The 72,089-nt window shown below is 41.4% G+C and overlaps 3 long non-coding RNA genes across 4 annotated transcripts; all 3 read right to left on the bottom strand.

The window, feature by feature from the left end:
• Nucleotides 1-40,823: 40,823 nt before the first annotated feature.
• On the bottom strand, nucleotides 40,824-41,807 carry LOC148297702 (uncharacterized). The gene is made up of 2 exons (XR_015833017.1): nucleotides 41,375-41,807; nucleotides 40,824-41,014 (listed from the first exon to the last, which is right to left on the bottom strand). It is a non-coding gene; the product is annotated as an uncharacterized LOC148297702 (long non-coding RNA).
• Nucleotides 41,808-56,436: 14,629 nt separating this feature from the next.
• LOC148297701 (uncharacterized) lies at nucleotides 56,437-58,702 on the bottom strand. Of its 2 annotated transcripts, none has more exons than XR_015836260.1 (4): nucleotides 58,611-58,702; nucleotides 58,342-58,444; nucleotides 58,206-58,249; nucleotides 56,437-56,708 (listed from the first exon to the last, which is right to left on the bottom strand). It is a non-coding gene; the product is annotated as an uncharacterized LOC148297701 (long non-coding RNA). The 2 variants fall into 2 exon arrangements; XR_015836261.1 differs by having other exon boundaries at nucleotides 58,561-58,674.
• A 7,318-nt stretch (nucleotides 58,703-66,020) lies between these two features.
• On the bottom strand, nucleotides 66,021-67,091 carry LOC148297700 (uncharacterized). Its single transcript, XR_015833167.1, has 2 exons — nucleotides 67,057-67,091; nucleotides 66,021-66,212 (listed from the first exon to the last, which is right to left on the bottom strand). It is a non-coding gene; the product is annotated as an uncharacterized LOC148297700 (long non-coding RNA).
• Between the last annotated feature and the right edge of the window lie 4,998 nt (nucleotides 67,092-72,089).

The following is a 72,089-nucleotide window of genomic DNA, read 5'->3' as shown; positions in this document are numbered from 1 at the left end:
TCATAATATGGTGGGAGGAGTCATTTGTTGAGTTTTGAGTGAAATCAAATCGCTAGAAGTACGGAATACACCGACCACTCCAATTAGGAAGGAGCTGCCGTTGAACTTGAATTGTCCAATTTCTCACACCTATTGATTTCGAATCGTGCCCAAAACTTGGGCGACATCATAATATGGTGGGAGGAGTCATTTGGTGAGTTTTGAGTGAAATCCAATCGCTAGACGTATGGAATACACCAACCACTCCAATTAGGAACGAACTGCCGTTGAACTTGAATTGTCCAATTTGGAACACCTGTTGATTTCGAATCGAGCCCAAAACTCGGGCAACATCATAATATGGTGGGAGGAGTCATTTGGTTAGTTTTGAGTGAAATCCAATCGCTAGAAGTATGGAACACACCAACCACTCCAATTAGGAACGAACTGCCGTTGAACTTGAATTGTCCAATTTCGAACACGTATTGAATTCGGATCGAGCCCAAAACTTGGGTAACATCATAATATGGTGGGAGAAGTCATTTGGTGAGTTTTGAGTGAAATCCAATCGCTAGAAGTATGGAATACACCAACCACCCCAGTTAGGAACGAACTGCCGTTGAACTTGAATTGTCCAATTTGGAACACCTATTGATTTCGGATCGAGCCCAAAACTTGGGCAACATCATAATTTGGTGGGAGGAGTCATTTGGTGAGTTTTGAGTGAAATCCAATCGCTAGAAGTATGGAATACACCAACCACTCCAATTAGGAACGAACTGCCGTTGAACTTGAATTGTCCAATTTGGAACACGTATTGAATTCGGATCGAGCCCAAAACTTGGGAAACAAAATAATATGGTGGGAGGAGTCATTTGGTGTGGTTTAAGTGAAATCCAATCGCTAGAAGTATGGAATACACCAAGCACTCCAGTTAGGAACGAACTGCCGTTGAACTTGAATTGTCGAATTTGGATCACCTATTGATTTCGGATCGAGCCCAAAACTTGGGCAACATCATAATATGGTGGGAGGAGTCATTTGTTGAGTTTTGAGTGAAATCAAATCTCTAGAAGTACGGAATACACCGACCACTCCAATTAGGAAGGAACTGCCGTTGAACTTGAATTGTCCAATTTCTCACACCTATTGATTTCGAATCGAGCCCAAAACTTGGGCGACATCATAATATGATGGGAGGTGTCATTTGGTGAGTTTTGAGTGAAATCCAATCGCTAGACGTATGGAATACACCAACCACTCCAATTAGGAACGAACTGCAGTTGAACTTGAATTGTCCAATTTGGAACACCTATTGATTTCGGATCGAGCCCAAAACTTTGGTAACATCATAATATGGTGGGAGGAGTCATTTGGTGAGTTTTGAGTGAAATAAAATCGCTGGAAGTATGGAATACACCAACCACTCCAGTTAGGAACGAACTGCCGTTGAACTTGAATAGTCCAATTTCTCACACCTATTGATTTCGGATCGAGCCGAAAACATGGGCAACATCATAATATAGTGGGAGAAGTCATTTGGTGAGTTTTGAGTGAAATCCAATCGCTAGAAGTATGAAGTATGGAATACACCAACCACTCCAATTAGGAACGAACTGCCGTGTTACTTGAATTGTCCAATTTGGAACACCTATTGATTTCGGATATAGCCCAAAACTTGGGCAACATCATAATATGGTGGAAGGAGTCATTTGTTGAGTTTTGAGTGAAATCAAATCGCTAGAAGTATGGAATACACCAACCACTCCAATTAGGAACGAACTGCCGTTGAACTTGAATTGTCCAATTTCTCACACCTATTGATTTCGGATCGATCCCAAAACTTGGGCAATATCATAATATGGTGGGAGAAGTCATTTGGTGACTTTTGAGTGAAATCCAATCGCTACACGTATGGAATACACCAACCACTCCAATTAGGAACGAACCGTCGTTGAAATTGAATTTACCAATTTCTCACACCTATTGATTTCGGATCGAGCCCAAAACTTGGGCAACATCATAATATGGTGGGAGGAGTCATTTGGTGACTTTTGAGTGAAATCCAATCGCTAGAAGTATGGAATACACCAACCACTCCAATTAGGAACGAACTGCCGTTGAACTTGAATTGTCCAATTTCTCACACCTATTGATTTCGGATCGAGCCCAAAACATGGGCAACATCATAATATGGTGGGAGGAGTCATTTGGTGAGTTTTGAGTGAAATCCAATCGCTAGAAGCATGGAATACACCAACCACCCCAGTTAGGAACGAACTGCCATCGAACTTGAATTGTCCAATTTGGAACACCTATTGATTTCGGATCGAGCCCAAAACTTGGGCAACATCATAATTTGGTGGGAGGAGTCATTTGGTGAGTTTTGAGTGAAATCCAATCGCTAGAAGTATGGAATACACCAACCACTCCAATTAGGAACGAACTGCCGTTGAACTTGAATTGTCCAATTTGGAACACCTATTGGTGTCGGACCGAGCCCAAAACTTGGGCAACATCATAATATGGTGGGAGGAGTCATTTGGTTTGTTTTGAGTGAAATCCAATCGCTAGAAGTATGGAATACACCAACCACTCCAATTAGGAACGATCTGCCGTTGAACTTGAATTGTCCAATTTGGAACACCTATTGGTGTCGGACCGAGCCCAAAACTTGGGCAACATCATAATATGGTGGGAGGAGTCATTTGGTTTGTTTTGAGTGAAATCAAATCGCTAGAAGTATGGAATACACCAACCACTCCAATTAGGAACGAACTGCCGTTGAACATGAATTGTCCAATTTCTCACACCTATTGATTTCGGATCGAGCCCAGACTTGGGCAACATCATAATATGGTGGGACGAGTCATTTAGTGGGTTTTGAGTGAAATCCAATCGCTAGAAGTATGGAATACACCAACCACTCCAATTAGGAACGAACTGCCGTTGAAATTGAATTGTCCAATTTCTCACACGTATTGATTTTTGATCGAGCCCAAAACTTGGCCAACATCATAATATGGTGGGAGGAGTCATTTGGTGAGTTTTGAGTGAAATCCAATCGCTAGACGTACGGAATACACCAACCACTCCAATTAGGAACGAACTGTCGTTGAAATTGAATTGACCAATTGCTCACACCTATTGATTTCGGATCGAGCCCAAAACTTGGGCAACATCATAATATGGTGGGAGGAGTCATTTGTTGAGTTTTGTGTGAAATCCAATCGCTAGAAGTATGGAATACACCAACCACTCCAGTTAGGAACGAACTGCCGTTATACTTGAATTTTCCAATTTGGAACACCTATTGATTTCGGATCGAGCCCAAAACTTGGGCAACATCATAATATGGTGGGAGAAGTCATTTGGTGAGTTTTGAGTGAAATCCAATCGCTAGAAGTATGGAATACACCAACCACTCCAATTAGGAACGAACTGCCGTTGAAATTGAATTGTCCAATTTCTCACACGTATTGATTTTTGATCGAGCCCAAAACTTGGGCAACATCATAATATGGTGGGAGGAGTCATTTGGTGAGTTTTGAGTGAAATCCAATCGCTAGACGTATGGAATACACCAACCACTCCAATTAGGAACGAACTGTCGTTGAAATTGAATTGACCAATTGCTCACACCTATTGATTTCGGATTGAGCCCAAAACATGGGCAACATCATAATATGGTGGGAGGAGTCATTTGGTGAGTTTTGAGTGAAATCCAATCGCTAGAAGTATGGAATACACCAACCACTCCAATTAGGAACGAACTGCCGTTGAACTTGAATTGTCCAATTTGGAACACCTATTGATTTCAGATCGAGCCCAAAACTTGGGCAACATCATAATATGGTTGGAGGAGTCATTTGGTGAGTTTTGAGTGAAATCCAATCGCTAAAAGTATGGAATACACGAACCACTCCAATTAGGAACGAACTGCCGTTGAACTTGAATTGTCCAATTTGGAACACCTATTGATTTCGGATCGAGCCCAAAACTTGGGCAATATCATAATATGGTGTGGGGAGTCATTTGGTGAGTTTTGAGTAAAATCCAATCCCTAGAAGTATGGAATACACCAACCACTCCAGTTAGGAACGAACTGCCGTTATACTTGAATTTTCCAATTTGGAACACCTATTGATTTCGGATCGAGCCCAAAACTTGGGCAACATCATAATATGGTGGGAGTCATTTGGTGAGTTTTGAGTGAAATCCAATCGCTAGAAGTACGGAATACACCAACCACTCCAATTAGGAACGAACTGCCGTTGAACTTGAATTGTCCAATTTGGAACACCTATTGATTTCGGATCGAGCCCAAAACTTGGGCAACAACATAATATGGTGGGAGGAGTCATTTGGTGAGTTTTGAGTGAAATCCAATCGCTAGAAGTATGGAATACACCAACCACTCCAGTTAGGAACGAACTGCCGTTATACTTGAATTTTCCAATTTGGAACACCTATTGATTTCGGATCGAGCCCAAAACTTGGGCAACATCATAATATGGTGGGAGTCATTTGGTGAGTTTTGTGTGAAATCCAATCGCTTGACGTATGGAATACACCAACCACTCCAATTAGGAACGAATTGTCGTTGAAATTGAATTGACCAATTGCTCACACCTATTGATTTCGGATCGAGCCCAAAACTTGGGCAACATCATAATATGGTGTGGGGAGTCATTTGGTGAGTTTTAAGTAAAATCCAATCGCTAGAACTATGGAATACACCAACCACTCCAGTTAGGAACGAACTGCCGTTGAACTTGAATTGTCCAATTTGGAACACCTATTGATTTCGGATCGAGCCCAAAACTTGGGCAACATCATAATATGGTGGGAGGAGTCATTTGGTGAGTTTTGAGTGAAATCCAATCGCTAGAAGTATGGAATACACCAACCACTCCAATTAGGAACGAACTGCCGTTGAACTTGAATTGTCCAATTTGGAACACCTATTGATTTCGGATCGACCCCAAAACTTGGGCAACATCGTAATATGGTGGGAGGAGTCATTTTGTTAGTTTTGAGTGAAATCCAATCGCTAAAAGTATGGAATACACCAACCACTCCAATTAGGAACGAACTGCCGTTGAACTTGAATTGTCCAATTTGGAACACCTATTGATTTCGGATCGAGCCCAAAACTTGGGCAATATCATAATATGGTGTGGGGAGTCATTTGGTGAGTTTTGAGTAAAATCCAATCCCTAGAAGTATGGAATACACCAACCACTCCAGTTAGGAACGAACTGCCGTTATACTTGAATTTTCCAATTTGGAACACCTATTGATTTCGGATCGAGCCCAAAACTTGGGCAACATCATAATATGGTGGGAGGAGTCATTTGGTGAGTTTTGAGTGAAATCCAATCGCTAGAAGTATGGAATACACCAACCACTCCAATTAGGAACGAACTGCCGTTGAACTTGAATTGTCCAATTTGGAACACCTATTGATTTCGGATCGAGCCCAAAACTTGGGCAACATCATAATATGGTGTGGGGAGTCATTTGCTGAGTTTTAAGTAAAATCCAATCGCTAGAACTATGGAATACACCAACCACTCCAGTTAGGAACGAACTGCCGTTGAACTTGAATTGTCCAATTTGGAACAACCGTTGATTTCGGATTGAGCCCAAAACTTGGGCAACATCATAATATGGTGGGAGAAGTCATTTGGTGAGTTTTGAGTGAAATCTAATCGCTAGAAGTATGGAATACACCAACCACTCCAATTAGGAACGAACTTTCGTTGAAATTGAATTGAGCAATTTCTCACACCTATTGATTTCGGATCGAGCCCAAAACTTGGGCAACATCATAATATGGGGGGAGGAGTCATTTGGTGAGTTTTGAGTGAAATCCAATCACTCGAAGTATGGAGTACACCAACCACTCCAGTTAGGAACGAACTGCCGTTATACTTGAATTTTCCAATTTGGAACACCTATTGATTTCGGATTGAGCCCAAAACTTGGGCAACATCATAATATGGTGCGAGTCATTTGGTGGGTTTTGAGTGAAATCCAATCGCTAGAAGTACGGAATACACCAACCACTCCAATTAGGAACGTACTGCCGTTGAACATGAATTGTCCAATTTCTCACACCTATTGGTTTCGGATCGAGCCCAAAACTTGGGCAACATCATAATATGGTGGGAGGAGTCATTTGGTGAGTTTTGAGTGAAATCCAATCGCTAAAAGTATGGAATACACCAAACCACTCCAATTAGGAACGAACTGCCGTTGAACTTGAATTGTCCAATTTCTCACACCTATTGATTTCGGATCGAGCCCAAAACTTGGGCAACATCATAATATGGTGGGAGGAGTCATTTGGTGAGTTTTGAGTGAAATCCAATCGCTAAAAGTATGGAATACACCAACCACTCCAATTAGGAACGAACTGCCGTTGAACTTGAATTGTCCAATTTGGAACACCTATTGATTTCGGATCGAGCCAAAAACTTGGGCAACATCATAATATGGTGTGGGGAGTCATTTGGTGAGTTTTGAGTAAAATCCAATCCCTAGAAGTATGGAATACACCAACCACTCCAGTTAGGAACGAACTGCCGTTATACTTGAATTTTCCAATTTGGAACACCTATTGATTTCGGATCGAGCCCAAAACTTGGGCAACATCATAATATGGTGGGAGTCATTTGGTGAGATTTGAGTGAAATCCAATCGCTAGAAGTACGGAATACACCAACCACTCCAATTAGGAACGAACTGCCGTTGAACATGAATTGTCCAATTTCTCACACCTATTGATTTCGGATCGAGACCGAAACTTGGGTAACATCATAATATGGTGGGAGGAGTCACTTGGTGAGTTTTGAGTGAAATCCAATCGCTAGACGTATGGAATACACCAACCACTCCAATTAGGAACGAACTGTCGTTGAAATTGAATTGAACAATTGCTCACACCTATTGAATTCGGATCGAGCCCAAAACTTGGGCAACATCATAATATGGTGTGGGGAGTCATTTCGTGAGTTTTGAGTAAAATCCAATCGCTAGAACTATGGAATACACCAACCACTCCAGTTAGGAACGAACTGCCGTTGAACTTGAATTGTCCAATTTGGAACACCTATTGATTTCGGATCGAGCCCAAAACTTGGGCAACATCATAATATGGTGGGAGGAGTCATTTGGTGAGTTTTGAGTGAAATCCAATCGCTAGAAGTATGGAATACACCAACCACTCCAATTAGGAACGAACTGCCGTTGAACTTGAATTGTCCAATTTGGAACACCTATTGATTTCGGTTCGAGCCCAAAACTTGGGCAACATCATAATATGGTGGGAGGAGTCATTTGGTGAGTTTTTAGTGAAATCCAATCGCTAGAAGTGTGGAATACACCAACCACACCAATTAGGAACGAGCTGCCGTTGAAATTGAATTGTCCAATTTCTCACACCTATTGACTTCGGATCGAGCCCAAAACTTGGGCAACATCATAATATGGTGGGAGGAGTCATTTGGTGAGTTTTGAGTGAAATCCAATCGCTAGAAGTATGGAATACACCAACCACTCCAATTAGGAACGAACTGTCGTTGAAATTGAATTGACCAATTGCTCACACCTATTGATTTCGGATCGAGCCCAAAACTTGGGCAACGTCATAATATGGTGTGGGGAGTCATTTGGTGAGTTTTGAGTAAAATCCAATCGCTAGAACTATGGAATACACCAACCACTCCAGTTAGGAACGAACTGCCGTTGAACTTGAATTGTCCAATTTGGAACACCTATTGATTTCGAATCGAGCCCAAAACTTGTGCAACATCATAATATGGTGGGAGGATTCATTTGGTGAGTTTTGAGTGAAATCCAATCGCTAGAAGTATGGAATACACCAACCACTCCAATTAGGATCGAACTTTCGTTGAAATTGAATTGACCAATTTCTCCAAACTATTGATTTCGGATCGAGCCCAAAACTTGGGCAACATCATAATATGGTGGGAGGAGTCATTTGGTGAGTTTTGAGTGAAATCCAATCGCTAGACGTATGCAATACAGCAACCACTCCAATTAGGAACGAACTGTCGTTGAAATTGAATTGACCAATTGCTCACACCTATTGATTTCGAATCGAGCCCAAAACTTGGGCAACATCATAATATGGTGTGGGGAGTCATTTGGTGAGTTTTGAGTAAAATCCAATCGCTAGAACTATGGAATACACCAACCACTCCAGTTAGGAACGAACTGCCGTTGAACTTGAATTGTCCAATTTGGAACACCTATTGATTTCGAATCGAGCCCAAAACTTGTGCAACATCATAATATGGTGGGAGGAGTCGTTTGGTGAGTTTTGAGTGAAATCCAATCGCTAGAAGTATGGAATACACCAACCACTCCAATTAGGAACGAACTTTCGTTGAAATTGAATTGACCAATTTCTCCAACCTATTGATTTCGGATCGAGCCCAAAACTTAGGCAACATCATAATATGGTGGGAGGAGTCATTTGGTGAGTTTTGAGTGAAATCCAATCGCTAGACGTATGCAATACAGCAACCACTCCAATTAGGAACGAACTGTCGTTGAAATTGAATTGACCAATTGCTCACACCTATTGATTTCGGATCGAGCCCAAAACTTGGGCAACATCATAATATGGTGTGGGGAGTCATTTGGTGAGTTTTGAGTAAAATCAAATCGCTAGAACTATGGAATACACCAACCACTCCAGTTAGAAACGAACTGCCGTTGAACTTGAATTGTCCAATTTGGAACACCTATTGATTTCGGATCGAGCCCAAAACTTGGGCAACATCATAATATGGTGGGAGGAGTCATTTGATGAGTTTTGAGTGAAATCCAATCGCTAGAAGTATGGAATACACCAACCACTCCAGTTAGGAACGAACTGCCGTTATACTTGAATTTTCCAATTTGAAACACCTATTGATTTCGGATCGAGCCCAAAACTTGGGCAACATCATAATATGGTGGGAGTCATTTGGTGAGTTTTGAGTGAAATCCAATCGCTAGAAGCATGGAATACACAACCACTCCAATTAGGAACGAACTGCCGTTGAACTTGAATTGTCCAATTTGGAACACCTATTGATTTCGGATCGAGCCCAAAACTTGGGCAACATCATAATATGGTGGGAGGAGTCATTTGGTGAGTTTTGAGTGAAATCCAATCGCTAGAAGTATGGAATACACCAACCACTCCAGTTTGGAACGAACTGCCGTTATACTTGAATTTTCCAATTTGGAACACCTATTGATTTCGGATCGAGCCCAAAATTTGGGCAACATCATAATATGGTGGGAGTCATTTGGTGAGTTTTGAGTGAAATCCAATCGCTAGAAGTACGGAATACACCAACCACGCCAATTAGGAACGAACTGCCGTTGAACATGAACTGTCCAATTTCTCACACCTATTGATTTCGGATCGAGCCCAAAACTTGGGCAACATCATAATATGGTGGGAGGAGTCATTTGGTGAGTTTTGAGTGAAATCCAATCGCTAGAAGTACGGAATACACCAACCACTCCAATTACGAACGAACTGTCGTTGAAATTGAATTGACCAATTTATCACACCTATTGATTTCGGATCGAGCCCAAAACTTGGGCAACATCATAATATGGTGGGAGGAGTCATTTGGTGAGTTTTGAGTGAAATCCAATCGGTAGAAGTATGGAATACACCAACCCCTCCAATTAGGAACGAACTGCCGTTGAACTTGAATTGTCCAATTTGGAACACCTATTGATTTCGGATAGAGCCCAAAACTTGGGCAACATCATAATATGATGGGAGGAGTCATTTGGTGAGTTTTGAGTGAAATCCAATCGCTAGAAGTGTGGAATACACCAACCACTCCAATTAGGAACGAACTGCCGTTGAACTTGAATTGTCCAATTTCTCACACCAATTGATTTCGGATCGAGCCCAAAACTTGGGCATCATCATAATATAGTGGGAGGAGTCATTTGGTGAGTTTTGAGTGAAATCCAATCACTAGAAGTATGGAATACACCAACCCCTCCAATTAGGAACGAACTGCCATTGAACTTGAATTGTCCAATTTGGAACACCTATTGACTTCGGATCGAGCCCAAAACTTGGGCAAAATCATAATATGGTGGGAGGAGTCATTTGGTGGGTTTTGAGTGAAATCCAATCGCTAGAAGTATGGAATACACCAAACCCTCCAATTAGGAACAAACTGCCGTTGAACTTGAATTGTCCAATTTGGAACACCTATTGATTTCGGATCGAGCCCAAAACTTGGGCAACATCATAATATGATCGGAGTAGTCATTTAGTGGGTTTTGAGTGAAATCCAATCGCTAGAAGTACGGAATACACCAACCACTCCGATTAGGAACGAACTGTCGTTGAACTTGAATTGTCCAATTTGGAACACCTATTGATTTCGGATCGAGCCCAAAACTTGGGCAACATCATAATATGGTCGGAGGAGTCATTTAGTGAGTTTTGAGTGAAATCCAATCGCTAGAAGTACGGAATACACCAACCACTCCGATTAGGAACGAACTTCCGTTGAACTTGAATTGTCCAATTTTTCACACCTATTGATTTCGGATCGAGCCCAAAACATGGGCAACATCATAATATGGTGGGAGGAGTCATTTGGTGAGTTCTGAGTGAAATCCAATCGCTAGAAGTATGGAATAGCCCAACGACTCCCATTAGGAACGAACTGCCGTTGAACTTGAATTGTCCAATTTCTCACACCTATTGATTTCGGATCGAGCCCCAAACTTGGGCAACATCATAATATGGTGGGAGGAGTCATTTGGTGAGTTTTGAGTGAAATCCAATCGCTGGAAGTATGGAATACACCAACCACTCCAATTAGGAACGAACTGCCGTTGAACTTGAATTGTCCAATTTGGAACACCTATTGATTTCGGATCGAGCCCAAAACTTGGGCAACATCATAATACAGTGGGAGGGGTTATTTGGTGAGTTTTGAGTGAAATTCAATCCCCACCAACCACTCCAATTAGGAACGAACTGCCGTTGAACTTGAATTGTCCAATTTCTCACACCTATTGATTTCGGATCGAGCCCCAAACTTGGGCAACATCATAATATGGTGGGAGGAGACATTTGGTGAGTTTTGAGTGAAATCCAATCGCTAGAAGTATGGAATAGACCAACGACTCCCATTAGGAACGAACTGCCGTTGAACTGGAATTGTCCAATTTGGAACACCTATTGATTTCGGATCGAGCCCAAAACTTTGGCAAAATCATAATATGGTGGGAGGAGTCATTTGGTGAGTTTTGAGTGAAATCCAATCGCTAGAAGTATGGAATACACCAAACCCTCCAATTAGGAACGAACTGCCGTTGAACTTGAATTGTCCAATTTGGAACACCTATTGATTTCGGATCGAGCCCAAAACCTGGGCAACATCATAATATGGTGGGAGGAGTCATTTGGTGAGTTTTGAGTGAAATCCAATCGCTAGAAGTATGGAATACACCAACCCCTCCAATTAGGAACGAACTGCCATTGAACTTGAATTGTCCAATTTGGAACACCTATTGATTTCGAATCGAGCCCAAAACTTCGGCAACATCATAATATGGCGGGGGGAGTCATTTGGTGAGTTTTGAGTGAAATCCAATCGCTAGAAGTATGTAATACACCAACCACTCCAATTAGGAACGAACTGTCGTTGAACTTGAATTGTGCAATTTGGAACACCTATTGATTTCGGATCGAGCCCAAAACTTGGGCAACATCGTAATATGGTAGGAGGAGTCATTTGGTGAGTTTTGAGTGAAATGCAATCGCTAGAAGTACGGAATACACCAACCACTCCGATTAGGAACGAACTGCCGTTGAATTTGAAATGTCCAATTTCTCCCACGTATTGATTTTTGATCGAGCCCAAAACTTGGGCAACATCACACTATGGTGGGAGGAGTCATTTGGTGAGTTTTGAGTGAAATCCAATCGCTAGAAGTATGGAATACACCAACCACTCCAATTAGGAACGAACTGCCGTTGAACTTGAATTGTTCAATTTGGAACACCTATTGATTTTGGATCGAGCCCAAAACTTGGGCAACATCTTAATATGGTGGGAGGAGTCATTTGGTGAGTTCTGAGTGAAATCGAATCGGTAGAAGTATGGAATACACCAACCACTCCAATTAGGAACGAACTGCCGTTGAATTTGAAATGTCCAATTTCTCCCACGTATTGATTTTTTATCGAGCCCAAAACTTGGGCAACATCATAATATGGTGGGAGGAGTCATTTGGTGAGTTTTGAGTGAAATCCAATCGCTAGAAGTATGGAATACACCAACCACTCCAATTAGGAACGAACTGACGTTGAACTTGAATTGTCCAATTTGGAACGCCTATTGATTTCGGATCGAGCCCAAAACATGGGCGACATCAAAATATGGTGGGAGGAGTCATTTGGTGAGTTTTGAGTGAAATCCAATCGCTAGAAGTATGGAATACACCAACCCCTCCAATTAGGAACGAACTGCCGTTGAACTTGAATTGTCCAATTTGGAACACCTATTGATTTCGGATCGAGCCCAAAACTTGGGCAACATCATAATATGGTGGGAGGAGTCATTTGGTGAGTTTTGAGTGAAATCCAATCGCTAGAAGTATGGAATACACCAACCACTCCAATTAGGAACGAACTGACGTTGAACTTGAATTGTCCAATTTGGAACGCCTATTGATTTCGGATCGAGCCCAAAACATGGGCGACATCATAATATGGTGGGAGGAGTCATTTGGTGAGTTTTGAGTGAAATCCAATCGCTAGAAGTATGGAATACACCAACCCCTCCAATTAGGAACGAACTGCCGTTGAACTTGAATTGTCCAATTTGGAACACCTATTGATTTCGGATCGAGCCCAAAACTTGGGCAACATCATAATATGGTGGGAGGAGTCATTTGGTGAGTTTTGAGTGAAATCCAATCGCTAGAAGTATGGAATACACCAACCACTCCAATTAGGAACGAACTGACGTTGAACTTGAATTGTCCAATTTGGAACGCCTATTGATTTCGGATCGAGCCCAAAACATGGGCGACATCATAATATGGTGGGAGGAGTCATTTGGTGAGTTTTGAGTGAAATCCAATCGCCAGAAGTGTGGAATACACCACCCACTACAATTAGGAACGAACTGCCGTTGAACTTGAATTGTCCAATTTGGAACACCTATTGATTTCGGATTGAGCCCAAAACCTGGGCAACATCATAATATGGTGGGAGGAGTCATTTGGTGAGTTTTGAGTGAAATCGAATCGCTAGAAGTATGGAATACACCAACCCCTCCAATTAGGAACGAACTGCCGTTGAACTTGAATTGTCCAATTTGGAACACCTATTGATTTCGAATCGAGCCCAAAACTTCGGCAACATCATAATATGGCGGGGGGAGTCATTTGGTGAGTTTTGAGTGAAATCCAATCGCTAGAAGTATGGAATAGCCCAACGACTCCCATTAGGAACGAACTGCAGTTGAACTTGAATTGTGCAATTTGGAACACCTATTGATTTCTGATCGAGCCCAAAACTTGGGCAACATCGTAATATGGTGGGAGGAGTCATTTGGTGAGTTTTGAGTGAAATGCAATCGCTAGAAGTACGGAATACACCAACCACTCCGATTAGGAACGAACTGCCGTTGAACTTGAATTGTCCAAGTTCTCACACCTATTGATTTCGGATCGAGCCCAAAACTTGGGCAAAATCATAATATGGTGGGAGGAGTCATTTGGTGAGTTTTGAGTGAAATCCAATCGCTAGAAGTATGGAATACACCAAACCCTCCAATTAGGAACGAACTGCCGTTGAACTTGAATTGTCCAATTTGGAACACCTATTGATTTCGGATCGAGCCCAAAACTTGGGCAAAATCATAATATGGTAGGAGGAGTCATTTGGTGAGTTTTGAGTGAAATCCAATCGCTAGAAGTATGGAATACACCAAACCCTCCAATTAGGAACGAACTGCCGTTGAACTTGAATTGTCCAATTTGGAACACCTATTGATTTCGGATCGAGCCCAAAACTTGGGCAACATCATAATATGATCGGAGGAGTCATTTAGTGAGTTTTGAGTGAAATCCAATCGCTAGAAGTACGGAATACACCAACCACTCCGATTAGGAACGAACTGCCGTTGAACTTGAATTGTCCAATTTGGAACACCTATTGATTTCGGATCGAGCCCAAAACTTGGGCAACATCCTAATATGGTCGGAGGAGTCATTTAGTGAGTTTTGAGTGAAATCCAATCGCTAGAAGTACGGAATACACCAACCACTCCGATTAGGAACGAACTGCCATTGAACTTGAATTGTCCAATTTCTCACACCTATTGATTTCGGATCGAGCCCAAAACTTGGGCAACATCATAATATGGTGGGAGGAGTCATTTGGTGAGTTTTGAGTGAAATCCAATCGCTAGAAGTATGGAATAGCCCAACGACTCCCATTAGGAACGAACTGCCGTTGAACTTGAATTGTCCAATTTCTCACACCTATTGATTTCGGATCGAGCCCCAAACTTGGGCAACATCATAATATGGTGGGAGGAGTCATTTGGTGAGTTTTGAGAGAAATCCAATCGCTAGAAGTATGGAATACACCAACCACTCCAATTAGGAACGAACTGCCGTTGAACTTGAATTGTCCAATTTGGAACACCTATTGATTTCGGATCGAGCCCCAAACTTGGGCAACATCATAATATGGTGGGAGGAGTCATTTGGTGAGTTTTGAGTGAAATCCAATCGCTAGAAGTGTGGAATACACCAACCACTACAATTAGGAACGAACTGCCGTTGAACTTGAATTGTCCAGTTTCTCACACCTATTGATTTCGGATCGAGCCCCAAACTTGGGCAACATCATAATATCGTGGGAGGAGTCATTTGGTGAGTTTTGAGTGAAATCCAATCGCTAGAAGTATGGAATACACCAACCCCTCCAATTAGGAACGAACTGCCGTTGAACTTGAATTGTCCAATTTGGAACACCTATTGATTTCGGATCGAGCCCAAAACTTGGGCAACATCATAATGTGGTGGGAGGAGTCATTTGGTGAGTTTTGAGTGAAATCCAATCGCTAGAAGTATAGAATACACCAACCTCTACAATTAGGAACAAATTGCCGTTGAACTTGAATTGTCCAATTTCACACACCTATTGATTTCGGATCGAGCGCCAAACTTGGGCCACATCATAATATGGTGGGAGGAGTCATTTGGTGAGTTTTGAGTGAAATCCAATCGCTAGAAGTATGGAATACACCAACCACTCCAATTAGGAAAGAACTGCCGTTGCACTTGAATAGTCCAATTTCTCGCACCTATTGATTTCGGATCGAGCCCAAAACTTGGGCAACATCATAATATGGTGGGAGGAGTCGTTTGGTGGGTTTTGAGTGAAATCCAAGCGCTAGAAGTATGGAATACACCAACCACTCCAATTGGGAACGAACTGCCGTTGAACTTGAATTGTCCAATTTCTCACACCTATTGATTTCGGATCGAACCCCAAACTTGTGCAACATCGTAATATGGTGGGAGGAGTCATTTGGTGAGTTTTGACTGAAATCCAATCGCTAGAAGTATGGAATACACCAACTACTCCAATTAGGAACGAACTGCCGTTGAACTTGAATTGTCCAATTTGGGACACCTATTGATTTCGGATCGAGCCCAAAACTTGGGCAACATCATAATATGGTGGGAGGAGTCATTTGGTGAGTTTTGAGTGAAATCCAATCGCTAGAAGTATGGAATACACCAACCACTCCAATTAGGAAGGAACTGACGTTGAACTTGAATTGTCCAATTTGGAACGCCTATTGATTTCGGATCGAGCCCAAAACAAGGGCGACATCATAATATGGTGGGAGGAGTCATTTGGTGAGTTTTGAGTGAAATCCAATCGCTAGAAGTGTGGAATACACCAACCACTACAATTAGGAACGAACTGCCGTTGAACTTGAATTGTCCAATTTCTCACACCGATTGATTTCGGATTGAGCCCAAAACTTGGGGAACATCATAATATGGTGGGAGGAGTCATTTGGTGGGTTTTGTGTGAAATCCAATCGCTAGATGTATGGAATACACTAACCACTCCAAGTAGGAACGAACTGCCGTTGAACTTGAATTGTCCAATTTGGAACACCTATTGATTTCGGACCGAGCCCAAAACTTGGGCAACATCAAAATATGGTGGGAGGAGTCATTTGGGGAGGTTTGACTGAAATCCAATTGCTAGATGTATGGAATACACCAACCACTCCAATTAGGAGCGAACTGCCGTTGAACTTGAATTGTCCAATTTCTCACTCCTATTGATTTCGGACAGAGCCCAAAACTTGGGCAACATCATAATATGGTGGGAGGAGTCATGTGGTTAGTTTTGAGTGAAATCCAATCGCTAGAAGTATGGAATACACCAACCACTGCAATTAGGAATGAACTGACGTTGAACTTGAATTGTCCAATTTGGAACGCCTATTGATTTCGGATCGAGCCCAAAACTTGGGCGACATCATAATATGGTGGGAGGAGTCATTTGGTGAGTTTTGAGTGAAATCCAATCGCTAGAAGTGTGGAATACACCAACCACTACAATTAGGAACGAACTGTCGTTGAACTTGAATTGTCCAATTTGGAACGCCTATTGATTTCGGATCGTGCCCAAAACTTGGGCGACATCATAATATGGTGGGAGAGGTCATTTGGTGAGTTTTGAGTGAAATCCAATTGCTAGAAGTATGGAATACACCAACCACTCCAATTAGGAGCGAACTGCCGTTGAACTTGAATTGTCCAATTTCTCACACCTATTGATTTCGGATCGAGACCCAAACTTGGACAAACATCATAATATGGTGGGAGGGGTCATTTGGTGAGTTTTGGGAGAAATCCAATCGCTAGAAGTATGGAATACACCAACCACTCCAATTAGGAACGAACTGCCGTTGAACTTGAATTGTCCAATTTCTCACACCTATTGACTTCGGACAGAGCCCCAAACTTGGGCGACATCATAATATGGTGGGAGGAGTCATTTGGTGAGTTTTGAGTGAAATCCAATTGCTAGAAGTATGGAATACACCAACCACTCCAATTAGGAGCGAACTGCCGTTGAACTTGAATTGTCCAATTTCTCAAACCTATTGATTTCGGATAGAGCCCAAAACTTGGGCAACATCATAATATGGTGGGAGGAGTCATGTGGTTAGTTTTGAGTGAAATCCAATCGCTAGAAGTATGGAATACACCAACCACTCCAATTAGGAATGAACTGACGTTGAACTTGAATTGTCCAATTTGGAACGCCTATTGATTTCGGATCGAGCCCAAAACCTGGGCGACATCATAATATGGTGGGAGGAGTCATTTGGTGAGTTTTGAGTGAAATCCAACCGCTAGAAGTGTGGAATACACCAACCACTACAATTAGGAACGAACTGCCGTTGAACTTGAATTGTCCAATTTCTCACACCTATTGATTTCGGATCGAGCCCCAAACTTGGGCAACGTCATAATATGGTGGGAGAAGTCATTTGGTGAGTTTTGAGTGAAATCCAACAGCTTGAAGTATGGAATACACCAACCACTCCAATTAGGAGCGAACTGTCGTTGAACTTGAAATGTCCAATTTCTCACACCTATTGATTTCGGATGTAGCCCAAAACTTGGGCAACATCATAATATGGTGGGAGGAGTCATTTGGTTAGTTTTGAGTGAAATCCAATCGCTAGAAGTATGGAATACACCAACCCCTCCAATTAGGAACGAACTGCCGTTGAACTTGAATTGTCCAATTTCTCACACCTATTGATTTCGGATCGAGCCCGAAACTTGGGCAACATCATAATATGGTGGGAGGGGTCATTTGCTGAGTTTTGAGTGAAATGCAATCGCTAGAAGTATGGAATACACCAACCCCTCCAATTAGGAACGAACTGCCGTTGAACTTGAATTGTCCAATTTCTCACACCTATTGATTTCGGATCGAGCCCAAAACTTGGGCAACATCATAATATGGTGGGAGGAGTCATTTGGTTAGTTTTGAGTGAAATCCAATCGCTAGAAGTATGGAATACACCAACCCCTCCAATTAGGAACGAACTGCCGTTGAACTTGAATTGTCCAATTTCTCACACCTATTGATTTCGGATCGAGCCCCAAACTTGGGCAACATCATAATATGGTGGGAGGAGACTTTTGGTGAGTTTTAAGTGAAATCCAATCGCTAGAAGTATGGAATACACCAACCACTCCAATTAGGAATGAACTGCCGTTGAACTTGAATTGTCCAATTTCTCACACCTATTGATTTCGGATCGAGCCCAAAACTTGGGCAACATCATAATATGGTGGGAGGAGTCATTTGGTTAGTTTTGAGTGAAATCCAATTGCGAGAAGTATGGAATACACCAACCACTCCAATTAGGAGCGAACTGCCGTTGAACTTGAATTGTCCAATTTCTCACACCTATTCATTTCGGATCGAGCCCAAAACTTGGGCAACATCATAATATGGTGGGACGAGTCATTTGGTTAGTTTTGAGTGAAATCCAATCGCTAGAAGTATGGAATACACCAACCACTCCCATTAGGAACGAACTGCCGTTGAACTTGAATTGTCCAATTTCTCACACCTATTGATTTCGGATCGAGCCCCAAACTTGGGCTACATCATAATATGGTGGGAGGAGTCATTTGGTTAGTTTTGAGTGAAATCCAATCGCTAGAAGTATGGAATACACCAACCACTCCAATTAGGAACGAATTGCCGTTGGACTTGAATTGTCCAATTTCTCACACCTATTGATTTCGGACCGAGCCCCAAACTTGGGCAACTTCATAATATGGTGGGAGGAGTCATTTGGTGAGTTTTGAGTGAAATCCAATCGCTAGAAGTAGGGAATACACCAACCAATCCAATTAGGAACGAACTGCCGTTGAACTTGAATTGTCCAATTTGGAACACCTATTGATTTCGGATCGAGCCAAAAACTTGGGCAACATCATAATATGGTGGGAGGAGTCATTTGGTGAGTTTTGAGTGAAATCCAATCGCTAGAAGTATGGAATACACCAACCACTCCAATTAGGAACGAACTGCCGTTGAACTTGGATTGTCCAATTTCTCACACCTATTGATTTCGGATCGAGCCCAAAACTTGGGCAACATCATAATATGGTTTGAGGCGTCATTTGGTGAGTTTTGAGTGAAATCCAATCGCTAGAAGTATGGAATACACCAACCACTCCAATTAGGAATGAACTGCCGTTGAACTTGAATTGTCCAATTTGGAACACCTATTGATTTCGGATCGAGCCCAAAACCTGGGCAACATCATAATATGGTGGGAGGAGTCATTTGGTGAGTTTTGAGTGAAATCCAATCTCTAGAAATATGGAATACACCAACCACTCCAATTAGGAACGAACTGCCGTTGAACTTGAATTGTCCAATTTGGAACATCTATTGATTTCGAATCGAGCCCAAAACCTGGGCAACAACATAATATGGCGGGAGGAGTCATTTGGTGAGTTTTCAGTGAAATCCAATCGCTAGAAGTTTGGAATACACCAATCAATCCAATTGGGAACGAACTGCCGTTGAACTTGAATTGTCCAATTGGAACACCTATTGATTTCGGATCGAGCCCAAAACTTGGGAAACATCATGTTATGGTGGGAGGAGTCATTTGGTGAGTTTTGAGTGAAATCCAATCGCTAGAAGTATGGAATACACCAACCACTCCAATTTGGAACGAACTGTCGTTGAAATTGAATTGACCAATTTCTCACACCTATTGAATTTGGATCGAGCCCAAAACTTGGGCAAACTCATATTATGGTGGGAGGAGTCATTTGGTGAGTTTTGAGTGAAATCCAATCGCTAGAAGTATGGAATACACCAACCACTCCAATTAGGAACGAACTGCCGTTGAACTTGAATTGTCCAATTTGGAACACGTATTGATTTCGGATTGAGCCGAAAACTTGGGCAACATCATAATATGGTGGGAGGAGTCATTTGTTGAGTTTTGAGTGAAATCCAGTCGCTAGAAGTGTGGAATACACCAACCACTCCAATTAGGAAAGAACTGTAGTTGAAATTGAATTGACCAATTTCTCACACCTATTGAATTTGGATCGAGCCCAAAACTTGGGCAACATCATAATATGGTGGGAGGAGTCATTTGGTGGGTTTTGAGTGAAATCCAATGGCTAGAAGTATGGAATACACCAACCACTCCAATTAGGAACGAACTGCCGTTGAACTTGAATTGTCCAATTTGGAACACCTATTGATTTCGGATCGAGCCCAAAACTTGGGCAACATCATACTATGGTGGGAGGAGTCATTTGGTGAGTTTTGAGTGAAATCCAATCGCTAGAAGTATGGAATACACCAACCAATCCAATTAGGAACGAACTGCCGTTGAACTTGAATTGTCCAATCGGAACTCCTATTGATTTCGGATCGAGCCCAAAACTTGGGCAACATCATAATATGGTGGGAGGAGTCATTTGGTGAGTTTTGAGTGAAATCCAATCGCTAGAAATATGGAATACACCAACCACTCCAATTAGGAACGAATTGCCGTTGAACTTGAATTGTCCAATTTCTCACACCTATTGATTTCGGATCGAGCCCAAAACTTGGGCAACATCATAATATGGTTTGAGGCGTCATTTGGTGAGTTTTGAGTGAAATCCAATCGCTAGAAGTATGGAATACACCAACCACTCCAATTAGGAACGAACTGCCGTTGAACTTGAATTGTCCAATTTGGAACACCTATTGATTTCGGATCGAGCCCAAAACCTGGGCAACATCATAATATGGTGGGAGGAGTCATTTGGTGAGTTTTGAGTGAAATCGAATCGCTAGAAATATGGAATACACCAACCACTCCAATTAGTAACGAACTGCCGTTGAACCTGAATTGTCCAATTTCTCACACCTACTGATTTCGGATCGAGCCCCAAACTTGGGCAACATCATAATATGGTGGGAGGAGTCATTTGGTGAGTTTTGAGTGAAATCCAATCGCTAGAAGTATGGAATACACCAACCACTCCAATTAGGAATGAACTGCCGTTGAACTTGAATTGTCCAATTTCTCACACCTATTGATTTCGGTTCGAGCCCAAACTTGGGCAACATCATAATATGGTTTAAGGCGTCATTTGGTGAGTTTTGAGTGAAATCCAATCGCTAGAAGTATGGAATACACCAACCACTCCAATTAGGAACGAACTGCCGTTGAACTTGAATTGTCTAATTTGGAACACCTATTGATTTCGGATCGAGCCCAAAACCTGGGCAACATCATAATATGGTGGGAGGAGTCATTTGGTGAGTTTTGAGTGAAATCCAAACGCTAGAAGTATGGAATACACCAACCACTCCAATTAGGAACGAACTGTCGTTGAAATTGAATTGACCAATTTCGCACACCTATTGAATTTGGATCGAGCCCAAAACTTGGGCAACATCATAATATGGTGGGAGGAGTCATTTGGTGAGTTTTGAGTGAAATCCAATCGCTAGAAGTATGGAATACACCAACCACTCCAATTAGGAACGAACTGTCGTTGAAATTGAATTGACCAATTTCTCACACCTATTGAATTTTGATCGAGCCCAAAACTTGGACAACATCATATTATGGTGGGAGGAGTCATTTGGTGAGTTTTGAGTGAAATCCAATCGCTAGAAGTATGGAATACACCAACCACTCCAATTAGGAACGAACTGCCGTTGAACTTGAATTGTCCAATTTGGAACACCTATTGATTTCGGATTGAGCCCAAAACTTGGGCAACATCATAATATGGTGGGAGGAGTCATTTGGTTTGTTGTGAATTAGAATGACTAACTCACTGCCCTTAAAGATCTTGTTGTTGATGGACTTTAGACAAAGAACTCAATGATGGATGAGTCTTACACACACACACAGAAATTAACCAAGCACAAATGACACAAGTGTTTATAGAGGTTCAGCAAATTGCCTACATCCTCTTTGGTGATCACCTTGAGAAATTTCACTAATGAAGATAGGTTACAACTTTGGTTTACAAAGGAAACCCCCTTAGAACACTACCCTCACAATCTGTTTCTCTCACACCCTTGCTCAACACCTTGATACACTTAGAGAACTCTCTTGCTCTCACCTTGGTTTTTCTGAACAAAGCTCTCTACCAGAAAAAACTCTAACATGTTTCCAGCTTTTGCCACTACATTAGTTCAACATTCTTTCTCCCTTGTGTTATCTTACTTCATCCCATTACCTACACAAGCCAATGGACAAGAGATAGGATATCTGATTGTCCTCCACGTTCTTTCCTTTTAGTCACCACTTAGACTAAGGGTCAGATTAGTTAGGTAATACAATCCCACTCAGCCACCTCCATTAAACCAGAAAATGGAGAGGAGATTAATCAAAATAGGATAACCAATTAGCCATGAGTGCTCTCCCAACTATCCAGCAGGTAGTCAACCCTCTTTTACCTCAGAAGTGATCCATTAAGCACCTGCAAACTCGTGGAAAGCGATAGCCATTGAAAAGACAGTTGAAAATACGTAAGCAAAGCATCACAGCACGACTGGAGCAACCGGTCGTCAGGAATGGGCGACCGGTCGCCAGAAGTTTTCCCTCCAGACTTTGAATCTGCTTCTAAGCGACCGGTCGCAAATGTCCAGCGACCGGTCGCTCTTGTGCCTGCGACCGGTCGCAAAGAACTAGCGACCGGTCGCTCGTCGATTACTTACGAGACTTCGAATCTGCTTCAAAACGACCGGTCGCAAATGTCCAGCGACCGGTCGCTTTTAGGCAGATTCAAAATCATCCTTTGAGCGCCAAAAACTTTGTATCCTTTTAGGTGAGCCATTTTTTCCAACAATCTCCACCATGGCGAGCCTAATGCTCCTTGTGGACATCATTGCCTTCCAGGACATCTGTAATGTCTTGAGAATCGCCCTGATAACTCTCAAGAACTCCACCTCAATCTTTAGCATGTAACAAGATTGAGCAAGCTCAAGCAATGCTTGAACTTTGCTGTTGTGACTGGCTTTGTTAGGCAATCTGAAGCGTTCTCATTTGTATGAACCTTCATTATTGTGATGTCTCCATCATTCACCCAATCCCTTATCCGGTGGTATCTCACATCAATGTGTTTGGACCTCCCATGGAACACTTGATTCTTTACTAAGCAAATAGCACTTTGACTGTCACTTAGAATCACCACCAAGTCTTGAGCTATCCCGAATTCCTTTGCCAATCTCTTCAGCCATACCGCTTCTTTTGAAGCTTCCGTTAAAGCCATATACTCCGCTTCCGTAGTAGACAAGGCACTAACCGATTGTAACACTGCTCTCCAACTAATCGGTCCTCCACCACAAGTGAAGACATATCCTGTGGTGGATCTCCTCTTGTCTAAATCTCCTGCATAATCAGAATCTACATACCCCGACACACATGCATTTCCTTGTTGTCTTTCAAACAATATCCCAAGCCTTTTGGTGCCCTTCAAGTACCTGAGAATCCATTTTGCTGCTGTCCAATGTTGCCTTCCAGGATTCGCCATATACCTTGAGACCACACTAACGGCTTGGGCTAAGTCGGGGCGTGTGCACACCATTGCATACATGAGACACCCTACCAAGCTTGCATATGGAACTTTACTCATTTCTTCCTTCTCCACATTCGTAGAAGGACATTCTTTTGCACTTAACTTAAAATGCTCCGCCAAAGGAGTAGACACCGGTTTGCAATCCATCATATTAAACCTTTCAAGTACCTTGGAAATGTACTTGCATTGTGACAGCCACAACTTGCCTTCCTTTCTGTCTCTCCTTATCTCCATTCCTAGGATCTTTTGTGCAGCACCAAGATCCTTCATGTCAAACTCCTTTCCAAGCAATGTCTTCAAATTCTGGATTTTTGACATGTCCTTACATGCAATTAGCATGTCATCAACATAAAGAAGCAAAAGGATGAAGTTACCATCCTTGAATGCATGAGAGTAAACACAACAATCAGATTCACATCTTCTATACCCAATCTTCATCATGTAAGAATCAAAGCACTTGTTCCACTGCCTTGGAGATTGCTTCAGCCCATACAAAGACTTCTTCAACCTGCAAACCAGATTTTCCTTCCCTGCTTCAATGAACCCTTGAGGTTGGCTCATGTAGATGTCTTCCTCCAATTCACCATGAAGGAAAGCAGTCTTCACATCCATTTGCTCCACCTCCATGTCCTCTTGTGCTACTATGGAGAGTAGTAGTCGTATAGAAGTATGTTTCACCACCGGAGAGAAGATTTCATCATAATCAACTCCCTCCTTTTGTAAGAATCCTTTTGCCACCAACCGAGCTTTGAATAAGGTGGCACCCTTCTCATGCATTTCTTCTTTCTTCCTAAACACCCATTTGCAGCCAATAACCTTGCGACCTTTGGGTTTAGGAACTAACTCCCAAACTGAGTTTTGGTGTAGAGATTCCATCTCTTGCATCATAGCTTCCATCCAACTTTCCCGTTCCTTGTTCTCAACAGCTTCTTGGAACGTGGTTGGTTCTTCTTCACTAGCATTTAGGGCATAGTGAACTGCATCCGTCTCCCATCCAAACCTTTGAGGTGGTTTGATGGTTCTCTTGGGCCTGGACCGAGCTATAGATGATGGCTCCACCTGTTCTTGAGCCTCTTCTTCTTCTTGAGTGTGTTGTTGAAGCTGCCCAGCTTCTTCCTCTTCAATGTCAGACTCCACCTCCTCCTGAACGTCTTCAGTTGGCTGTTTCCGTGAAGTCTTTCTTGACACCTTCTTGAGTGGAACTTCAATGATTGTTTCTTTCTCAACAACATCCTCCTTTGCCTCTGAATTCTTGACTTTGTTCATAGGTATGGTCTTCTCATCAAACACAACATTTCTGCTGAGTATCTTCTTGTGGTTCACTGGATCCCACAGCTTGTAGCCCTTCACACCACTCTCAAATCCAATGAAAATACATTCAAGAGACTTTGGCTTCAACTTGGATCTTTCATCAATAGGAATAAGTGCATATGCACTGCACCCAAACACCTTAAGATTCGAATAATCGATTGACCTTTTAGACCATACCTCCTCTGCACACTTGAACTCAAGATTTCTTGAAGGCGATCGGTTAACCAAATAGGCAGCGTGGTTAACCGTTTCTGCCCAAAAAGATTCGGGCAACCCTGCATGAATTCTCATGCATCTCTCACGCTCCATGAGAGTTCGGTTCATCCTCTCCGCAGCTCCATTTTGTTGGGGTGTCTTCTTCACGGTAAAGTGCCTCTTAATGCCTTCACTTTTGCAAAACTCAAGGAACTTGCTGTCCTTATATTCACCACCATTGTCACTCTTTAGGATCTTGATCTTTCTTCCGGTTAGGTTCTCTACTTCCGCCTTCCACTCTTTGAATTTGGTGAAGACCTCAGATTTCTCCTTCATGAAGTAGACCCAAACCTTCCTGGAAAAATCATCCAAGAAAGTCACAAAATAGCGAGCTCCACCCTTCGATTTAACCGGTGATGGCCCCCATACATCCGTGTGAATATAATCTAGCACACCCGTGCTTTCTTCCTCTTTGTTTCGCTGCTTGAAAGCTATTTTTGATTGCTTTCCCATGGTACAAAATCTGCAGAACTCAAGCTTGCAACTTTGAACACCTTTCAACAATTTTCTGTTGTGTAGTTCCTGCATGCCCCTCTCACTCATGTGCCCTAGCCTCAAATGCCAAAGCTGAGTTTCATCTTCCGAGTCCTTACTTGTAGATACAGCTGCTCCACCTATGATTGTTGTACCACACAACCTATATAGACAATTAGGTTGAATCTCTCCCTTCATAATCACAAGTGAACCTTTTAAGACTATGAGTTTCCCTCCATTTGCTTTGAATGAATAACCATTCTTATCAAGAGTTCCAAGGGAAATGAGATTCTTACGCAACTTTGGAATATGCCTTACCATTCCAAGCGTCCTAACAGCCCCATCATGCATCTTCACCTTGATTGTACCGGTTCCTTTGACTCTACACATTGAGCCATCCCCCATCATCACTTCACTGCTATCTTCTTTCTCATACGTGTCAAACCACTCCTTGTTTGAGCACATATGATATGAGCATCCGGAATCCAAAATCCAATCGGAAGAGGAACACCTTGAAGAATTAGCCAATGCATTTGTTTTAACATTGCTATTAACACACAAAAGCTCACCATCACTTTCCGTGACATCCTCCGCTGTGTTTGCTGCATTCTTCCCTTTGTTCTTCTTCTCCTTCCATATGGGGCAATTCTTTTTCCAATGCTCTTTTGACCCACACTCGAAACAACCATCTTTCGCCTTGGATTTGGACCTTCCTCTATTGCCTTTCTTGCCTTCACGCCTCTTTGAACGACCTCTCTCTCCGGTCTTTGCAACTAGACCTTCACCTTGAGAGTTTTCTCCCGAACGTTGAGTCATCCTATGGTGTGTCATGATGTCTTGCACCACAGGCTCAAAATCAAGAGTAACCTTTCCGAACATAAGAGTGGTTCGAAAGTGTTTATAGGACGAAGGTAAGGATGTCAACAACATGAGAGCCTTATCCTCCGGACTATAATTCACATCCATTCTCTGCAAGTCAGCAACACATCTATTGAAACTACTTAGATGTTCCATTAGATTTCCTCCCTCCTCCATCCGAAGATTTAGGAGTTCTTCCTTGAGGAAGAGTTTGTTGGACAACGATTTCCCTGCAAACATCTCTTCGAGCTTCTCCCATGTTTGCTTCGCTGTATCCTTTATCACGTTGATGAGCACCTCATCGGAGAGATAGTTTTCGATAGCTCCTCTGGCTAACTCGTCAAGAACTCCCCACTCATCATCCGTCATGCTTGCTGGCTTCTTCTCCTTGCCAACCAACACAACATGGAGCTGTTGTTGTGTAAGAGCTGACCTCATCCTTCGTTGCCAAAGAGTGAAGTTCTCCTTCCCTGTGAAAGGTTTTAACTCCACCTTCATGCTTGCTGCTTGTGGTTGCTTCATATGCTGTGAAATGCTACCACTCTCAGCTTCCATGTCACTTGCCATCTTCAACACACTAGCACTCCAAGAGAAGAACTAGCACCAGCTGCCAAACACAGCTCTGATACCACTTGTTGTGAATTAGAATGACTAACTCACTGCCCTTAAAGATCTTGTTGTTGATGGACTTTAGACAAAGAACTCAATGATGGATGAGTCTTACACACACACACAGAAATTAACCAAGCACAAATGACACAAGTGTTTATAGAGGTTCAGCAAATTGCCTACATCCTCTTTGGTGATCACCTTGAGAAATTTCACTAATGAAGATAGGTTACAACTTTGGTTTACAAAGGAAACCCCCTTAGAACACTACCCTCACAATCTGTTTCTCTCACACCCTTGCTCAACACCTTGATACACTTAGAGAACTCTCTTGCTCTCACCTTGGTTTTTCTGAACAAAGCTCTCTACCAGAAAAAACTCTAACATGTTTCCAGCTTTTGCCACTACATTAGTTCAACATTCTTTCTCCCTTGTGTTATCTTACTTCATCCCATTACCTACACAAGCCAATGGACAAGAGATAGGATATCTGATTGTCCTCCACGTTCTTTCCTTTTAGTCACCACTTAGACTAAGGGTCAGATTAGTTAGGTAATACAATCCCACTCAGCCACCTCCATTAAACCAGAAAATGGAGAGGAGATTAATCAAAATAGGATAACCAATTAGCCATGAGTGCTCTCCCAACTATCCAGCAGGTAGTCAACCCTCTTTTACCTCAGAAGTGATCCATTAAGCACCTGCAAACTCGTGGAAAGCGATAGCCATTGAAAAGATAGTTGAAAATACGTAAGCAAAGCATCACAGCACGACTGGAGCGACCGGTCGTCAGGAATGGGCGACCGGTCGCCAGAAGTTTTCCCTCCAGACTTTGAATCTGCTTCTAAGCGACCGGTCGCAAATGTCCAGCGACCGGTCGCAAATGTCCAGCGACCGGTCGCTCTTGTGCCTGCGACCGGTCGCAAAGAACTAGCGACCGGTCGCTCGTCGATTACTTACGAGACTTCGAATCTGCTTCAAAACGACCGGTCGCAAATGTCCAGCGACCGGTCGCTTTTAGGCAGATTCAAAATCATCCTTTGAGCGCCAAAAACTTTGTATCCTTTTAGGTGAGCCATTTTGAATTTGGATCGAGCCCAAAACTTGGGCAACATCATAATATGGTGGGAGGAGTCATTTGGTGGGTTTTGAGTGAAATCCAATCGCTAGAAGTATGGAATACACCAACCACTCGAATTAGGAACGAACTGCCGTTGAACTTGAATTGTCCAATTTCTCACACCTATTGATTTCGGATCGAGACCAAAACTTGGGCAACATCATAATATGGTGGGGGGAGTCATTTGGTGAGTTTTGAGTGAAATCCAATCGCAAGAAGTATGGGATACACCAACCACTCCAATTAGGAACGAACTGCCCTTGAACTTGAATTGTCCAATTTGGAACACCTATTGATTTCAGATCGAGCCCAAAACCTGGGCAACATCATAATATGGTGGGAGGAGTCATTTGGTGAGTTTTCAGTGAAATCCAATCGCTAGAAGTGTGGAATATACCAACCACTCCAATTAGGAAAGAACTGTCGTTGAAATTGAATTGACCAATTTCTCACACCTATTGAATTTGGATTGAGCCCAAACCGTGGGCAACATCATAATATGGTGGGAGGAGTCATTTGGTGGGTTTTGAGTGAAATCCAATCGCTAGAAGTATGGAATACACCAACCACTCCAATTAGGAACGAACTGCCCTTGAACTTGAATTGTCCAATTTGGAACACCTATTGATTTCGGATCGAGCCCAAAACCTGGGCAACACCATAATATGGCGGGAGGAGTCATTTGGTGAGTTTTGAGTGAAATCCAATCGCTAGAAGTATGGAATACACCAATCAATCCAATTGGGAATGAACTGCCGTTGAACTTGAATTGTCCAATTGGAACACCTATTGATTTCGGATCGAGCCCAAAACTTGGGAAACATCATGTTATGTTCGGAGGAGTCATTTGGTGAGTTTTGAGTGAAATCCAATCGCTAGAAGTATGGAATACACCAACCACCCCAATTAGGAACGAACTGTCGTTGAAATTGAATTGACCAATTTCTCACACCTATTGAATTTGGATTGAGCCCAAAACTTGGGCAACATCATAATATGGTGGGAGGAGTCATTTGGTCAGTTTTGAGTGAAATCCAATCGCGAGAAGTATGGAATACACTAATCAATCCAATTGGGAACGAACTGCCGTTGAACTTGAATTGTCCAATTGGAACACCTATTGATTTCGGATCGAGCCCAAAACTTGGGAAACATCATGTTATGGTGGGAGGAGTCATTTGGTAGGTTTTGAGTGAAATCCAATCGCTAGAAGTATGGAATACACCAACCACTCCAATCAGGAACGAACTGCCGTTGAACTTGAATTGTCCAATTTGGAACACCTATTGATTTCGGATCGAGCCCAAAACTTGGGCAACATCATACTATGGCGGGAGGAGTCATTTGGTGAGTTTTGAGTGAAATCCAATCGCTAGAATATGGAATACACCAACCAATCCAATTAGGAACGAACTGCCGTTGAACTTGAATTGTCCAATTTGGAACACCTATTGATTTCGGATCGAGCCCAAAACTTGGGCAACATCATACTATGGCGGGAGGAGTCATTTGGTGGGTTTTGAGTGAAATCCAATCGCTAGAAGTATGGAATACACCAACCACTCCAATTAGGAACGAACTGCCGTTCAAATTGAAATGTCCAATTTCTCACACGTATTGATTTTTGATCGAGCCCAAAACTTGGGCAACATCATAATATGGTGGGAGGAGTCATTTGGTGAGTTTTGAGAGAAATCCAATCTATAGAAGTATGGAATACACCAACCACTCCAATTAGGAATGAACTGCCGTTGAACTTGAATTGTCCAATTTCTCACACCTATTGATTTCGGATCGAGCCCAAAACTTGGGCAACATCATAATATAGTGGGAGGAGTCATTTGGTGAGTTTTGAGTGAAATCCAATTGCTAGAAGTATGGAATACACCAACCACTCCAATTAGGAACGAACTGCCGTTGAACTTGAATTGTCCAATTTCTCACACCTATTGATTTCGGATCGAGCCCCAAACTTGGGCAACATCATAATATGGTGGGAGGAGTCATTTGGAGAGTTTTGAGTGAAATCCAATCGCTAGAAGTATGGAATACACCAACCACTCCAATTAGGAACGAACTGCCGTTGAACTTGAATTGTCCAATTTCTCACACCTATTGATTTCGGATCGAGCCCAAAACTTGGGCAACATCATAATATGGTGGGAGGAGTCATTTGGTGAGTTTTGAGTGAAATCCAATCGCTAGAAGTATGGAATACACCAACCAGTCCAATTAGGAACGAACTGCCGTTGAACTTGAATTGTCCAATTTCTCACACCAATTGATTTCGGATCGAGCCCCAAAATTGGGCAACATCATAATATGGTGGGAGGAGTCATTTAGTCAGTTTTGAGTGAAATCCAATCGCTAGAAGTATGGAATACACCAACCACTCCAATTAGGAACGAAGTGCCGTTGAACTTGAATTGTCCAATTTGGAACACCTATTGATTTCGGATCGAGCCCAAAACTTGGGCAACATCAAAATATGGTGGGAGGAGTCATTTGGTGAGTTTTGATTGAATCCAATCGCTAGAAGTGTGGAATACACCAACCACTCCAATTAGGAACGAGCTGCCGTTGAAATTGAATTGTCCAATTTCTCACACCTATTGATTTCGGATCGAGCCCAAAACTAGAGGTGAATCGACACCAGCTGGAGGCGTTGCGGGAAGAGAACAAAAATCTCTCAAAGATGGTAAGTGTTTACGCCCATGACATGAGAAAGCAGCTGGAGGACATAGACCGACCGGGAAAACGCAAGAAAACAGACCGCGAGAGTGATTACGCTCAAGCTAAGAATGCAATCTTTGGGAGCTCGAGTGATGAGCCCCAAGAGGCTGTGCGTGAAGCCCCGGAAGTGGATAGCCAAAGGGCTAAACTCAAGGGTCCTATGGTCGAGACACCGAGCACTGGAAAAAAATGATTCTAGTGTATTATTGGTGTGCCTGTTTGTCTTTGCCTTTCGGTGAATTTTTTTTTTTTTTTTTTCTTTTTTTTTTTTCAATTTCTCGTTTTCGGAAATAAAAGAAAAGAAAGTTGCAAAAGACAAAGAAGAAAAACAAAACGCACTTCCCAAACTTGAATAAAGGGAATGCGACAAACTAAAAAGAAACAAAGCACACTTCCCCAACGGAAATAAAACAAAGACGACAAACTAAAAAGAAATCAAAACACAATGCACCAGAAAACAGGGAGGGAAAGAAAGTAAAGTGAAAGCAGAAATGCTTCCCTGTTTAACTTGACTCATCCGCAAATTGCTCCGGAAATACAAAGTGGTGTCGGCTCCCCTATGAGAATAAGTCTATTTAAACCACTTCTCGGTTGAAAGAAGGAGCATCCTGCATTTCAACCTGCAAACTCAAGAAAAACCATCAAAAAGCCCAGACAGAAAAATCAATGGCATCCCCAGATATGCTTGTTGATGACCTTAACCTTGAGTTGTCGCTTGCACCACCAAATGCCCAGATACGGGCTCCTCCAAACCCTATCTTCCCAAACTCCTCATACCATCATGGCTCGGCCTCAAACTTCTCTGAGGTGGTGCCGCGAAGGGCAGTAATGCCGGAGGGCATGACTGTCAGCAGACTTACAGTTGCAGATCATCTGCATGTGGCGCAGAGGTCTGACCAGATGGCAGTGGACGAGTCCCACAATCTAACCGTGCTCAACGCGGTCTCGGCCACAAATTTGGGCATGCGCCTACTGGCGAGAACACGAGAGTGCGGGGCACTGAGTGAGGAGGTGGCGGCCCTGAAAGCTCTGGTGGCGGACCTGCAGAAGCGGCTCTACAGTGCCAGCCAGCATGTAGAGATGCTGCAGAAAAGGAATGAAGATCATGTAGAGCTGCTGCAGATTCTACAAGCAAGAACAGACATAGGCAATTAGCAGAAGCCTCAGATGCCCCAGAATGCAAAAGAAACATGTGATTCAGAAATTCATGTATGCATTTTCAAGTTTATATTTGTAATCACATGTTAAGAAATGAAATAAGCATTCGAGTCAAGTTTCTAAGTGTGCAATCATGAAGCAAACCACTTCCCATACTTACTAACAAAAAACAAAAAAAAAAAAAAAAAACAAAACAAAACACAAACAAATAAAAGAAAGAAAGAGTAAGAAAAACAAAGAGAACAACAAGAAAATCTTAATTACCTTGGTTGGAAAAATGTAACCCTAACTCAAAAATAAAATAAAATAAAATAAAATAAAAATAAAATAAAAGAAAGTTTGAGTCTAGAGAAACTCCACTTTGAAGCGATTAGGACGACATCAAACGCTTTCTCTGTTCACCTTGGGTTGCCTCCCAAGAAGCGCTAAGTTTAAAGTCTTTTGCCGGACTTCCAACATACTATGGTCACTTGGGGGGCTTTGGCTCAATCGCCTCCTTGTGCCGAACATGAAGTTTCTTCAAATCTCTTTGCCATCTAATCAACCCATTTCGTATTCTTTTCTTTTTATGCGCGTGAGTAGATTTCAAAAGTAATTTTAAGCGCTCTTCAATACGTGGATTAGATGGATGAGCCACATATTTAGGATTGGGTGGCCTTCTCATTTGAGTAGAAGGAATGACATTGAACATGTGATTGGTATTTGGAACATGGATGTTCAGCTTGTCTTCCTCTAGTACTTCAAAAATAGAATAAGACATTAGATTAATTGAAGCACCTAAATCAAGTAAAGGTTTCTCAAACAATTTATCACCAATTATACAAGGAATTGTGAAACTTCCTGGATCTTGTAACTTAGGAGGGAGCTTCCTTTGTAAAACAGCAGAAACCTCTTCCGTTAGTGCAACCGTTTCATCATTTTTGAAGTTCCTCTTGTTGGTACAAAGATCCTCCAAGAGAGGAATGTTGACTTGCACTTTCCTACAAGTTTCCAATATGTCCTTGGTATGTTGAATTTTTTTGGAACTCATAAGCCTGTGAGGAAAAGGAGCACGTAAGATTTCTTCATCAGTAAGTTCACGACTTACCTTCTCCTTTCTTGCCCTTCTTGCAAGTTCATGCTTTGGGATCCATTCGGATGAAGAAGCTGCTTGTTTATCTTTCTCTTTGTTGCTTTCATCCTTTTCTTTAGGCTCAGTCACTTGTTCAACCTGCATGTCATCAACATTGTGAATCAAATTTTTAGAACCATCAATTTCACCAATTACCTTACCAGTTCTCAAGGTAACTGCTTGAACATGCTCATGCCCGGTTGGTATCACTGTTTGGTTAGGCATCATCCCAACTTCCCTTTGACTCAAAGCTATAGCAATTTGCCCCACTTGATTTTCTAGATTGGCAATGGCCTTATTCATTTTCTGCATGTGGGTATCATTCCTCTGCATGTGAGTGTCATTCCTCTGCATTATGAAATTATCTGTGTTTCTAATCATTGAAGCAACAATTTCTTCCAAAGTCGGTCCTTGAGGTTGTTGGTAAGATTGTGGTGGAGTGTAATGTTGAGGTTGATCATGAGGTGGACAAGTATTATGTTGGCCTTGATATGGTTGATATGGCCCTTGTTGAAAATTTGGATTGTCGGTCCACCAGAAGTTTGAATGATTTCTCCACTCCGGATTGTATGTTTGTTGGAAATATTCATTCATAGTCAACTCATTCTGAAATGAGCCAAATGCATTTGCTTCCTCCATCCCAAATTTATTGGAGTATTCTTGCATAGTAAGTTCCACAATTTCAGTTGCGGCTGCCATTGGTGATGGTGGAGGTGACTCGTCGGATGTTCCTATAAGAAAAAGAAACAAAAACAAACCAAGATAAAATAAAACAACAATCAATAAACAAAAATAAAACTAAGTACTCTAAACATACTCAAACAAAACAGATAAGCAACCGTGCCAGTTCCCCGGCAACGGCACCAAAAATTTGTTGTATTCCTAAGAGGACACAAATTAATGTGCAAACAACCAATTAAAAATACCCGCAAGTGCACGAATCTATTGAAGTATAGATTATGTAAGTACGGGGTCGATCCCACGAAGAACTTGTCGGCTTCCTATAAGTTCTAATTTGAGTACGTAAAGAACACTTAATTGACACACCACAAATGCACAAATGCAAAATGGAAACTAAAAATGAGTAAAGAAGTGTAAAAGAAATGAAACAACACAAGAAAACTAAACAAAAACACAAACAGCATTTTCTATCGCCATTTTATCACAACTTTATCACCTGTGAACAGTGACGTGAACAGCGAACAGTGCGACCGGTCGTGAACAGTGACGACCGGTCGTTTTTGGGCAGATTCATGTGCGACCGGTCGCTGAACAGTAACGACCGGTCGTTTTTGGGCAGATTCGTTTCTCTGTTTTTCCAGTTTCGACCTCTGTCCAGTGTTTTGCCTATAACTTTCCAACCGTTTATCCAAATTTCACGTTCTTTATACGGTTGGATTCAGCACACAAAAACGAAGAACACATCGCGGACCAAAAGTCCAAAACAGTTACGAAAATAAACAGAATTCAGTAAACAAGACACACAACGTATCAAACACACAACTCACACACACATTGGGGGGGTTTTGATTTGGTTCAAGTGACCTATTTCTATTGCATGAAAGTAAATGGACTTTGAATTTAAATGAGAAAAGCAAATATGAAATATCAAAGAGTGGAATTAAAAATGTAACAAACACTAGGGTTTCGGAATCCACCCTAAACAATTCTACCAAAGTTCATGAATACTCAAGTGATGAACTCTAAACGTGTTGATGAAGATGTTCGCAATCAAGACCATGGGTCGTGGCTCAAGACGCATTGATTCTCTCTAATATACGTAAAGTGCATGGTTCGTGCTACAATACTTGTGCTCTCCTCATAACCGAACCTAGGTATGGTTCGTACTTCGATTCGATTACAAGGAAAACCCATTAAGTTCAAAGAGAATATGAACATCACAAGAATCCTAATAGCATGGTGTTTACATTAGGTATTCAAGAAACCAATTCACATGGATGGTTCTTACTCCATCCATATATTGCTTAGGAAAACATGAAGATACACATAATCCCAACAATCTCAAGAGGCATGCTTTCAAAGATGGCCAACCAAGGAAAAACACACATCAAGGATAGATTAATTTGGTGAATTGGAATTCATCAACAATATTTAGAAATTCATACACTCAAGCATCAAAACAATAAGGTAATCATGTTTAGGGCTTCAACCTAAGCCCTAGCTATGGAGTTTAGTTGCTCATACTTATTCCAAATACAAACTCAAAATAAAATTAGAAAGAGTTTACAGATTTTCAGAAAATGATGAAAGCTTCAAGATCATCAATGGTGGAAGTCTTCTTCTCCACTTTTCTTGGCTGCACCTTGGCTTTCTCTTAGCTCCAACTCTCCAAAATCTGCTCTCAATGTGTAGACTGATGGAATAGCCTCCTCTCCCGTTGCAAAGCTCCCCCAAATCAGATTGCCCTTTGACTTCTTCTCCCTCTCTCCTCCTTTCCAGCTTTTACCTTTTAATATAAAACTACCACCTTTGATAAAGCCTTAGCCCATTGTCCCCTTGCCATCATGAAGCTTTGTCCTCACAAAGATGCCAATTGCTTCAGAAATTATCTCAAAGCTAAGGTAACTTCTTGTTACCAAGGGTTATGGTAACAAGAAAATCAAAATAACACAAAGGAGGTAAAAGCTGGCCAAGTTCGGATTTTCAGAGCTGTGGTAACATGCTGGATTGGTTGGATGGGCAATACTTGTCCAATGGAGCTCAAATTTGGATAGGTTGTAGTTAACATCCATTGGAACAAGTCTCGTGAAGATCATGACCTCATCCGAGTACCGGAGCATGTTGATCCCAGGCCAAGAAGTTGACCTACGAAAATGAACAAAAACAGAAATTATAACAAATAGTGCACTTTTAGCTCATTTTCATTCCAACCAAGATAAAATCTAAGAAAACACAAAAAGGAAGTAAAAAGGCTATAAAATGTCAAGAACTAACTCAAAATAGTGGGTGAATAACATGAAAAATCATGTGTAAAAATGAACCGAACAAACATCATAATATGGTGGGAGGAGTCATTTGGTGAGTTTTGAGTGAAATCCAATCGCTAGAAGTATGGAATACACCAACCACTCCAATTAGCAAAGAACTGCCGTTGAACTTGAATTGTCCAATTTCTCACACCTATTGATTTCGGATCGAGCCCAAAACTTGGGCAACATCATAATGGGGTGGGAGGAGTCATTTAGTGAGGTTTGAGTGAAATCCAATCGCTAGAAGTATGGAATACACCAACCAATGCAATTAGGAACGAACTGTCGTTGAACTTGAATTGTCCAATGTGGAACACCTATTGATTTCGGATCGAGCCCAAAACTTGGGCAACATCATAATAAGGTGGGAGAGGTCATTTGGTGAGTTTTGAGTGAAATCCAATCGCTAGAAGTATGGAATACACCGACCACTCCAATTAGGAACGAACTGACGTTGAACTTGAATTGTCCAATTTGGAACGCCTATTGATTTCGGATCGAGCCCAAAACTTGGGCAACATCATAATATGGTGGAAGGAGTCATTTGGTGAGTTTTGAGTGAAATCCAATCGCTAGAAGTATGGAATACACCAACCAATCCAATTAGGAACGAAATGCCGTTGAACTTGAATTGTCCAATTTGGAACACCTATTGATTTCGGATCGAGCCCAAAACGTGGGCAACATCGTAATATGGTGGGAGGAGTCATTTGGTGAGTTTTGAGTGAAATGAAATCGCTAGAAGTACAGAATACACCAACCACTCCGATTAGGAACGAACTACCGTTGAACTTGAATTGTCCAATTCCGCACACCTATTGATTTCGGATCGAGCCCAAAACTTGGGCAACATCATAATATGGTGGGAGGAGTCATTTGATGGGTTTTGAGTGAAATCCAATCGCTAGAATTATGGAATACACCAACCACTCCAATTAGGAACGAACTGCCGTTGAACTTGAATAGTCCAATTTGGAACACCTGTTGATTTCGGATCGAGTCCAAAACTTGGGCAACATCATAATATGGTGGGAGGAGTCATTTGGAGAGTTTTGAGTGAAATCCAATCACTAGAAGTATGGAATACACCAATCAATCCAATTGGGAACGAACTGCCGTTGAACTTGAATTGTCCAATTGGAACACCTTTTGATTTCGGATCGAGCCCCAAACTTGGGCAACATCTTTATATGGTGGGAGGAGTCATTTGGTGAGTTTTGAGTGAAATCCAATCGCTAGAAGTGTGGAATACACCAACCCCTCCAATTAGGAACGAACTGCCGTTGAACTTGAATTGTCCAATTTCTAACACCTATTTATTTCGGATCGAGCCCAAAACTTGTGCAACATCATAATATGGTGGGAGGAGTCATTTGGTTTGTTTTGAGTGAAATCCAATCGCTAGAAGTATGCAATACACCAACCACTCCAATTTGGAACGAACTGACGTTGAACTTGAATTGTCCAATTTGGAATGACTATTGATTTCGGATCGAGCCCAAAACTTGGGCTACATCATAATATGGTGGGAGGAGTCATTTGGTGAGTTTTGAGTGAAATCCAATCGCTAGAAGTATGGAATACACCAACCCCTCCAATTAGGAACGAACTGCCGTTGAACTTGAATTGTCCAATTTCTCACACCTATTGATTTCGGATCGAGCCCAAAACTTGGGCAACATCATAATATGGTGGGAGGAGTCATTTGGTGAGTTTTGAGTGAAATCCAATCGCTAGAAGTATGGAATACACCAACCACTCCAATTAGCAAAGAACTGCCGTTGAACTTGAATTGTCCAATTTCTCACACCTATTGATTTCGGATCGAGCCCAAAACTTGGGCAACATCATAATGGGGTGGGAGGAGTCATTTAGTGAGGTTTGAGTGAAATCCAATCGCTAGAAGTATGGAATACACCGACCACTCCAATTAGGAACGAACTGACGTTGAACTTGAATTGTCCAATTTGGAACGCCTATTGATTTCGGATCGAGCCCAAAACTTGGGCAACATCATAATATGGTGGGAGGAGTCATTTGGTGAGTTTTGAGTGAAATCCAATCGCTAGAAGTATGGAATACACCAACCAATCCAATTAGGAACGAAATGCCGTTGAACTTGAATTGTCCAATTTGGAACACCTATTGATTTCGGATCGAGCCCAAAACGTGGGCAACATCGTAATATGGTGGGAGGAGTCATTTGGTGAGTTTTGAGTGAAATGAAATCGCTAGAAGTACAGAATACACCAACCACTCCGATTAGGAACGAACTACCGTTGAACTTGAGTTGTCCAATTTCGCACACCTATTGATTTCGGATCGAGCCCAAAACTTGGGCAACATCATAATATGGTGGGAGGAGTCATTTGGTGAGTTTTGAGTGAAATCCAATCACTAGAAGTATGGAATACACCAACCCCTCCAATTAGGAACGAACTGCCGTTGAACTTGAATTGTCCAATTTCTCACACCTATTGATTTCGGATCGAGCCCAAAACTTGGGCAACATCATAATAAGATGGGAGAGGTCATTTGGTGAGTTTTGAGTGAAATCCAATCGCTAGAAGTATGGAATACACCGAGCACTCCAATTAGGAACGAACTGACGTTGAACTTGAATTGTCCAATTTGGAACGCCTATTGATTTCGGATCGAGCCCAAAACTTGGGCGACATCATAATATGGTGGGAGGAGTCATTTGGTGAGTTTTGAGTGAAATCCAATCGCTAGAAGTGTGGAATACACCGACCACTACAATTAGGAACGAACTGCCGTTGAACTTGAATTATCCAATTTCTCACACCTATTGATTTCGGATCGAGCCCCAAACTTGGGCAACATCATAATATGGTGGGAGGAGTCATTTGGTGAGTTTTGAGTGAAATCCAATCGCTAGAAGTATGGAATACACCAACCCCTCCAATTAGGAACGAATTGCCGTTGAACTTGAATTGTCCAATTTGGAACACTGTTGTTAATATTGTGTTAACTCGCAATTGTACGGGGCAATTAGTAGTATAGCAAGACAAGTACGAGGTCGTACCCACGAAGATTGAGAAGTTAAAACTAGTTATGTACTTAGATTCCCAAATTCAAGAAAGTAGGAGGTTATGTCTAAAACATAATTAAAAACAAGAGTGGTTGTGATTGTTGAACAAAAGAAGCAAAATGAAATTTTAAAGAACAACAAGTAAACAAATGTAACAAAGAGTGGTTTTAAGAGTTGGAAAACAGATTTTGAGACTAGGGCATTCGAATCACCATAACAATTCAATTCTGGGTTATAAAGATTCAAGTAACAAGTCTAATTCAGATTCAAAGATTGATTCTAGCTAAAGTATGATTAGGCCATGGTGTTTGGTCCTAACCTTGTGTTCCTAATTCCCTAATTTGATCATTTGTTGTCTAACCTAAAATTAAGCATTAGGAACCCATTAAGCATAGAAGAACATTTTAAACAACCAAGTATGTATCTAATCCCTGTTGTCGAATGTCCATACATACTCTTCCTATTCATAGTTAAATTCGAATTAAAGCATGGTGTATACTCTTAATTCAAACCAAGATAGTTAACAAACAAGTTCTAATGGTGATCAATCATTCAAACAAGCATGTTAACTTATAAGCATAATGAATAAGAACATGAATCATGAATCAAACTTGAAACTCCAAACTTATAAACCCAGAATATTCATGTTAGGTTACATCGAAGCCCTAGTTATGGATTTAGCTACTCATAATGGAAAAGAGACTTGAACAGAAATGAGAAAACATAATGAATGCAATAAGAGTAGAAAAACCCTTTTTCTGAAGTTCTTGTGGTGTCCAAGGCTTCTCCAAGTGCTTCTCCACTTCTAATGCTTCTCCAAGAGCTTCCCCACTTCTAGAAAGATGTATGATGGATATGGAGGTGATTTGGGATGAGTTTGAGTGAGTGGTGATGGCTAAGGAAGATGAAAATCGTAGGGAAATGGAAGAGAGGTTTGCTGGAGTTGTTTTGGTGATTGTTGGAGTGTTTGGGATTTTGAGAGTGTTTGAGGATGGTTGGAGTGAATTGTGGGGTTGTGAATCCCAGGATTTGTTGTGTCTTGAATGTGGAATGGATGTGGTATTTATAGGGAGAGGGGAGTGATAAATCTGAATTCAATATGGCTAATGCATACAACACTTGCATTATAAAAGATGAATTGGTTGATGCACTTCACTAATGCATACAACTAGGCCTGGGCACGGTCCGGTTTGGACCGGTTCTCAGGCAAAATTGGGACCGAAATCGGTACTGTTCACCGGTCCGGTCCGGTTTGGATTTTAACAAAAATACCAGACAAAACCGGACCAACCCGATCCAGTTTTGATCCGGTTCGGTTCCGGTTTTTACGGTTTGGGCCGATTCTTCAACTTAATTGAATATTTTTTTGTTCTTAAATTTTTTTAAAGCTTCAGCCCAATTGATATTTAAAACCTTTTGGGCCTAATTATTACCGATTGGCCCAATTCACATTCACACTGCAAATTGAATGAATCCATCAAGCATTAATACAATTTTTTGACAAAACAACAAATAGCAAGCATTAATATAAAACTTAAAACCTAAAAACAAAACAAAATAAAGCAAATTTAATTACAAACAAATTACAGAAATAGAACACATTCAATTTTCTGCAACATCTTCAGTCTTTCTTTTTATCCATGCTACTTCAGTACCTGTTTCAAAGAGCAACAAATTGTCAATTGTTGTAATGTTATTTTCTTTTTCTGAAAAATAATGAATGAGCTTCTCTCCCATCTAAAGTTTACAACAACGTTCAAAGATTTGCATGCCACTGAGGAATGATATCAGGAATAAAGAACAGGTATGTCAAAACACAACAGGAAAAAATCGAAAGAAGAAAAAGAAGAGAATCAGACCTCAGTAACATCATCAGCCCCAAATCATAGAAAATATCAATACCATATCAGAAGAAACAAATGAAACCAAAAGTGAAATAAACGCACCAAAATGGATAGTTGACCAAAAAAAAATACAGATCTGCACAAGGGATTGGAGAGATAAGAGACGCTGACCTGCTTTGGACTGGGACTTAACCCAGATCTCCAAGAACTTCACCCAGATCTACAAGATGAACACATATATGTACAGAGAAACAAAAAATGAAGAGAAAAAAAAGAAGAGAGAAATACAAAAACAGAGTTGCAAAGAAAAGAGATATAGAGGGAGAGAGAGAAACATAAAACCAAGAAGAAGAAAAATCAGAGTAATAGAAAATCAGAGAAAGAGAGGAAGAAAAAAAGAAAATAAAGACGAAATGAGAGGAGAAAGAATAAGAGAGAAGAAAGAAATAATAAGAGGGAAAGAAGAAAAAAGAACTGAGAGGAAAAGAAGCAGAAGAGAGAAGAAAGAAAGAAGAAAAAATAAGTTGAGGAACCGAGAGGAAAAGAAGCAGAAGAGAAAACAAAGAAAGAAAAAGTAAGTTGAGGAAATCTGAGAGGAAAGAGAGAGAGGGCGTGAGAGAAAGAGAGTGATGTGAGATTTGATAGGATTAGGATATTAAAATATGGCTTGTTGGACTTAGGCAATGGACTTGGGAAATTTGGGCTTTTTGTTGTTATAATGAAATAGTTGGGTTTGGGCCTAAAAAAATTTCACAAATATATATATAATATATAAATATATAAAAATTAATTCTATTGGACCGGTTCGGATTGGACCGGTTCATTAGGGTGAAAAACCGGAACTGGAACCGGTTTGAACCGGTTCGGTTTGGATTGGACTCGGTTTTTGACTTTTCCGGTCAACACGGTTTTTTTCGGATTGGTTTGGTTCGGTTTTGCGGTTTTACGGTTCCAATGCCCACCCCTACATACAACACTTGCATTATAAAATCTGAATTGGTTGATGCACTTCACCAATAAATCCCACCAGAAGCCCTAGCTCATCTTCATGTCACCATGACCAAGCTTCCAACCAGAAACAATAGCTCATCCTGAGGTCAGCATGACCAGAAACTTCAAGGGCTTACGAATTGGGCTTCCCTTAAGCAAATTAAGACTTTAAGCACTCAAACTTGAAGTTCCGAATGTCTTCTTTCCAGCCATATATCATTTGGGCCAATCCAAGGTCGGAGGAGGAAGTTAAGGCCAAAACAAATTGCTAACTCATTTTGCACGCTGATAAAATCCATCCTGAGCATGGCTCTGTGTTTGCTAGGTAACAGACTCCATATTTATCCAATGGGGCTGCATTTTGGATATGTAATAGTACACACCCATTGGAACAACTTTCATAAAGAATGCTGCCTCATCCGAGCTGTGTAGATTGCTGAAACAAAGCTTGCAATATGACCTACGGAACTGGACTGGCAGGGGGCTGTAGCCAAAATGAGTTTGTCTTTTAAGCTCTTCATCCCTTTATCCAAATCAGGCTTTAACATACATGGATTACATCATTTCATATCCAAAGCCATCATTGTTACCTAAAGCTGAAAGATAAACACAAAAACGATTAAAAGCACAAGTTTAACTCAAAAACATAACCAAATCATAAGCTAGAAGTATAAACCGATCAAACACCTACTGATTTCGGATCGAGCCCAAAACTTGGGCAACATCATAATATGGTGGGAGGAGTCATTTGGTGAGTTTTGAGTGAAATCCAATCGCAAGAAGTATGGAATACACCAACCCCTCCAATTAGGAACGAACTGCCGTTGAACTTGAATTGTCCAATTTCTCACACCTATTGATTTCGGATCGAGCCCAAAACTTGGGCAACATCATAATATGGTGGGAGGAGTCATTTGGTGAGTTTTGAGTGAAATCCAATCGCTAGAAGTATGGAATACACCAACCACTCCAATTAGGAAAGAACTGCCGTTGAACTTGAATTGTCCAATTTCTCACACCTATTGATTTCGGATCGAGCCCAAAACTTGGGCAACATCATAATGTGGTGGGAGGAGTCATTTGGTGAGTTTTGAGTGAAATCCAATCGCTAGAAGTATGGAATACACCAACCACTGCAATTAGGAACGAACTGCCGTTGAACTTGAATTGTCCAATGTGGAACACCTATTGATTTCGGATCGAGCCCAAAACTTGGGCAACATCATATTATGGTGGGAGGAGTCATTTGGTGAGTTTTGAGTGAAATCCAATCGCTAGAAGTATGGAATACACCAACCACTCCAATTAGGAACGAACTGACGTTGAACTTGAATTGTCCAATTTGGAACGCCCATTGATTACGGATCGAGCCCAAAACTTGGGCGACATCATAATATGGTGGGAGGAGTCATTTGGTGAGTTTTGAGTGAAATCCAATCGCTAGAAGTGTGGAATACACCAACCACTACAATTAGGAACGAACTGCCGTTGAACTTGAATTGTGCAATTTCTCACACCTATTGATTTCGGATCGAGCCCCAAACTTGGGCAACATCATAATATGGTGGGAGGAGTCATTTGGTAAGTTTTGAGTGAAATCCAATCACTAGAAGTATGGAATACACCAACCCCTCCAATTAGGAACGAACTGCCGTTGAAATTGAATTGTCCAATTTGGAACACCTATTGATTTCGGATCGAGCCCAAAACTTGGGCAACATCATAATATGGTGGGAGGAGTCATTTGGTGAGTTTTGAGTGAAATCCAATCGCTAGAAGTATGGAATACACCAACCACTCAAATTAGGAAAGAACTATCGTTGCACTTGAGTAGTCCAATTTCTCGCACCTATTGATTTCGGATCGAGCCCAAAACATGGGCAACATCATAATATGGTGGGAGGAGTCATTTGGTGGGTTTTGAGTGAAATCCAATCGCTAGAAGTATGGAATACACCAACCACTCCAATTGGGAACGAACTGCCGTTGAACTTGAATTGTCCAATTTCTCACACCTATTGATTTCGGATCGAACCCCAAACTTGTGCAACATCATAATGTGGTGGGAGGAGGCATTTGGTGAGTTTTGAGTGAAATCCAATCGCTAGAAGTATGGAATACACCAACCACTCCCATTAGGAACGAACAGACGTTGAACTTGAATTGCCCAATTTGGAACACCTATTGATTTCGGATCGGGCCCAAAACTTGGGCAACATCATAATATGGTGGGAGGAGTCATTTGGTGAGTTTTGAGTGAAATCCAATCGCTAGAAGTATGGAATACACCAACCACTCCAATTAGGAACGAACTGACGTTGAACTTTAATTGTCCAATTTGGAACGCCTATTGATTTCGGATCGAACCCAAAACTTGGGCGACATCATAATATGGTGGGAGGAGTCATTTGGTGAGTTTTAAATGAAATCCAATCGCTAGAAGTGTGGAATACACCAACCACTACAATTAGGAACGAACTGCCGTTGAACTTGAATTGTCCAATTTCACACACCTATTGATTTCGGATCGAGCGCCAAACTTGGGCAACATCGTAATATGGTGGGAGGAGTCATTTGGTGAGTTTTGAATGAAATCCAATCGCTAGAAGTATGGAATACACCAACCACTCCAATTAGGAACGAACTGCCGTTGAACTTGAATTGTCCAATTTCACACACCTATTGATTTCGGTTCGAGCGCCAAACTTGGGCAACATCATAATATGGTGGGAGGAGTCATTTGGTGGGTTTTGAGTGAAATCCAATCGCTAGAAGTATGGAATACACCAACCACTCCAATTGGGAACGAACTGCCGTTGAACTTGAATTGTCCAATTTCTCACACCTATTGATTTCGGATCTAGCCCAAAACTTGGGCAACATCATAATGTGGTGGGAGGAGTCATTTGGTGATTTTTGAGTGAAATCCAATCGCTAGAAGTATGGAACACACCAACCACTCCAATTAGGAACGAACAGACGTTGAACTTGAATTGCCCAATTTGGAACACCTATTGATTTCGGATCGAGCCCCAAACTTGGGCAACATCATAATATGGTGGGAGGAGTCATTTGGTGAGTTTTGAGTGAAATCCAATCGCTAGAAGTATGGAATACCCCAACCACTCCAATTAGGAACGAACTGCCGTTGAACTTGAATTGCCCAATTTGGAACACCTATTGATTTCGGATCGGGCCCAAAACTTGGGCAACATCATAATATGGTGGGAGGAGTCATTTGGTGAGTTTTGAGTGAAATCCAATCGCTAGAAGTATGGAATACACCAACCACTCCAATTAGGAACGAACTGACGTTGAACTTTAATTGTCCAATTTGGAACGCCTATTGATTTCGGATCGAACCCAAAACTTGGGCGACATCATAATATCGTGGGAGGAGTCATTTGGTGAGTTTTGAGTGAAATCCACTTGCTAGAAGTATGGAATACACCAACCACTCCAATTAGGAAAGAACTGCCGTTGAACTTGAATTGTCCAATTTGGAACACCTATTGATTTCGGATCGAGCCCCAAACTTGGGCAACATCATAATACGGTGGGAGGAGTCATTTGGTGAGTTTTGAGTGAAATCCAATCGCTAGAAGTCTGAAATACACGAACCACTCCAATTAGGAACGAACTGCCGTTGAAATTGAATTGACCAATATCTCACACCTATTGATTTCGGATCGAGCCCAAAACTTGGGCAACATCATAATATGGTGGGAGGAGTCATTTGGCGAGTTTTGAGCGAAATCCAATCGCTAGAAGTATGGAATACACCAACCACTCCAATTAGGAACGAACTGCCGTTGTACTTTAATTGTCCAATTTCTCACACCTATTGATTTCGGATCGAGCCCCAAACTTGGGCAACATCATAATATGGTGGGAGGAGTCATTTGGTGAGTTTTGAGTGAAATCCAATCGCTAGAAGTCTGAAATACACCAACCACTCCAATTAGGAACGAACTGCCGTTGAAATTGAATTGACCAATATCTCACACCTATTGATTTCGGATCGAGCCCAAAACTTGGGCAACATCATAATATGGTGGGAGGAGTCATTTCGTGAGTTTTGAGTGAAATCGAATCGCTAGAAGTGTGGAATACACCAACCACTCCAATTGGGAACGAACTGCCGTTGAACTTGAATTGTCCAATTTGGAACACCTATTGATTTTGGATCGAGCCCAAAACTTGGCCAACATCATAATATGGTGGGAGGAGTCATTTGGTGAGTTTTGAGTGAAATCCAATCGCTAGAAGTATGGAATACACCAACCACTGCTATTAGGAACGAACTTTCGTTGAAATTGAATTGACCAATTTCTCACACCTATTGAATTCTGATCGAGCCCAAAACTTGGGCAACATCATAATATGGTGTGGGGAGTCATTTGGTAAGTTTTGAGTAAAATCCAATCGCTAGAAGTATGGAATACACCAACCACTCCAGTTAGGAACGAACTGCCGTTGAACTAGAATTGTCCAATTCGGAACACCTATTGATTTCGGATCGAGCCCAAAACTTGGGCAACATCATAATATGGTGGGAGGAGTCATTTGGTGAGTTTTGAGTGAAATCCAATCGCTAGAAGTATGGAATACACCAACCACTCCATTTAGGAACGAACTGCCGTTATACTTGAGTTTTCTAATTTGGAACACCTATTGATTTCGGATCGAGCCCAAAACTTGGGCAACATCATAATATGGTGGGAGGAGTCATTTGGTGAGTTTTGAGTTAAATCCAATCGCTAGAAGTATGGAATACACCAACCATTCCAATTAGGAACGAACTTTCGTTGAAATTTAATTGACCAATTTCTCACACCTATTGATTTCGGATCGAGCCCAAAAGTTAGGCGTCATCATAATATGGTGGGAGAACTCATTTGGTGAGTTTTGAGTGAAATCCAATCGCTAGAAGTGTGGAATACACCAACCGCTCCAGTTAGGAACGAACTGCCGTTATACTTGAATTTTCCAATTTGGAACACCTATTGATTTCGGATCGAGCCCAAAACTTGGGCAACATCATAATATGATGGGAGGAGTCATTTGGTGAGTTTTGAGTGAAATCCAATCGCTAGAAGTACGGAATACACCAACCACTCCAATTAGGAATGAACGGCCGTTGAACTTGAATTGTTCAATTTCTCACACCTATTGATTACGGATCGAGCCCAAAACTTGGGCAACATCATAATATGGTGGGAGGAGTCGTTTGGTGAGTTTTGAGTGAAATCCAATCGCTAGATGTGTGGAATACACCAACCACTCCAATTATGAACAAACTGTCGTTGAAATTGAATTGACCAATTTCTCACACCTACTGATTTCGGATCGAGCCCAAAACTTGGGCAACATCATAATATGGTGTGGGGAGTCATTTGGAGAGTTTTGAGTAAAATACAATCGCTAGAAGTATGGAATACACCAACCACTCCAGTTAGGAACGAAGTGCCGTTGAACTTGAATTGTCCAATTTGGAACACCTATTGATTTCGGATCGAGCCCAAAACTTGGGCAACATCATAATATGGTGGGAGGAGTCATTTGGTGAGTTTTGAGAGAAATCCAATCGCTAGAAGTATGGAATACACCAACCACTCCAATTAGGAACGAACTTTCGTTGAAATTGAATTGACCAATTTCTCACACCTATTGATTTCGGATCGAGCCCAAAACTTGGGCAACATCATAATATGGTGTGGGGAGTCATTTGGTGAGTTTTGAGTAAAATCCAATCGCTAGAAGTATGGAATACACCAACCACAGCAGTTAGGAACGAACTGCCGTTGAACTTGAATTGTCCAATTTGGAACACCGATTGATTTCGGATCGAGCCCAAAACTTGGGCAACATCATAATATGGTGGGAGGAGTCATTTGGTGAGTTTTGAGTGAAATCCAATTGCTAGAAGTATGGAATACACCAACCACTCCAATTAGGAACGAACTGCCGTTGAACTTGAATTGTCCAATTTGGAACACCATTTGATTTCGGATCGAGCCCAAAACTTGGGCAACATCATAATATGGAGGGAGGAGTCATTTGGTGAGTTTTGAGTGAAATCCAATCGCTAGAAGTATGGAATACACCAACCACTCCAATTAGGAACGAACATTCGTTGAAATTTAATTGGCCAATTTCTCACACCGATTGATTTCGGATCGAGCCCAAAAGTTGGGCGACATCATAATATGGTGGGAGAAGTCATTTGGTGAGTTTTTAGTGAAATCCAATCGCTAGAAGTGTGCAATACACCAACCGCTCCAGTTAGGAACGAACAGCCCTTATACTTGAATTTTCCAATTTGGAACACCTATTGATTTCGGATCGAGCCCAAAACTTGGGCAACATCATAATATGGTGGGAGGAGTCATTTGGTGAGTTTTGAGTGAAATCCAATCGCTAGAAGTATGGAATACACCAAGCACTCCAATTAGGAATGAACTTTCGTTGAAATTGAATTGACCAATTTCTCACACCTATTGATTTCGGATCGAGCCCAAAAGTTGGGCGACATCTTAATATAGTGGGAGAAGTCATTTGGTGAGTTTTTAGTGAAATCCAATCGCTAGAAGTGTGCAATACACCAACCGCTCCAGTTTGGAACGAACGGCCGTTATACTTGAATTTTCCAATTTGGAACACCTATTGATTTCGGATCGAGCCCAAAACTTGGGCAACATCATAATATGGTGGGAGGAGTCATTTGGTGAGTTTTGAGGGAAATCCAATCGCTAGAAGTATGGAATACACCAACCACTCCAATTAGGAAAGAACTTTCGTTGAAATTGAATTGACCAATTTCTCACACCTATTGATTTCGGATCGAGCCCAAAAGTTGGGCGACATCTTAATATGGTGGGAGAAGCCATTTGGTGAGTTTTGAGTGAAATCCAATCGCTAGAAGTATGGAATACACCAACCACTCCAATTAGGAACGAACTGCCGTTGTACTTGAATTGTCCAATTTGGAACACCTATTCATTTCGGATCGAGCCCAAAAGTTGGGCAACATCATAATATGGTGGGAGGAGTCATTTGGTGAGTTTTGAGTGAAATCCAATCGCTAGAAGTATGGAATACACCAACCACTCCAATTAGGAACTAACTGCCGTTGAACTTGAATTGTCCAATTTCTCACACCTATTGATTTCGGATCGAGCCCAAAACTTGGGCAACATCATAATATGGTGGGAGGAGTCATTTGGTGAGTTTTGAGTGAAATCCAATCGCTAGAAGTATGGAATACACCATCCGCTCCAGTTAGGAACGAACTGCCGTTATACTTGAGTTTTCTAATTTGGAACACCTATTGATTTCGGATCGAGCCCAAAACTTGGGCAACATCATAATATGGTGGGAGGAGTCATTTGGTGAGTTTTGAGTTAAATCCAATCGCTAGAAGTATGGAATACACCAACCATTCCAATTAGGAACGAACTTTCGTTGAAATTTAATTGACCAATTTCTCACACCTATTGATTTCGGATCGAGCCCAAAAGTTGGGCGTCATCATAATATGGTGGGAGAACTCATTTGGTGAGTTTTGAGTGAAATCCAATCGCTAGAAGTGTGGAATACACCAACCGCTCCAGTTAGGAACGAACTGCCGTTATACTTGAATTTTCCAATTTGGAACACCTATTGATTTCGGATCGAGCCCAAAACTTGGGCAACATCATAATATGATGGGAGGAGTCATTTGGTGAGTTTTGAGTGAAATCCAATCGCTAGAAGTACGGAATACACCAACCACTCCAATTAGGAATGAACGGCCGTTGAACTTGAATTGTTCAATTTCTCACACCTATTGATTACGGATCGAGCCCAAAACTTGGGCAACATCATAATATGGTGGGAGGAGTCGTTTGGTGAGTTTTGAGTGAAATCCAATCGCTAGATGTGTGGAATACACCAACCACTCCAATTATGAACAAACTGTCGTTGAAATTGAATTGACCAATTTCTCACACCTACTGATTTCGGATCGAGCCCAAAACTTGGGCAACATCATAATATGGTGTGGGGAGTCATTTGGAGAGTTTTGAGTAAAATACAATCGCTAGAAGTATGGAATACACCAACCACTCCAGTTAGGAACGAAGTGCCGTTGAACTTGAATTGTCCAATTTGGAACACCTATTGATTTCGGATCGAGCCCAAAACTTGGGCAACATCATAATATGGTGGGAGGAGTCATTTGGTGAGTTTTGAGAGAAATCCAATCGCTAGAAGTATGGAATACACCAACCACTCCAATTAGGAACGAACTTTCGTTGAAATTGAATTGACCAATTTCTCACACCTATTGATTTCGGATCGAGCCCAAAACTTGGGCAACATCATAATATGGTGTGGGGAGTCATTTGGTGAGTTTTGAGTAAAATCCAATCGCTAGAAGTATGGAATACACCAACCACAGCAGTTAGGAACGAACTGCCGTTGAACTTGAATTGTCCAATTTGGAACACCGATTGATTTCGGATCGAGCCCAAAACTTGGGCAACATCATAATATGGTGGGAGGAGTCATTTGGTGAGTTTTGAGTGAAATCCAATTGCTAGAAGTATGGAATACACCAACCACTCCAATTAGGAACGAACTGCCGTTGAACTTGAATTGTCCAATTTGGAACACCATTTGATTTCGGATCGAGCCCAAAACTTGGGCAACATCATAATATGGAGGGAGGAGTCATTTGGTGAGTTTTGAGTGAAATCCAATCGCTAGAAGTATGGAATACACCAACCACTCCAATTAGGAACGAACATTCGTTGAAATTTAATTGGCCAATTTCTCACACCGATTGATTTCGGATCGAGCCCAAAAGTTGGGCGACATCATAATATGGTGGGAGAAGTCATTTGGTGAGTTTTTAGTGAAATCCAATCGCTAGAAGTGTGCAATACACCAACCGCTCCAGTTAGGAACGAACAGCCCTTATACTTGAATTTTCCAATTTGGAACACCTATTGATTTCGGATCGAGCCCAAAACTTGGGCAACATCATAATATGGTGGGAGGAGTCATTTGGTGAGTTTTGAGTGAAATCCAATCGCTAGAAGTATGGAATACACCAAGCACTCCAATTAGAAATGAACTTTCGTCGAAATTGAATTGACCAATTTCTCACACCTATTGATTTCGGATCGAGCCCAAAAGTTGGGCGACATCTTAATATAGTGGGAGAAGTCATTTGGTGAGTTTTTAGTGAAATCCAATCGCTAGAAGTGTGCAATACACCAACCGCTCCAGTTTGGAACGAACGGCCGTTATACTTGAATTTTCCAATTTGGAACACCTATTGATTTCGGATCGAGCCCAAAACTTGGGCAACATCATAATATGGTGGGAGGAGTCATTTGGTGAGTTTTGAGGGAAATCCAATCGCTAGAAGTATGGAATACACCAACCACTCCAATTAGGAAAGAACTTTCGTTGAAATTGAATTGACCAATTTCTCACACCTATTGATTTCGGATCGAGCCCAAAAGTTGGGCGACATCTTAATATGGTGGGAGAAGCCATTTGGTGAGTTTTGAGTGAAATCCAATCGCTAGAAGTATGGAATACACCAACCACTCCAATTAGGAACGAACTGCCGTTGTACTTGAATTGTCCAATTTGGAACACCTATTCATTTCGGATCGAGCCCAAAAGTTGGGCAACATCATAATATGGTGGGAGGAGTCATTTGGTGAGTTTTGAGTGAAATCCAATCGCTAGAAGTATGGAATACACCAACCACTCCAATTAGGAACTAACTGCCGTTGAAATTGAATTGTCCAATTTCTCACACCTATTGATTTCGGATCGAGCCCAAAACTTGGGCAACATCATAATATGGTGGGAGGAGTCATTTGGTGAGTTTTGAGTGAAATCCAATCGCTAGAAGTATGGAATACACCATCCGCTCCAGTTAGGAACGAACTGCCGTTATACTTGAGTTTTCTAATTTGGAACACCTATTGATTTCGGATCGAGCCCAAAACTTGGGCAACATCATAATATGGTGGGAGGAGTCATTTGGTGAGTTTTGAGTGAAATCCAATCGCTAGAAGTATGGAATACACCATCCGCTCCAGTTAGGAACGAACTGCCGTTATACTTGAGTTTTCCAATTTGGAACACCTATTGATTTCGGATCGAGCCCAAAACTTGGGCAACATCATAATATGGTGGGAGGAGTCATTTGGTGAGTTTTGAGTGAAATCCAATCGCTAGAAGTATGGAATACACCAACCACTCCAATTAGGAACGAACTGCCGTTGTACTTGAATTGTCCAATTTGGAACGCCTATTGATTTCGGATCGATCCCAAAACTTGGGCAACATCATAATATGGTGGGAGGAGTCATTTGGTGAGTTTTGAGTAAAATCCAATCGCTAGAAGTATGGAATACACCAACCACTCCTATTAGGAACGAACTGCCGTTGAACTTGAATTGTCCAATGTCTCACACCTATTGATTTCAGATCGAGCCCCAAACTTGGGCAACATCATAATATGGTGGGACGGGTCATTTGGTGAGTTTTGAGTAAAGTCCAATCGCTAGAAGTATGGAATACACCAACCACTTCAATTAGGAACGAACTGCCGTTGAACTTGAATTGCCCAATTTCTCACACCTATTGATTTCGGATCGAGCACCAAACTTGGTCAACATCATAATATGGTGGGAGGTGTCATTTGGTGAGTTTTGAGTGAAATCCAATCGCTAGAAGTATGGAATACACCAACCACTCCAATTAGGAACGAAATGCCGTTGAACTTGAATTGTCGAATTTGGAACACCTATTGATTTCGGATCGAGCCCAAAACTTGGGCAACATCATATTATGGTGGGAGGAGTCATTTGGTGAGTTTTAAGTGAAATCCAATCGCTAGAAGTATGGAATACACCAACCACTCCAATTAGGAAAGAATTGTCGTTGGAAATGAATTGAGCAATTTCTCACACCTATTGAATTCTGATCGAGCCCAAAACTTGGGCAACATCATAAGATGGTGGGAGGTGTCATTTGGTGAGTTTTGAGTGAAATCCAATCGCTAGAAGTATGGAATACACCAACCACTCCAGTTAGGAACGAACTGCCGTTATACTTGAGTTTTCCAATTTGGAACACCTATTCATTTCGGATCGAGCCCAAAACTTGGGCAACATCATAATATGGTGGGAGGAGTCATTTGGTGAGTTTTGAGTGAAATCCAATCGCTAGAAGTATGGAATACACCAACCACTCCAATTAGGAACGAACTGCCATTGAACTTGAATTGTCCAATTTGGAACACCTATTGATTTCGGATCGAGCCCAAACCTTGGGCAACAACATATGATGGTGGGAGGAGCATTTGGTGAGTTTTGAGTGAAATCCAATCTCTAGAAGTATGGAATACACCAACCACTCCAATTAGGAACGAACTGCCGTTGAACTTAAAGTGTCCAATTTGGAACACCTATTGATTTCGGATCGAGCCCAAAACTTGGGCAACAACATAATATGGTGGGAGGAGTCATTTGGTGAGTTTTGTGTGAAATCCAATCGCTAGAAATATGGAATACAGCAACCACTCCAATTAGGAACGAACTGCCGTTGAACTTGAATTGTCCAATTTGGAACACCTATTGAATTCTGATCGAGCCCAAAACTTGGGCAACATCATAAGATGGTGGGAGGAGTCATTTGGTGAGTTTTGAGTGAAATCCAATCGCTAGAAATATGGAATACAGCAACCACTCCAATTAGGAACGAACTGCCGTTGAACTTGAATTGTCCAATTTCTCACACCTATTGATTTCGGATCGAGCCCAAAACTTGGGCAACATCATAATCTGGTGGGAGGAGTCATTTGGTGAGTTTTGAGTGAAATCCAATCGCTAGAAGTACGGAATACACCAACCACTCCAGTTAGGAACGAACTGCCGTTGAACTGGAATTGTCCAATTTCTCACTCCTATTGATTTCGGAACGAGCACCAAACTTAGGCAACATCATAATATGGTGGGAGGTGTCATTTGGTGAGTTTTGAGTGAAATCCAATTGCTAGAAGTATGGAATACACCAACCACTCCAATTAGGAACGAAATGCCGTTGAACTTGAATTGTCCAATTTGGAACACCTATTGATTTCGGATCGAGTCCCAAACTTGGGCAACATCATAATATGGTGGGAGGAGTCATTTGGTGAGTTTTGAGTGAAATCCAATAGCTAGAAGTATGGAATACACCAACCACTCCAATTAGGAACGAACTGCCGTCGAACTTGAATTGTCCAATTTGGAACACCTATTGATTTCGGATCGAGCCCAAACCTTGGGCAACATCATATGATGGTGGGAGGAGTCATTTGGTGAGTTTTAAGTGAAATCCAATCGCTAGAAGTATGGAATACACCAACCACTCCAATTATGAAAGAACTGTCGTTGGAAATGAATTGACCAATTTCTCACACCTATTGAATTCTGATCGAGCCCAAAACTTGGGCAACATCATAAGATGGTGGGAGGAGTCATTTGGTGAGTTTTGTGTGAAATCCAATCGCTAGAAATATGGAATACAGCAACCACTCCAATTAGGAACGAACTGCCATTGAACTTGAATTGTCCAATTTCTCACACCTATTGATTTCGGATCGAGCCCAAAACTTGGGCAACAACATAATATGGTGGGAGGAGTCATTTGGTGAGTTTTGAGTGAAATCCAATAGCTAGAAGTATGGAATACACCAACCACTCCAATTAGGAACGAACTGCCGTTGAACTTGAATTGTCCAATGTCTCACACCTATTGATTTCGGATCGAGCCCCAAACCTGGGCAACATCATAATATGGTGGGAGGAGTCATTTGGTGAGTTTTGAGTGAATTCCAATAGATAGAAGTATGAAATACACCAACCACTCCAATTAGGAACGAACTGCCGTTGAACTTGAATTGTCCAATTTGGAACACCTATTGATTTCGGATCGAGTCCCAAACTTGGGCAACATCATAATATGGTGGGAGGAGTCATTTGGTGAGTTTTGAGTGAAATCCAATAGCTAGAAGTATGGAATACACCAACCACTCCAATTAGGAACGAACTGCCGTCGAACTTGAATTGTCCAATTTGGAACACCTATTGATTTCGGATCGAGCCCAAACCTTGGGCAACATCATATGATGGTGGGAGGAGTCATTTGGTGAGTTTTGAGTGAAATCCAATCGCTAGAAGTATGGAATACACCAACCACTCCAATTAGGAACGAACTGCCGTCGAACTTGAATTGTCCAATTTGGAACACCTATTGATTTCGGATCGAGCCCAAACCTTGGGCAACATCATAATATGGTGGGTGGAGTCATTTGGTGAGTTTTGTGTGAAATCCAATCGCTAGAAGTATGGAATACACCAACCACTCCAATTAGGAACGAACTGAAGTTGAACTTGAATTATCCAATTTCTCACACCTATTGATTTCGGATTGAGCCCCAAACTTGGGCAACATCATAATATGGGGGGAGGAGTCACTTGGTGACACTATGCCAAAAAAGGGCTTTAGCCACGGATTTTATCCGTTGCCTATTACACATAAATACCGTGGTATTCATGCCTGTTGCATATTCCTATGTAATAGGCAACGGATATTCTCCGTCGCTGTTTATCACTTACTACATCGGATATCTGGTAAACTCCGATGCCTAAATGATTTCCGAGTGCCAAAAAAAGGTTGACTTCTGACGCCTAAACCCGAAACAGCATCAGTAGTTTCAAAAGGTAGGAGGCTAAAGAGGTCTAACATCATCAGTAGTTTTAAAAGGGATGAGGCTAAAGAGGTCTAACAGCATCAGTGATATCTACTATGCTGATGCATATTATCAATTACAACATCATAGAAACAAATAATGGTGTTGTGAATTATGTTATACATCATTGCTTTTTTTTATTTTGCGGACGTGAAAAACCTCCAATAGTGCTAGTGGTTACATAAATGTTGATGCTACTTCTCGTTTTAGGCATCAGTGATAATAGATGTCTGGTTGTTGTTTTTATCTTTCAACTTCAGTTATTTCTGGAAAACTGAAATTGTTATAAACAATAAGCATCATTAATGCAAGGAAAGAGTAGGTATTTTGCTTGTTTCACATCACACTTTACTTAGTTACTATAATAGTATTTAAGAAAGACCTCATTTCCAAATCATGTTGTTGCCATTGCTCATAAAAATAAACATTATATCAACAGTAATTTAAATATATCCTTAATTGTCTATATATATATATATATAAGCAAAATACTTGAATGATCCATACTTGTCACATCCAAATCACAAATTTACCAGCCCTACACCACAAATTATCCATACTTGTCTATGCATAAGCAAAATACTAGCTAGAAAGACATGTAAAATGAAGGAATGTTTAGCTTAATCAAAAAGCCATTCTAGGACATGACTTGCCAATTCTTCTCGCACCTCATCCAATTCCATTTGGGTGTACGTGTCCTTCCTTCTAGCTCTATATTGGAAAAAAAAAAAAAAAAACACAGAATGTAAACACAAAATATGAACATCAGCTTAAAAAGTGCAAGGTACTAAATTTGCATAAGATATGTTGTCACTTCAAATGAACCAATATGCAAATTTACGAAATCATATTGGTGAACAAGAAAATCTAATTTGTCAATCAATCTAATTAAACAAGAAGTCATTAATTGGATCCCACTTCATGTTTAAACTAGCAATTAAATGATCATGTGATGGGGTAGAGAGTTGGACATGCACAGCTAGCATTTTTTCTCAATTGACACAGACCTAACTACCAAAAAAACAGAGGCACATTGCTGTGAAAAAAAATTACACAAGGTTCATATTAACACAGACCTAACTACCAAAAAAACTGAATTTGTCAACCAATCTAACTAGATAACAAGGTAATTACTATCCAATAAAAGAAACAATAAAAGTAAAGATATGCCAAAACCTTTTGGTTATTTTTCAAAATACCTTTACTTGCTGAAGTATAATAGAATCATTTCTTCTCTTTTTTAATGGGAAAAATGACATTACAAGAGGAAGCTGTATTCAGATTTCTCAAACTTGAAGTACCAAAGCAATGATGAGCATACAATAGTAAATATAATATATGTTCAATCTTAAGAAGTTAACCCATCTTGAACAACATAGAGAAAAAATTAGGTCATTATCTAGATTTGGTATCCTCTTCCTGTTTTTGAGTCTGGGCAACTTCAACAAAAATCAGCCTCCCATCAACCATCTGGACAAATTTTAACAAAAACTTCGAAAGAGAAAAACAAGACTGAAGGTGTTCACAAAAAAATACAATTTAAAAACATATGACAAAAACAAAGACTAGGAAATTTGATCAACGAAAAACACATATTCAGTACATAAAAGATTAGAATGCGCAAGTATAAGGGCTATATGATCTGCAATTTGGCACAAAAACAATTATAATGAGTCAATTTACCAAATCAGAACAAAGATGTGTTAGTTGAATGCCAAAATAGTACGATGCCAAAATATTCAATGAGTTTTTGATGTTTGACGAGTCTTTTAATATTTCTTTTAGGTTTAGGTGAAATTAACTTTGGAAGCTAAACCTTCTGTACTTAACCTTAGAAAGTAGCCTCACTTATGTTCAAGGAAACACACTACACAGAAATCAGATTGATAATGAAGCTGTGTTTCCCTGTTTGTGTCATCTTCAAATTGCAAGATGTTTTTTTCATAAGAAACCAGACCTGTAACCAAATAAAGAGGGACTCAACCAACTACTTGCTGATCTTCAGCGTACAACTCATCATAAATAAACATGAACCAAAGATCAAATCTAAAACTACAAACTAAACAGCAAATAATATGAAACATATACAGAATTGAAATTCTCATTTAGTTAGTTTAAAAAACCTAAATTTCTGCCAAATACCAAGATAGATTTGACCCCAAACACCAAAACAAATTAAAATTGAATTGAAAAATAAAGAATTCTTACCAAAATGTGGAGCAGTTAGTGGTCATGGGGTAGTGGCGTTGATCCTTGGCAGCAGAGGAAGAGGATTAAAAAAATATAAACGGAAAATTAAAATGAGAAAGGAAAAAAATTCTGAATCATAATCAAAACAAAGCACCTGCCTCAAACGCTGTGTTCAGACCTTTCATCGAACACTTGGGCGGCACCATTTTCAGGCAGATCCACACGATCAGTCGAACACCTGCTATCTACCGCACACTCTTGTAGTGAAAAAAATCAAAAGTAAAACAATAATGAAACATGAAAAAGAAATTAGAGCAGATAATTGCAGTTCTTAAATCAAATTCAATTAGAAGAATCTTCAGATTGAACATACTAGCCAACAATTTCTTTTTTTCTAAAAGGGTATAAGAAGCTGACTTTTACCTCTTTCCCACCGTCCTCTCACCCAGCTTTTTCTCTAACTTCAACCAATCACATGGCACCTCTTCTAAAAACAAACCAAAGCACCATTAGATTCTGCAAAATGAATGATAAAAAATCTAAATATAAATTAAACTTTTGAAAGAATTTGAAACTTTGTAGTATCTGGTAGAACATAAATTGAAATAATTGAAAGAATTTGAAACTTCGTAGCCAGTGAGGTTCTACAAAATTTAGTAAAACCAATTGAGGGTGCAGCCGTGAGGTTCTGCAAGGCTAAATTGGAAAATAAAAGAGCGATAAAGAGAGTTAGGGTTACCTTGTGATTGCAGTCGTGAGAGGGTTTGGGAACGAAGAGGATGTCTAGATGAGAAAGAATGAGCTCGTTTGGGGTTAAAGAGAATAAAAGGGATTTGGAATCAGATATAGAGCCAGAGAGGGTTTTGGGTTAGAGAGAGAGTGAGTGAGTTTAGGGTCAGAGAGGACTCTGGCTGCTACACGAAAAATTAGGGGTAGAGTATTCTGGGAATATGAACATTCTAAGAGGGAAAGGGGGAGGATTTTCGCAAGAATGGGGCAGTGATGAAGGAGAGAGAAGAAAGAGAGAGTTTCAGAGGGACTGAAAAAAATTGAGAGGGTGAGGCGAGATTTTTCCAGGAGATGGAGTTTTAGGGTGACAGTTTGAGAGGGAGTGAAAAAATTGAGAGGGAGCTGGAAGTAATTGGGGCAAGAGTTTCAGAGGGAAATGAAGTTTCAGGCAGAATTTGCGAGGGAGAGCGTGAAAATTTTGGGTTAGTTTCAGAGTGAGTGAAAAAATTGAGAGGGAGTTAGAAGAATTGGGGGTAGAGTTTGAGAGGGAGCAGAAGTTTCAGAGAGAGTTTGCGAGGGAGAGTAAAACTTTTGGGTTAGGGCGTTGACTCAGACTTTAGGCATCAGAGCTAGATTACCAAAAAATGACCCTCTTAAAAATAAAATAAAAACTAATCACTTTAGGCATCTATATTTTTGTAGATGATGCTAAAGGGGAATAAAGCCATCGTTATAAATAAACAAAAATGCGCGCTGATGTCTTTATACCTGTTTAGTATCGTTATTTTCGAAATTGATGCCTAATCTGCTAATAGCATCGATTTCACTCTCTACCGATGCCTATCTAGTGTTGCTGTAAGTGAAATTTGACATAGTGTCAGTTTTGAGTGAAATCCAATCGCTAGAAGTATGGAATACACCAACCACTCCAATTAGAAACGAACTGCCGTTGAACTTGAATTGTCCAATTTGGAACACCTATTGATTTCGGATCGAGCCCCAAACTTGGGCAACATCATAATATGGTGGGAGGACTCATTTGGTGAGTTTTGAGTGAAATCCAATCGCTAGAAGTATGGAATACACCAACCACTCCAATTAGGAACGAACTGCCGTTGAACTTGAATTGTCCAATTTCTCACACCTATTGATTTCGGCTCGAGCCCAAAACTTGGGCAACATCATACTATGGAGGGAGTAGTCATTTGGTGAGTTTTGAGTGAAATCCAATCGCTAGAAGTATGGAATACACCAACCACTCCAATTAGGAACGAACTGCCGTTGAACTTGAATTTTCCAATTTGGAACACCTATTGATTTCGGATCGAGCCCCAAACTTGGGCAACATCATAATATGGTGGGAGGAGTCATTTGGTGAGTTTTGAGTGAAATCCAATCGCTAGAAGTATGGAATACACCAACCACTCCAATTAGGAACGAACTGCCGTTGAACTTGAATTGTCCAATTTCTCACACCTATTGATTTCGGATCGAACCCCAAACTTGTACAACATCATAATATGGTGGGAGGAGTCATTTGGTGAGTTTTGAGTGAAATCCGATCGCTAGAAGTATGGAATACACCAACCACTCCAATTAGGAACGAACTGCCGTTGAACTTGAATTGTCCAATTTCTCACAGCTATTGATTTTGGATCGAGCCCAAAACTTGGGCAACATCATAATACGGTGGGAGGAGTCATTTGGTGAGTTTTGAGTGAAATCCAATCGCTAGAAGTATGGAATACACTAACCACTCCAATTAGAAACGAACAGCCGTTGAACTTGAATTGTCCAATTTGGAACACCTATCGATTTCGGATCGAGCCCAAAACTTGGGCAACATCATAATATGGTGGGAGGAGTCATTTGGTGAGTTTTGAGTGAAATCCAATCGCTAGAAATATGGAATACACCAACCACTCCAATTAGGAACGAACTGCCGTTGAACTTGAATTGTCCAATTTCTCACACCTATTGATTTCGGATCAAGCCCAAAACTTGGGCAACATCATAATACGGTGGGAGGAGTCATTTGGTGAGTTTTGAGTGAAATCCAATCGCTAGAAATATGGAATACACCAACCACTCCAATTAGGAACGAACTGCCGTTGAACTTGAATTGTCCAATTTCGCACATCTATTGATTTCGGATCAAGCCCAAAACTTGGGCAACATCATAATACGGTGGGAGGAGTCATTTGGTGAGTTTTGAGTGAAATCCAATCGCTAGAAGTATGGAATACACCAACCACTCCAATGAGGAACGAACTGCCGTTGAACTTGAATTGTCCAATTTCTCACACCTATTGATTTCGGACCGAGCCCAAAACTTGGGCAACATCATAATATGGTGGGAGGAGTCATTTGGTGAGTTTTGAGTGCAATCCAATCGCTAGAAGTATGGAATACACCAACCACTCCAGTTAGGAACGAACTGAAGTTGAACTTGAATTATCCAATTTCTCACACCTATTGATTTCGGATTGAGCTCCAAACTTGGGGAACGTCATAATATGGTGGGAGGAGTCATTTGGTGAGTTTTGAGTGAAATCCAATCGCTAGAAGTATGGAATACACCAACCACTCCAATTAGGAACGAACTGCCGTTGAACTTGTATTGTCCAATTTCTCACACCTATTAATTTCGGATCGAGCCCAAAACTTGGGCAACATCATAATATGGTGGGAGGAGTCATTTGGTTAGTTTTGAGTGAAATCCAACCGCTAGAAGTATTGGATACACTAACCACCCCAATTAGGAACGAACCGCCGTTGAACTTGAATTGTCCAATTTGGAACACCTATTGATTTCGGATCAGGCCCAAAACATGGGCAACATCATAATATGGTGGGAGGAGTCATTTGGTGAGTTTTGAGTGAAATCCAATCCCTAGAAGTATGGAATACACCAACCACTCCAATTAGGAACGAACTGCCGTTGAACTTGAATTGTCCAATTTCTCACACCTATTAATTTCGGATCGAGCCCAAAACTTGGGCAACATCATAATATGGTGGGAGGAGTCATTTGGTTAGTTTTGAGTGAAATCCAACCGCTAGAAGTATGGGATACACTAACCACCCCAATTAGGAACGAACCGCCGTTGAACTTGAATTGTCCAATTTGGAACACCTATTGATTTCGGATCAGGCCCAAAACATGGGCAACATCATAATATGGTGGGAGGAGTCATTTGGTGAGTTTTGAGTGAAATCCAATCGCTAGAAGTATGGAATACACCAACCACTCCATTTAGGAACGAACTGCCGTTGAACTTGAATTGTCCAATTTCGAACACCTATTGATTTCGGATCGAGCCCAAAACTTGGGCAACATCAGAATATGGTGGGAGGAGTCATTTGGTGAGTTTTGAGTGAAATCCAATCACTGGAAGTATGGAATACACCAACCACACCAATAAGGAACGAACTGCCGTTGAACTTGAATTGTCCAATTTCTCACACCTATTGATTTCGGATTGAGCCCAAATCTTGGGCAACATCATAATACGGTGGGAGGAGTCATTTGGTGAGTTTTGAGTGAAATCCAATCGCTAGAAGTATGGAATACACTAACCACTCCAATTAGAAACGAACAGCCGTTGAACTTGAATTGTCCAATTTGGAACACCTATCGATTTCGGATCGAGCCCAAAACTTGGGCAACATCATAATATGGTGGGAGGAGTCATTTGGTGAGTTTTGAGTGAAATCCAATCGCTAGAAATATGGAATACACCAACCACTCCAATTAGGAACGAACTGCCGTTGAACTTGAATTGTCCAATTTCTCACACCTATTGATTTCGGATCAAGCCCAAAACTTGGGCAACATCATAATACGGTGGGAGGAGTCATTTGGTGAGTTTTGAGTGAAATCCAATCGCTAGAAATATGGAATACACCAACCACTCCAATTAGGAACGAACTGCCGTTGAACTTGAATTGTCCAATTTCGCACATCTATTGATTTCGGATCAAGCCCAAAACTTGGGCAACAACATAATACGGTGGGAGGAGTCATTTGGTGAGTTTTGAGTGAAATCCAATCGCTAGAAGTATGGAATACACCAACCACTCCAATTATGAACGAATTGCCGTTGAACTTGAATTGTCCAATTTCTCACACCTATTGATTTCTGATCGAGCCCAAAACTTGGGCAACATCATAATATGGTGGGAGGAGTCATTTGGTGAGTTTTGAGTGAAATCCAATCGCTAGAAGTATGGAATACACCAACCACTCCAATTATGAACGAATTGCCGTTGAACTTGAATTGTCCAATTTCTCACACCTATTGATTTCTGATCGAGCCCAAAACTTGGGCAACATCATAATATGGTGGGAGGAGTCATTTGGTGAGTTTTGAGTGAAATCCAATCGCTAGAAGTATGGAATACACCAACCACTCCAATGAGGAACGAACTGCCGTTGAACTTGAATTGTCCAATTTCTCACACCTATTGATTTCGGATCGAGCCCAAAACTTGGGCAACATCATAATATGGTGGGAGGAGTCATTTGGTGAGTTTTGAGTGCAATCCAATCGCTAGAAGTATGGAATACACCAACCACTCCAGTTAGGAACGAACTGAAGTTGAACTTGAATTATCCAATTTCTCACACCTATTGATTTCGGATTGAGCTCCAAACTTGGGGAACGTCATAATATGGTGGGAGGAGTCATTTGGTGAGTTTTGAGTGAAATCCAATCGCTAGAAGTATGGAATACACCAACCACTCCAATTAGGAACGAACTGCCGTTGAACTTGAATTGTCCAATTTCTCACACCTATTAATTTCGGATCGAGCCCAAAACTTGGGCAACATCATAATATGGTGGGAGGAGTCATTTGGTTAGTTTTGAGTGAAATCCAACCGCTAGAAGTATGGGATACACTAACCACCCCAATTAGGAACGAACCGCCGTTGAACTTGAATTGTCCAATTTGGAACACCTATTGATTTCGGATCAGGCCCAAAACATGGGCAACATCATAATATGGTGGGAGGAGTCATTTGGTGAGTTTTGAGTGAAATCCAATCGCTAGAAGTATGGAATACACCAACCACTCCATTTAGGAACGAACTGCCGTTGAACTTGAATTGTCCAATTTCGAACACCTATTGATTTCGGATCGAGCCCAAATCTTGGGCAACATCAGAATATGGTGGGAGGAGTCATTTGGTGAGTTTTGAGTGAAATCCAATCACTAGAAGTATGGAATACACCAACCACTCCAATAAGGAACGAACTGCCGTTGAACTTGAATTGTCCAATTTCTCACACCTATTGATTTCGGATCGAGCCCCAAACTTGGGCAACATCATAATATGGTGGGAGGAGTCATTTGGTGAGTTTTGAGTGAAATCCAGTCGCTAGAAGTATGGAATACACCAACCACTCCAATTAGGAACGAACTGCCGTCGAACTTGAATTGTCCAATTTCTCACACCTATTGATTTCGGATCGAGCCCCAAACATGGGCAACATCATAATATGGTGGGAGGAGTCATTTGGTGAGTTTTGAGTGAAATCCAAACGCTAGAAGTATGGAATACACCAACCACTCCAATTAGGAACGAACTGCCGTTGAACTTGAATTGTCCAATTTCTCACACCTATTGATTTCGGATCGAGCCCAAAACTTGGGCAACATCATAATATGGTGGGAGGAGTCATTTGGTGAGTTTTGAGTGAAATCCAGTCGCTAGAAGTATGGAATACACCAACCACTCCAATTAGGAACGACATGCCGTTGAAATTGAATTGACCAATTTCTCACACCTATTGATTTCGGATCGATCCCAAAACTTGGGCAACATCAAAATCTGGTGGGAGGAGTCATTTGGTGAGTTTTGAGTGAAATCCAAACGCTAGAAGTATGGAATACACCAACCACTCCAATTAGGAACGAACTACCGTTGAACTTGAATTGTCCAATTTGGAACACCTATTGATTTCGGATCGAGCCCAAAACTTGGGCAACATCAGAATATGGTGGGAGGAGTCATTTGGTGAGTTTTGAGTGAAATCCAATCGCTAGAAGTATGGAATACACCAACCACTCCAATTAGGAACGAACTGCCGTTGAACTTGAATTGTCCAATTTCTCACACCTATTGATTTCGGATCGGGCCCAAAACTTGGGCAACATCATAATATGGTGGGAGGAGTCATTTGGTGAGTTTTGAGTGAAATCCAATCGCTAGAAGTATGGAATACACCAACCACTCCAATTAGGAACGAACTGCCGTTGAACTTGAATTCCCCAATTTGGAACACCTATTGATTTCGGATCGAGCCCAAAACTTGGGCAACATCATAATATGGTGGGAGGAGTCATTTGGTGAGTTTTCAGTGAAATCCAATCGCTAGAAGTATGGAATACACCAACCACTCCAATTGGGAACGAACTGCCGTTGAACTTGAATTGTCCAATTTCTCACACCTATTGATTTCGGATCGAACCCCAAACTTGTGCAACATCATAATATGGTGGGAGGAGTCATTTGGTGAGTTTTGAGTGAAATCCAATCGCTAGAAGTATGGAATACACCAACCACTCCAATTAGGAACGAACTGCCGTTGAACTGGAATTGTCCAATTTCTCACACCTATTGATTTCAGCTCGAGCCCAAAACTTGGGCAACTTCATAATATGGTGGGAGGAGTCATTTGGTTAGTTTTGAGTGAAATCCAACCGCTAGAAGTATGGAATACACCAACCACTCCAATTAGGAACGAACTGCCGTTGAACTTGAATTGTCCAATTTCTCACACCTATTGATTTCGGCTCGAGCCCAAAACTTGGGCATCATCATAATATGGTGGGAGGAGTCGTTTGGTTAGTTTTGAGTGAAATCCAATCGCTAGAAGTATGGAATGCACCAACTGACAGGACCCGACCCAAATTCCACTTTGGAATCCGAGCCGAACCCTGTGCGTGTCCGACACCTGGCAGGTGCTGGACAAAATTGACCTTATTGCCCTTTTACTCAAAAGTGCTACTAAAAATGGAGTTTGACTTCTGCCGAAATTTCAGCAGAGTCTCCCCTGTAATTAGACCAAACCCAAAATTACACCTGTCAGAAAAGCATGGAAAACTGTACACCAACTGCCAGCATGCAAAATAAATACATTCCAACAGTTAAGTATACTTCAAGGGCAATATCAGAGCTCTATACAGAAAACTACAAGTATAAAATAATTATACAAGTCCCTACGTCGTCAAGGAGTGTGGCAGAAGCTGGACTCGGCCCAATGGTGGCTCACTATGCACGCCTACTGCCTGGGGGCGCAAAACACGGAAAGGGTGAGTGGACCAAAAACAAAGCTTTAGAAACATAGTAGAGAAACATACTAACCCCCACTGTAAAAAAACTCAGTTATAAAACTAAACCATTTCTTATCATACTTGTACTGAAATCAAAGCGTACATATTTATATCTATAGATTTAATCACATACTTAAACAAACATTAAATTCTTAAAAGCATAGAAATCACTTTAATCTACCACCTAGGTGTACCCATTTATTAATCCGTCAATTCCGTTAGTTTCCGTCAATTCCATCCTCGTGCCACCGGAGCGACACGTCCTAGCAGACCTCGGGAAACACAAAGTCACCCGAGCCGCAATCCTCGCGGCATTCAGGGGACACTTGGTCCATCTGAGCCGCGTTCCTCACACCCACGGTTTGGGCGTCCCCGAAACTCGTGGGGCGGTGTCTAGCATGCTGACCTACCCGAAGGCAACTGGATGTCCGTCGACATCAATATAACCGAAGACAACCTTTTTATATCGAAGGCAACATATAACTGAAGGCAACCTTTAATATGGTTGGGTACCTAGGGTGGCTTTTAAGAAAATATAAAGTTCTGAAAAGTAAATAAGAATTTAATTTAATTATTATCAGCCCTTGAACTCTGCTGCCAATTTATCTGTTAATTATCTAACAATTCGGCTATGCCAAAAATCTCTAGGCACTCTCAACTCGGCAGCATATAAAATAAACATATAAAAACAACAATAAATCAAGTTGTTAAAACTCCGGGCAATGAATAACTTATTCAAGATCAAGAAATAAGATTAAATTGCATAAATTCATTTATGAAAACAAAAAGGTCCACTCACTGGTGATCTGAGCTAGCTGGACCTTTCGAAGGTCCCTCATGCGGGTCACCTGGTGCCCGGGTGCCTGTATAGTCATCATAATATTCTATTAATAAATCTGCTCAATAAAATAATAATAAGTTAAAAACCCTCACCCCCGGCTCCTAAAGGTGCGTGCATCCTAATAAAGATTGTTCCTTTGCCCACACTAACTTTCCTCTCAGTGGATATGGTTTAGAAGTAGCTCGGGACTTAAAACTATAAAGTCCCTAAAAGTCAACTCAGGACCCCTTGGGGTCCACGGCCTCAAAACCCGCTCTGAAAATTGCTAGAGGTTCCCACATACCTAGGACACACGTCCCGAGAGTTTGGTCTCGATCGGACGGTAGGATTTCTCACGATCGCACGATCGGATAACGAATGGTTTTGCGTACTCCTAACCTTAGGGTTGGCCTTTTCAGAGTAACCGGGACTCCGATTAACGATCCGTCGAATCCTACACGACCCTGAAACTACCTAGATCAACATACTCCAGTTTGACTAAAATCCAACGGTCTGAACGTATTGAACTCAGAAATCGCACATTATGCGAGATCCGTTCGGGGTTCAAACGTTATCCGAATTAAGATCCGCGAATTGCTACGCGCTCGTGAGGATACGAGGATCATCCTAGGACCAAGAGTGGTCCCCAATACCTGGCTCGCGTGCCGTCCACGCGCCGGCAGCGCGTGGGTGTGCATAACAATTTCCGGCGGCCGGAAAATCTCCAAACCGCCGGCCCAAACTCCTAGTCCAGGTAAAACACCTAATTTGGAACTACTTTTGTTCTTGGACTATGGCCAAAAAGTGGCTGGAAGTTACTAAAATCGACGACGCAAACCGGCAGAAACTTAACTCGTAAATCGTCCTGTCAAACTTTAAAATCTCTGAAAACCTACCCAACCAGCAGCTAGAGCACGAAAATCAGTCGAAAAACCATATCTAATTCTTCCGATTTGGTGGTCGGAGGAGGGAGAACGAGAGGCTTGAAATTCGGAGAAAAACCAGCCAATTCCGGGCTGTTTCCGGTGGCTGTGGCGTCGGCGGAGGCAGGAGGAAGGTCGGAGCGGCTGTGGGTGCGACGCCGGTCAGGTCTTGGCTGGTCCGGTGCGGTTTGGTGGAGGTGGGTGGTGGCTGGGGTGGTTCGAATGAACAGTAACGGGTAGGGGGTTTTGCGCGAGGAAGAAGAGAATGAGGAGAGAGAGAGGTAATTTGATTTTAAAAAAAATCTGATTATTCGAAAATTACTTTTTTGTCCTTTTTCAGTATTTTGCTCGTAATTTCTTCGTTACCAGTCCAATTCGAGTCCACTACGTGTCTACGGACTCGTTTCGTCGTGCTCTACACAACGGTATAAGTAGTTTTCCCAAATTCTTCCCCAGTGAACAAGTCAATTTAAAACCTAATAAAATATTCTAAGGGTAGTTTAGTCTTTTTCCTTGTTAAAATATTAGTTAAATAATAATTAAGAATTGGGTTGTTACAATCTACCCCCCTTATGAAAATTTCGTCCTCGAAATTACATACCTGTCACTCGAAGAGGTAAGGATACTGGGCCCGCATCTGCTCTTCGGGTTCCCAAGTGGCCTCCTCCACGGTGTGACTCCTCCACAACACCTTTACTAGTGGAATCTCTCTGGACCGAAGGACCTGCATCTTCCAGTCCAGGATTTGAACAGGCTGCTATACGTAATTCAAATCATCCTTCAACTCTATAGGCTGATCCTCCAGTACATGGGATGGGTCTGGAATATATTTCCGGAGCATAGACACGTGGAACACATCAAGTAAACGGGAAAGATCTGCTGGCAAGGCAAGTCTGTAAGCTACTGGGCCCACACGCTCCACAATCTCGTATGGTCCAATATAGAGGGGGCTTAGTTTTCCCCTAAACCCATTGAGTGAAATCCAAACGCTAGAAGTATGGAATACACCAACCACTCCAATTAGGAACGAACTGCCGTTGAACTTGAATTGTCCAATTTTGAACACCTATTGATTTCAGATCGGGCCCAAAACTTGGGCAACATCATAATATGGTGGGAGGAGTCATTTGGTGAGTTTTGAGTGAAATCCAATCGCTAGAAGTATGGAATACACCAACCACTCCAATTAGGAACGAACTGCCGTTGAACTTGAATTGTCCAATTTCGAACACCTATTGATTTCGGATCGAGCCCAAATCTTGGGCAACATCATAATATGGTGGAAGGAGTCATTTGGGGAGTTTTGAGTGAAATCCAATCGCTAGAAGTATGGAATACACCAACCACTCCAATGAGGAACGAACTGCCGTTGAACTTGAATTGTCCAATTTCTCACACCTATTGATTTCGGATCGAGCCCCAAACTTGGGCAACATCATAATATGGTGGGAGGAGTCATTTGGTGAGTTTTGAGTGAAATCCAATCGCTAGAAGTATGGAATACACCAACCACTCCAATTAGGAATGAACTGCCGTTGAACTTGAATTGTCCAATTTCTCATAGCTATTGATTTCGGATCGAGACCAAAACTTGGGCAACATCATAATACGGTGGGAGGAGTCATTTGGGGCGTTTTGAGTGAAATCCAATCGCTAGAAGTATGGAATACACCAACCACTCCAACTAGAAACGAACTGCCGTTGAACTTGAATTGTCCAATTTGTCACACCTATTGATTTCGGATCGAGCCCAAAACTTGGGCAACATCATAATATGGTGGGAGGAGTCATTTGGTGAGTTTTGAGTGAAATCCAATCGCTAGAAGTATGGAATACACCAACCACTCCAATTAGGAATGAACTGCCGTTGAACTTGAATTGTCCAATTTCTCACACCTATTGATTTCGGATCGGGCCCAAAACTTGGGCAACATCATAATATGGTGGGAGGAGTCATTTGGTGAGTTTTGAGTGAAATCCAATCGCTAGAAGTATGGAATACACCAACCACTCCAATTAGAAACGAACTGCCGTTGAACTTGAATTGTCCAATTTGGAACACCTATTGATTTCGGATCGAGCCCAAAACTTGGGCAACATCATAATATGGTGGGAGGAGTCATTTGGTGAGTTTTGAGTGAAATCCAATCGCTAGAAGTATGGAATGCACCAACCACTCCAATTAGGAACGAACTGCCGTTGAACTTGAATTGTCCAATTTCTCACACCTATTGATTTCGGATCGAACCCCAAACTTGTGCAACATCATAATATGGTGGGAGGAGTCATTTGGTGAGTTTTTGAGTGAAATCCAACCGCTAGAAGTATGGAATACACCAACCACTCCAATTAGGAACGAACTGCCGTTGAACTTGAATTGTCCAATTTCTCACACCTATTGATTTCGGATCGAGCCCAAAACTTGGGCAACATCATAATATGGTGGGAGGAGTCATTTGGTGAGTTTTGAGTGAAATCCAATCTCTAGAAGTATGGAATACACCAACCACTCCAATTAGGAACGAACTGCCGTTGAACTTGAATTGTCCAATTTGGAACACCTATTGATTTCGGATCGAGCCCATAACTTGGGCAACATCATAATAAGGTGGGAGGAGTCGTTTGGTTAGTTTTGAGTGAAATCCAATCGCTAGAAGTATGGAATACACCAACCACTCCAATTAGGAACGAACTGCCGTTGAACTTGAATTGTCCAATTTCTCACACCTATTGGTTTCGGCTCGAGCCCAAAACTTGGGCAACATCATAATATGGTGGGAGGAGTCGTTTGGTTAGTTTTGTGTGAAATGCAATCGCTAGAAGTATGGAATACACCAACCACTCCAATTAGGAACGAACTGCCGTTGAACTTGAATTGTCCAATTTCTCACACCTATTGATTTCGGATCGGTCCCAAAACTTGGGCAACATCATAATATGGTGGGAGGAGTCATTTGGTGAGTTTTGAGTGAAATTCAATCGCTAGAAGTAGGGAATACACCAACCACTCCAATTAGGAACGAACTGCCGTTGAACTTGAATTGTCCAATTTCTCACACCTATTGATTTTGGCTCGAGCCCAAAACTTGGGCAACATCATAATATGGTGGGAGGAGTCGTTTGGTTAGTTTTGAGTGAAATCCAATCGCTAGAAGTATGTAATACACCAACCACTCCAATTAGGAACGACGTGCCATTGAAATTGAATTGACCAATTTCTCAAACCTATTGATTTCGGATCGATCCCAAAACTTGGGCAACATCAAAATATGGTGGGAGGAGTCATTTGGTGAGTTTTGAGTGAAATCCAATCGCTAGAAGTATGGAATACACCAACCACTCCAATTAGGAACGAACTGCCGTTGAACTTGAATTGTCCAATTTGAAACACCTATTGATTTCGGATCGGGCCCAAAACTTGGGTAACATTATAATATGGTGGGAGGAGTCATTTGGTGAGTTTTGAGTGAAATCCAATCGCTAGAAGTATGGAATACACCAACCACTCCAATTAGGAACGAACTGCCGTTGAACTTGAATTGTCCAATTTGGAACACCTATTGATTTCGGATCGAGCCCAAAACTTGGGCAACATCATAACATGGAGGGAGTAGTCATTTGGTGAGTTTTGAGTGAAATCCAATCGCTAGAAGTATGGAATACACCAACCACTCCAATTAGGAACGTACTGCCGTTGAACTTGAATTGTCCAATTTCTCACACCTATTGATTTCGGATCGAGCCCCAAACTTGGGCAACATCATAATATGGGGGGAGGAGTCATTTGGTGAGTTTGGAGTCAAATCCAATCGCTAGAAGTATGGAATACACCAACCACTCCAACTAGGAATGAACTGCCGTTGAACTTGAATTGTCCAATTTCTCACACCTATTGATTTCGGATCGGGCCCAAAACTTGGGCAACATCATAATATTGTGGGAGGAGTCATTTGGTGAGTTTTGAGTGAAATCCAATCGCTAGAAGTATGGAATACACCAACCACTCCAATTAGGAACGAACTGTCGTTGAACTTGAATTGTCCAATTTCTCACACCTATTGATTTCGGATCGAACCCCAAACTTGTGCA

The sequence above is a fragment of the Prunus avium genome, chromosome 1 (genome assembly GCF_965620075.1).
Source record: "Prunus avium chromosome 1, drPruAviu1.hap1.1, whole genome shotgun sequence".
Taxonomy (NCBI): domain Eukaryota; kingdom Viridiplantae; phylum Streptophyta; class Magnoliopsida; order Rosales; family Rosaceae; genus Prunus; species Prunus avium.
This window is presented reverse-complemented; position numbering and strand designations above follow the sequence as displayed.